Source organism: Aedes aegypti, chromosome 1 (assembly GCF_002204515.2).
Source record: "Aedes aegypti strain LVP_AGWG chromosome 1, AaegL5.0 Primary Assembly, whole genome shotgun sequence".
Classification (NCBI taxonomy): domain Eukaryota; kingdom Metazoa; phylum Arthropoda; class Insecta; order Diptera; family Culicidae; genus Aedes; species Aedes aegypti.
Window position 1 is genome coordinate 84638027 of NC_035107.1, and position 72089 is coordinate 84710115.

The following is a 72089-nucleotide window of genomic DNA, read 5'->3' on the forward strand; positions in this document are numbered from 1 at the left end:
CCAAGGGATTCCATAAGGAGTTCTTCTAAGGACGTTATCAGGAGTTCCTCAAGGGTTTCCATTAGGAGTTCCTTCAGAGATTCCAGCTAGGATATCTACAGGAATTCTATCAAGAGTTTCTCTAATGATTCTATCAGGAATTACACCAGGGATTACATCACAAGTTTTTCCAAGGATTCCATCTGAAGGAGTTCTTCAATAGATTTTATTGGGAATTTCTGCAGGGATTCCATCGGAAGTTCTTTCATGGGTTCCATTAGAAAAACTTCTAAGACTTTAATCATCCTGGGATTCCATCAGAAGTTCTGTCAGGGATTCTATCAGGAATTCTTCTAACGGTTCCTTTAGGAGGGATTCCTAGGGTTATTCTGGGTAAAGTTATTATGAATTCTTTTCGGAATTTATAAGGAGATACTATCCGAACTTCTAGAGAATACTTCAAGAGATTCATCCAAGAACTCTTCAAGGTAGTCCTCCTGGAATTTCTTAAGGGATTCCTCACGGAATAAGTCAAGGGATACCTCCCGCAATTCCTTAAGGAATAAATCCTCAAAGAATTCCTCCAGCAAAATCTCCAACGATTCTCGAAGATTATCAGGATTTCTCTGAATTTTTCAAGGAATTTCTCGTGGAATAACTCCAGGGATTCTGGGGGTTTTTCAGGAACCTTCCAGCGATATTACCAGAAATTTATTTTAATAGTTTTACCTGTAATTTGTAATTAATCTACCAGTATATCATCCAGTGACTCTATCAGAAATTCCTCCTGAGATTTAAAACAGGAATTCCTTCAGGGATTCCTCTGGGAGGTTCCTTCGTGGATGCCACCAAGATGAACTCCAAATATCCAATAACGAATTTCCTATGCGATTTGACCACAATTTCCTAAAAAGATTCCACTAGATACTTCAACAGTATTTTCCCTAATTATATCACCTGTAATTTTTGGCGAGAGAAGTTTTTTAAGGAATTTCACAAGGAGTTCTTCTAGCGTTAACACTGGGACTATCACCAGAGTTTCGCTAGAATTACCACCATAAAAATTTACCAGAGTTTCGCCAGAAGTTCAACCATAAAATACTTCAAAGGTGTTACTAGGTTTGTGCTTCAGGATTATCATAAATTCCTCCAGGGAGTTAACTAATATTTACTCAGAGTTTCAAACAACACATTTCTCTAAATACCTCCGGATGAATCCCTAAAGTAGATCTAACAATTTTTTTTTCATTGCTGAAAAAAATCCATGGAGATATATATTTGAAAATTCTTAGAGGTTTCACCAAAGAAATCAATAGATTAATTCCTAGAGAGTTTCCTTAGTATATTTCTGGAAGAACTTTTAAAGCAATCCCTGAAGGAGTTTCTAAAAGATTCTCTAAGGTAATTCCTGGTAGATTCCTTGGAAAAAATCCTTCCAGAAATACTGGATGGAATTGATGAATAATTTTTTTAAGGAATCCTCGGAGAAATTCATATTAGATTATTGAAGTAATTCCTGCAGAAATCCCAGAACGAATGCCTCGTAGGGTCCCTTCAGGGATACAAGGAAGAATCTTTGGAGGAAACACTGGTGGAGTTTATAAGAAAATTTGTTGAAGATACTCTAGAGGTATACCGAAGGATAACCTGGGGGATCCTCTCAAAAAATTACAAGTGAAATCTCTAAAGGAATTCCTGCTGATCAAGTTTTGATGATTTTTTTTGCAGTATTCCTCTTGAAATCTTTGAAGGCTTTCTAATGGAATTCTTGGAAGAATTGTTGGTGGAATCCCTGGAGGAGCTTGATGAATCCTTGGAAAAATTGTGGGTAGTATCTGTATAGAAATGCTTGAAGTTTTGCTGGAGGAATTCTTAAATGAAGCATTGGATGAACCACTGGAGAAATCCCTTGGGAAGTATTTGTATAGATCCCTGGAGAAATCTGTTGAAAAATTGCTAGAAAGAATCGCTGAAGAAATTCCTGGTGAATTTTCTGATGTAACTCCTTGAGGAATTTGAGGAGGAGGAGTCCTGGTGAAATCCTTGGGGGAATTTCTGGTGATGATTTTTTTTTTGAGAAATCCCTTGACAAGTATCTGAAAGAATTCATGATGTGATTCCTGGGTAACGCTTGATGGAATCCTTGGAACTAACTTCTATAGAAGTTTCTGAAGAAATCTATGAAAAAATTGTTATAACAATCTGGAGGAATTCTAGGAGGCAGCCTAGGAGTTTGCTCTGAAGAAATTCCTTGGGATTTTTTTGGACAGATCTATGAAGGAATCAGTGGTTGAAATCCACAATAATTTGTAGAGGAACCTCTAAAGGAATCCTTGGAGAAGTTCCACCTGAAGGTGTGCCTGAAAATGTTCCCCGGAGGAATTTCTGGTTGAATCTGTGGATAAATTTCTAAAAGTATTATCGATAAAATTCGTGGTAGAATCCCAGGAAGAGCTTTTGGTGGAATCCTTAGTATAGCTCCTGGAAAAACTTCAAAGCAGAATAACTAGAGGAAACGACTAAAAGATTCTGGATAGAATGTTTGAAAAAAAAATGCCATGGCCATTCCCATATCAATGACTGCTCAGAATATTTCCCGAAAGAGACCCGTCATGATTTCTGAGTTTTGCCAGAATATTTCGTACGAATTATAACTGGAATTTCTCTTAAATATTTATTTCTTCCGGTACTTAAATGTTGAAAGTTCTTCTCTTCTTTACTGCGATTATTGCCAGAAAATCGCGAAAAGATTCTCCCCCACAGCCACAGCATTTGAAAAAATAACAATCACATATTCACTAGACTCTCGGCAAGTCTAAAAACATGCGAGGAAATATCGTGTTGCTGCAACCAACCTTGACAGTCGGTCAAACGGTTGTATCAACATAAGTCGGTTTGACTATCTTGGAGGCGGAGTCAATGTTGGTCAAACCGTCTGAGCGTCTGTGGGCTGCATAAGGCTGCACGGAAGGACGCGATCCCGGTCGACCTTCTCTCTAGCACGGAAGTGAGCAGCTCTACCAGTCGATCCACCGAGTACTTCTGAAGGTATGTGAGGACGAAGAAATGCCCACCGGCTGGTTGGACGCCCAATCTACAAGAAAGATCACAGACTGGAGTGACTGGAGACTGCAAAGAAATTCCTCTGCCAAATATGGCGTTCAAAATACTGTCGCGCATCCTGTTTAACAGACTGAGACCGCTCGAGGAGTCCAAGCTGGTTTTCGCGAGAGTCACTCTACAACGGACTAGATGTTTAGCTTGCAAATGATCCTAGATTAATTTCGGGAGAATAACTTGCAGATTATGTTTATTGATTCAAGGCGACGTAAGATTCAGTGAAAAAAATGAGCTGTGACAGATAATGTCTGCACATGGATTTCCGGAGAAACTAATTAGGCTGCTATATGCTACGCTGGATGGGTCGAAATCAAGTGTTCGGATTGCAGACGAGGCGTCAATCGCGCTTGTGACGTTATACGGATTGAAGCAGGAAAACGCACGTTCGAATTTACTGTTCAACATTGCACTTGCGAGTGCTATTAGGAGATCTGGTGTGCAGAGAAACGGTACTATGATCACACGGTCGCACATGTTCTTTGGCTTTGCGGAGGATATCGACCTTATTGGAATCGATCGCAGGTCAGTGGAGGAGGCTTTCGTGTCGTTGAGGAGGGAGACAGTTGTGCGGTATCAATACCCCTTGCATAGAGATGTTAGCCGTTCACTAGCTAACTCGATGGCACACGGTACGTAACACGAACAGTGACAGCCGTTCGGGTGCCCCCCGAGCAGTCACGATGAGGGAAAGCAAGTCACACGATTCATCCTCTTTCTTCTCCGACGGTTATCGTGTGCAGACGTATAAGCAGGTAGCTCCAGCTTCATAGTTGCGGACGCTTGTGTTCGGCGCCCGCCAAATCTGTACAACAGTGATGATAGACCAGTTAGTGGGCTCTGTTGAACCTCTACAAAAAAAAACGCATATATTCAAGTGAACAAGCGACCTGGTACCGCTTTCAGTTCCTTAGCCCCCTGGATTGCCAATCGGCACATCAGGATGGATGTCAGTAAAGTCCTGATTATGGTTTGCTGATCACGGCGCTCAAATAGGACAAGGCAAGGATGTAAGGAAGTTCAAACCTTGGCAGGCCTCTGAATACGTTAGGAACCCGTCCATCTTAAGTGATGAGTACTAGGCTCGGATGACCATTTACGACTAGCGCCGATCCGGCTCTGAACACGATCCTCATAATGGATTATATCAACCCTAGAATGGCCTAGAATGCTTGCATACTTAGATAATCATACGATCATGAAAAGCGACTACGTACGTCGGTTGACGATAGGCTAATATTTTCAAAGCTGGACGGTCACTTCGACATCTGGTGGCTAGTAGGAGAACCGTCATAAAAGAGGTTGGGTTGAGAACGCACCGTGTGCAGCATAGGAAGGAGCACACATATTACACTTTTTCTCGAAATAGTTATGTTGTGGACTATCAGAGAGCATTGAAAAACATGATAAACTTTTTTTCCTTCCAAAATGTACAGATCCGGTCAGTGCTCATGTACGATTTGTGGGATAAAATTGGAAAATTGGTGTTTGGCTACATAGGTTATAAACATCCGGGTTATTTGTTTTTGGCTAAATTTGTTGTGAAATCATGCGTATCGCAAGAATAAAGGGTCAAAATGATTATGCCAATGGAAAATAGTTTTATAATTAATTGATTATTTTTGGGTCGAAAAATTGAATTTTGGACGTAAACAAACATTTTCAATGACATTTCTCTCTTTCTTACCTAGCGACCTTTATGCTGGTGGCGCATAAAATTTGCCTATAGCGTTCTGGAGAGGGGCTACTGAAGAATGGAGAGTTTAAACAACATCAGAGAAGGCGCGGCAAGTCCGTTTTCCAGAAGTGTGTTCGTAAAATCACCAACGCACTGTGTTTTATTTCATAGATTTCATGCGCTTTTTGAATAGCGCCCAAACCGTTGATTTTAGCGATATAGTTTGTTCGGAGAAGTTTCTTGGTATATTAAAGCGCATCTTCTGATGAAAAAAGATTTGTGATCAATCCACCTGGCTGTGAGATAGAAAAACTATTTTTTTTCAAAACATTAAGAAAGAAATATGGCGTCTTCGGCAAGATTGTAGAATTGGAAACTTGAAACAATTTTGTCGAAGACATGATTTTTCATGAATGATGTCACAAAATATTATTAGGAATTTGATCAAATCGTTTTTCAGGAATTGACTAACAACTACTTCAAGAAATGTCTACGACCATTCTGGAGTTATGTAGGAATCGCTCTGAGAATCGTCAAGAGATTCCCCAATGCTTTGATGATAGTATCAGCGGTTAAAGAAGTTTCTTGTAGAAATTATTACAGTTAGTTTCCCAGGATTTTCACTATAAATATTCTCAATCGTTCTTCTCACGAGCAAGAACTTGTAAGGGTCATGCACAAACCATACCACGCTGTATTATGCATTGAAATGCCATGTCTGTCATCCTCAATAATTGCTTGTAAAACATTTGTAAAAGTATGTCAGCCATTTGAAATAGGCTTGTTCGATTATAATAAATTGTGGCAATGATGCAGTTAAGTGCAAATCTACATTTGGATAGAAAAAACAGTGTAATTTGTCGGGTGAATGTACATTTGAAGAACTTTGAGTATGGATCCATTTGCTTGGAAACATATTTGGAACCACTGCTTGGTGACCTTCGAAGTGCGATACACAACTTTCCTAATAATCCATTTATCAAAGCAAAGCACAATATTAGCGTCGTAAACATTTAGTATTAACATTTTCATTGTGTTTTTTTTTTCATGTTTGTTGGAACAATAAGTTATTATGTATTTAATATGAATCATCTTTAATTCAACGATTCTAGGTCAAACCTTCGCCTTGATTTCTTATATTTTTTATATTTTAAATTATTGCATCTTATTTTATTACTTAACAGTCATTTAATTGAATCATATAACATAGTTGATATAGGGACTATGTATCAGGGCATCGTTGAAGTTACAGCTGGACAATGGAGTGGAGTGCCTGCCGGAGTCAAGGGTTGAAGTAACCTTAACATCCTTGTAGATGGGTTCTTCTATCCCAACAGCTATAATGGATTTAACGCGCCTTTCTTATAACAAACCATCTCATGGAAAGCTTTACCGGTATGAGCCATTTTACAAGACGTTTCGGAACAGCTGATCGCCGTAACGGCGTCAATTGACAGGAGACCTGGGATTAAATCCAGCGTGATTTTCAACAACGCCTCATCTTACCAAACGAGGACATGAAGAAAATGACAAAAATGTGATTCAAAATGTTCGTTACTGCAACATTACACCTAGTTATTGTATCTTTGTTACCCATATTGCACATAAAATAGCACTTTTGTGATCAGAAATATTTTAATAATTTTTCTCCATTTAAGTTTTCGCCTGGATGAAAAGCTACGCTAGAAATGCGCACAGTCATCAACCATCATCATCGCAAAAACTGACGACGTTGATTGAAAAATCCCAGGTCTCCTGTCGTTTCACCTGCTTCGTAAAATGGATCATTGAAAATTTCATTATGCTTTCCGTTGGATCAGATTACTGGAAGGAAATTCTATATTTCCCACGGGTTTTGCGTAAGAGTCTCTGCTTACGGGTCCGCCACACCCCATTGTGGCCCTTGATCTGTTTTTTCTTTAAATAATGCAATGAAAATGCATCTTACCGTATTCTCAATCCGTCGTATCGTTTTCAACTCCGTCGCAATCAGTTTCCAGATTCATCTCACAACTTACGGCTCACTGTGATGTATTGAGTGGTTAAAACACAATATATCAACGCTACAATAAAATGTTTTACTAGAATATATAGATCTACGGGCATCTCCCTCCAATCCTTCACAATGATGAAATATACTAATTTCCTTTAAAACTAATTGTTCGTCATAAAAATTCAGCCCAAACATATGAACACAATTCCTTTTGACCGTACAATTATGGCATTTGCTCACAGAACAGCGAAAACAACACAATCAAAGGAACCGTATTTTTACGTCGAGCGACGCGCACACATTGATGCGCATAAACTTCTCAGTACGACGGATTGAACTTTGTTTACATTCTCAATTATACGCGGCGGTTGAGGAAATTTCGTAAAATTTGATGATTTATTGAAGTTTTACGGCGTGTGATTGGAATGAAATCCTTCAGTGGGTGGGTGTACCTTTAAGGTTTGGTCGTGGTTTACTCCGCGATGCTTTTTAGTCACTATTTTAGTAGTTAATCTTCATTTAAAATTAATTTATGCTCATAAATTTCTTTCTCGTGTGTAGTATGTCAATCCCATAACAGTGAAAATTCAAGTTTTTGGATAAAACAGTGAAATTTTAAGATTTTTTATAATCAAAATCTGACCATCTATCTTCCATGTGAATAAGTGTTAGTGATTGTTGGCTGTGCGGAAAGCTTTTCATGTTCACAGTTAATGCCCTCAAGATAAGTATTGCTTTGCTGTGTGTTAAATCATTAATTGTTGCCTATGTATGTAGACATGTCTACGTCATGCCTATAGAGTATAGCTTATCGTTTAGAACAATATTTCTATGTAGCATATCAAACAGTTTTGATACAATTTGTTAAACTTTTTAGTTTCGTGTTAATGTGTAATGTTTTTGTGATAATCATCATAGTACGGTGCAAAAATACGGTCACATGCAAATAAAAAGTTCGTAAAGATCATATCGTTTACAAGTGTTCTGCATTCTAGATTTCAGTATTGTGTGTTTCTTTCACCACTGGACTGGGAAGTGCGGCTTCATAAGTGATATAATGCGAATAAAAGTGCGTGATTGCATCGGATTATGTTGATGTCTTCAGAGCACTTCTTATTATTTTTTTTTTTCGAAGAATGAGTCCGCTGAAGACACCGGAGTGGATCTGATGCAATTGCACAATGTTATTAGCGTTTTCGCACTTGTTAAAGCTTCTGCGTTCGTCCAATTTCGAATGAAATGCGCAATAGTTACCATCGTGATTTTCTGTCGTTGTGAAATTTCGAATACTACATTGTGAGCGGCTCTGCATCGATCACAGGAAGAGATTTTTCTTCATGTATTGCTGTAGAGGCCTTTATTGAGTGGTGTACGAAATGACACAGTTTGGGAGATCTGTATGATACATATACGTGAAGTGGAAGTGTATTAAAAACAAGTGTCACCCTGATGCATAGTAGCAATACAAATAGTTCTATGAGCTTTTTTTATTTCATCACTTTTTTGTCCATGTGTCGAGTCATCGTATACTGTGGTAAATCCTAGCACTATTGTAAACTTGATGAGCAGACTTCATGTACGGCTTCAAGCCTTCATCTATTCAGTGCTCTTAATTATTCGCCTGTGATCGCATGTCAATTTAGTTCTATAGCATTTAACTAGTGATATTCGGTAAAATAGCTCTTCGAATCAAATTCGTAAATCGCTCATCAGTTCCAAAATGAAAAATGTAAGTATTATTCTATTAAACTTCATTAGACGATCGGAAAGATCATATCTTAAACAGACATAAACGTTTATGTTTAAAATTTTCCCTTTTAAGCACTCCAGCGAAGACTTACTTCTACTGTCTCAGGAAGACAAAGAAATGAGCTCTTCTTCAACAACATCTCTGGAAGAATCCATTAAACGGACAGCCATATCACCGGCAGTGAATGACGGCAAAAGAGCTCGATACAACGGCGTCGATTCTTTAAAACTCATGATCAAACGTCCGGATGGTGACATCGATGAACCATTTTTCGAAAAACTGTCTTTAGAGCTCATTGGACTGCAGCAGAATATTCCAGAGAACGAGAATCAACCCGTTTTCTCCGGATCTGGCCACGTACAAGGTATTGGTTGGTTTTCCGCAGAAAATGATTTTAGCATGAAATGGCTCAAAGCTTCATTAACATCTATTAAGTCAACCAAAATGCTACCATTTTTTGAGATTCTTCCGTTTACAACGTTACCTACATTACGTCGCGCTATAGTTGCCTTACCCCTAGTTCCAAGACTAAAGAGAAATGCCCATGCGACTATTCTTAATATGATGACTAGATTAAATCCTAACCTAAACACCAAATACTGGAAAGTAGCACGCATTCTTGCTCCAGAAAATGGAAAGCAGCCCATTATTATAGCAATAGATCAAAAATCCGTTGAAACTATAGAAAACCAAGGAAACAAAATATTCTACTCATTAACTAAAGTGTATGTTAAAGTCTATCCATTACAGACTACAACTAATTGGAACCTGAACCAATTGTTCTACTATCCTCCTTCAATGAATTAAATAAATACGCAAGATGAGATACAAAACTGGTTTTATTATTTTCATTTCACTCAACGAAGAACCTATATGGAATCCATTATGGAATATTGACACTTTTGTTATTTATAAACCAACAGAATCTTTAGAAGTTTTAATTATCTTTTTTTTTTTTAGTTTTCTACTCACGTGGAAAATGTTATACCAATGTGTTGATTTATGTATTATTTTACGATGTTCAGCAAATTATTTTGTAATAAAATGATCTTTTCAGTTTATCTAAAATCTACAGGTAAATGATGTAAAAGGCTTTCACTAGGCGAGGCACAAATCTCCCATTTGGAAGGGGAACGTGCCATCTGAGCCGACTTTCTGATACCTGATACACCCCATTTTGACCCTTGATCTGTTTTTTTTTTAAATAATGCAAAGAAAATGCATCTTACCGTATTCTCAATCCGTCGTATCGTTTTCAACTCCGTCGCAATCAGTTTCCAGATTCATCTCACAACTTACGGCTCACTGTGATGTATTGAGTGGTTAAAACACAATATATCAACGCTACAATAAAATGTTTTACTAGAATATATAGATCTACGGGCATCTCCCTCCATTCATTCACCATGATGAAATATTGAAAATTTTGTGGGCTTCGTAGCCGTGCGGTTAGTGTCACCAGGCATTTAGCCGCATCGTGCTAGGGAGTGTGGGTTCGATTCCCGCCTCAGGCCGGTAAACTTTTCGTGAGGAATATTTTCCGACTGTGCCACTGGGCGTTGCATGCTAGTCCGTTGTTTAGTGTGGTGCTTCCTTCAAAGGGCATAAATGCCCACTGGAAGCATTAACGTGTCAGTGTCTTTTTTAAAATATACTAATTTCCTTTAAAATTAATTGTTCGTCATAAAAATTCAGCCTAAACATATGAACACAATTCCTTTTGACCGTACAATTATGGCATTTGCTCACAGTACAGCGAAAACAACACAATCAAAGGAACCGTATTTTTACGTCGAGCGACGCGCACACATTGATGCGCATAAACTTTTTTTCTCAGTACGACGGATTGAACTTTGTTTACATTCTCAATTATACGCGGTGGTTGAGGAAATTTCGTAAAATTTGATGATTTATTGAAGTTTTACGGCGTGTGATTGGAATGAAATCCTTCAGTGAAGAAGTACGAAGGTTTTCCATAGTGAAAATAAGTGCCCGGCGAAGTAAGTCACCCACGGGGGCGGGAAGAAACTTGTGTTGGAAAGTGGTGTGACTGATTTCGATCGCTAAGCATTTCTCTCAAATCGTGCTCGTCCATGCGATTTCAACGAAAAAGTGTAAAGTGGATAATTGAACTGAAGTTATTTATCGAAATACAGTAGTTTCATTGCATTTTTGGTGTACAGGTGGACGAATCATAAAAGTTTTCACAAAATTACATGTGGAAAATGAATCTATGTTGCAGGTAAGTTGGAATATCCACCGTAGTGGAACATTTTATGTTTGATACGACGAATAGTAGCTCTTACGACGAAGTAGAACGAAACCCTAGTGATTTGTACTTGCGAAAAACGGAGTCTACCTTTCGTTACCGCAAGCATAATAAATGGTCAGGTGCAGGTATTTGGAAAAGTGTCTGCAAAAGTGCCTCCTCCCTCTCCTGAAGTCTCACGATGGTCCAACGATCTTCTGGCAGGATTTGGCATCATACAAAAACACGGAGGAAGTGCTAGAGTTGTATAAGCCGAATGATATCGACTTCATGCCGGCTAAGTTTCACACATTCAGATATAAAGGCAAAATTGATAAAATAAATTATGGCAAAACTAGCTATTATAGTTTCAATTTTAATATCTGAAAATTTGGTGATTATCAGCTATGAACTCGAATTAAGAATATGAACGCGGTGTGTGTTGAACGGTACACCCTTTACTATGATTAACAAAGTTTCGCCTGGCTGCACAACAATTTTCGAACACCCGTGAAGGTCAAGCATCACAGGAGATAAGAGCTACTAATTCCTGCAGCATAAGCATTCACCAAATTTCAATCAGTTGCTCCACAATCTCCAATACAAAATGTTGCAGAAAATCGCGGTTGCCATAACGTTACTCTCCCTATTGACCGTCGCCGCCGGCTTCGAATCCGACTACCGCAAGTATTTGCGGACGCGCGCTCCACGGCTTCACGGCGAAGTGCACGTTGAAGAAGTGCTCGAAGTGTTCAAATCCGGTGATCGCCCACCCCGATACGGTGTCTACAATCAGGAAGTCAACGCATTCCTAGCGAACGATTATCTCCAGAAGCGCAGACGCACGACGACCACTACAACCACGACAACTACGAAGGCCCCACATGTAACGAACCGTCCAACCTATCCGGTGCCCAACGGAGACAACAAGAATCCGGACTATACGGAACTTTTGCGTCCGACCATCTCCATGACCAAGTATCCCGTTCCTTTGGCGCAAACTTTCATCATTCAGGAAGCGAGAGCGGCTTTGAACCAGGCGAAAGTGGAGCCCACAGATCAGTTGGCAAGCGTAGCGAAAAAAGCCGACGCGGTCGACTATCAGTACTCGAACGAGGAGGACTATCTTGAGTCGTAGATGCGATGGAAGGTGAGTGAGGAGATCACCTAAAATTTTATTCTACATATCTAGAAAAAAATGTCTAGAGGAAAGCGGGACAGTTTGGCCACCTTAAGAAAAAGTTGATGAAAGTGCTAAAAATATAATGAAATCTTCAAGTTTTAGCATGATTTTCAACAATTTATAGAGTGATACAAAAGGTTCCCATGATTTTCGTTATCTAATAAAGTTCATGAAATAATGAATGATTTTTCAAAATTTGATATTTTTCGTGTCGATTTCTCACCGATATGGTAATATGAGCATCTTATACTAAAATCTGAAATTATCTAGTCACACTCCAACCTCTTCTTACGACTGTTTTTTTACCGACGGTTCTTTTTACGACCACTTTTTTACAACCGAAATTCAGATTAACGACCGTTTCAATAAATGATCAATATCTTAAAAAGTATTCAAAATAGGGGGTCATGATGTTCAGTAGTTCAAGGGCTAACATATGGTGACCATTGAATTGCGGAATTCTGCTGCAAGGTGGCGCTAGTGAGCATCGAATTTTTGTTTTGCGGGTATCTCAGGATCCTGACCACTTAGAAAAATGACGTCTTCGGCAAATTTGTTCATTAGCTCAAGGACGTTTGGGAGAGTAATTGCATGATAGTTTTCACACTCCAGTTTGTTGCTTTTTTGAGATAAGGCATAAGACGCCTTGCTTCCACTTCTGCGGTAGTTGTTCGTTGTTCAGAATCTGACTATCAGCTGATGCGGATAAGCTCTTAACCCTATCTTAATGAGTTTGGCTTTGATACCATCCTTGCCAGCGGCCTTATTGTTCTAGAGTTACCTAATGACATCCTTAAGCGGGAAGTTAGTGGGAACAAGTTGGTTTCCGCTGTGCTGACGTGGCCATCACCTTCGACATTCCAAGCCTATTGTTGACCTTCCAAGCCTATGTTCTCTGCGCAGGTGTTCATGGTAGAGTTGCTTCCACCTTTCGATCATCTCGCGTCCGTCCGTCAAGATGCTCGTAACTCTATCTCTGCACATTTCAATTTTCGGCATGAAGCCTTTGCGTTGAGCTTCTGATAGAACTTCCACGTTTCTTGAGAACGGTACGCAAACCCCATCTCTTGGCATTCCACCTCTTCCAGGCGGCGCTTTTTGTCCCGGAATAGGCGGGTTTCCGCATCGATCTATATCGTTTCACGTTTTTACGGGTACCATGCTGCAGCATTGCAACAAACTGTATTTTTCTCCTCCAAAACCTCCTGGCACTCCTCGTCGAACCAATCGTTTCTTGAACTCTATTTCACGTATCCGACAACGTTTTCGGTAACGTCGTTGATAGCTACTTTGACTGTCTTCCAGCAGTCTGTTTCAGTCACGCTAGATCGTACCTAGATGGGCGTCGTTGATGATTGATGGTTTTGGGCGCAGTTTCACCATCACCAGGTAGTGGTCGGAGTCAATGTTAGCGCCACGATAGGTTCTGACGTCGGTTATGTCGAAAGAAGAGCCATCCATCGATCAAACCGTTGTAGATTTTCGATTCTGTTTGCTGTGGTGATCTTCGATACGGGAGGTTGTGCTGGAAATAGGTGCTATGAATGGAATTCTTCCTCCTGGCCAACCTGAGCGTTCAAATCTCGTACTCGCGTCCGAGCTGCGCGTAAAATTCGTCCTTGCGCTTTCGGAGTGAGGGCTATGAACGTTTATGATGCTAATGTAAAAGAACCGGCCTTTAATCTACAACTTGCACTTTCTTTCGTTGATCAGCCACTAAAAGCTGTTCCCAGCTCACGAGTGTCGCCGCAGCTCTGGTAGATAGTATGGTAATCCCTAAACGTGCGCATCATCGATCCTGTTCAGCACACCTCTTGCAGCGTTACAATTCCGAAACCGCCCATCTTCAGTACATCAGAGGGTATGCGTGTGCTTCCGATGAAGTTTAGAGATTTACAGTTTCACGTACTAAGTTTCCAATCGCTAGTTCAATTCCGTCACTGTGGTCTTTGCCGATTGTTCTGATCCGTGTTCTCTCGTTGACGTTCCTGTACTAATGTGTTTTGGCTAGCAGGGCTTGACCGGGCCCTGGATCCGGTTTACCTGTTTACAGTCAGCCCAAGGGGAGGTTGCTTAGAACGTGGCATGGGTTCAATGCAGGGCTCTGTTGAACTCCTACAAAACCCACAGGTCCGCAAGCACTACTCCGTACAAGCGACCCTTACCGCTTTCGAAGTACTTTAGCATTAGGATCCAGGCTAGCGAGATCCTGATTATGGAAGACTTAAAGTATAAGAACATGGACACGACTACGGACCACGCATAGGAACCACGCTACAGAGCTGACAGACGTGATATTCTGCATCCTTAGTAAAGATGGATGGCATCTCCCTGAAACGGCGAGTGGGTTTATGGTACGGTTTCCCCTCGTCCCGTTAAGGTGAAGATGAATCGAAGCCAAATTTTCAAGAGCACGGATCTGGAGAACCGAACATTCGTTTGAGCTGAAAACCTAATCGATTGGTCACCACCAGCGAGTGACCAATCGATTAAGTTTTCAACTCAAACGGATGTGTGGTTCTCCAGATCCGTGCTCTTGAAAAGTTGAGGTTTGGCTTCGATTTATCTTCACCTTAAAAACTTGGTAGACCACCAAGTATGTTCTTTACCCGCCACCTTAGCTGGTGGAAGTAAGCTCAGTTGAACCTTTCATGACATGCGCCAATCTGGCTCTGAGCTTGGCATCTCATAAGGGACAGGGTCAACCCTAGCATGACGTCACTGCTTGTATGCATCACCATGGGATCAAGAAGACGACTACTTATGACGAACGAAGATAGCGGCTCAGAGAAGGGACTCACTAAAATGGGGAATTTCCATAACAATGCCGATATGATGGAGTTCAACCCAGCAGGAGTCGAGGAAGCGAGCGCGTCCCAGTAAAGCGGTAAGGTGCCACGATCGCCGGAGCATTCCACGGAGTATCTACCGATGCATAGCAGTAGCTCGAATCAATGTGAGACACAAGGACAACAAGCACTGAAAACGAGCAGAAAGCGCTGAGGATGAGAAAAGAGTTTGCTGAAAAGGCACTAAAAACGGATACGGAGCAAGCAGTGGCTGACAAGCTTAGGACCTCGATGGAACGAGGTGACAAACCTACGAAGAAGCGAGACAAAGAGTCACCAAGAGAAGAGGAAGCCCAAAAAAAAAGCAGCGCAACGAGCAAGGAAAAGATGTGCTGGAAAAGGACGGAAACGATGACGGATGGCAAACCGTAGTCAACGCCAAAGATAAAAAACAAAGAAGAAGAAAGAGAAGGTGGAGCAGAAAAAGGACGGGACAAAGAAGGCGAAGAGACGTCCGCAGCGTGAGTGGTCGGAAGGAGATGTCATACTTGTTAAGGCAAACGAACAAACAACGTACGCAGATATCCTTCGGAAAGTTAAGGACGATCCGAACCTGAAGGACCTCGGAGAGAACGAGGTTAGAACACGATGCACCCCGAAAGGGGAGATGCTGTTTGAGCTGAAGCGCGACCCAGTGATCAAATGCTCGACCTATCAGGAGCTAGACGCGAAATCTTTGGCGAACGAGGCTTATAGGAACGAGGACGTTATAGCATTTACTCAGGAAGCATATCTCGACAAGATAACAAACGTGTACGAGGTGAGTGAGGGGCTGTGTAAGCAATGCAGCCTTGGAGAGGAGACCGAGGCCATGAGGAAGTCGTACGACGGCACACTGTCAGCGACGATTCGGCTATCAGTTGACACGATGAACAAACAGGTGGAGAAAGGCAAGATGAGAATTGGCTGGTCGATATGCCCACTGAGACTCGTCACACGAGTAGATAGGCAACTGATGCGATGCTTCAAGTTCGGAGAACCTTGTGCAGCGAGATAGCGCTGAGCAAATCCAAGTGCTACAAGGAGCTGAGGCGAGCAGCTGACGCCATTCCCTGGGGGACGCTTATCGAGTGGTCATGGTGAAAGTCAAGGATCCATTAATGCTGGTTGAAACGTGTCCTGAAAAACTGAGGGTTATTGTCGAGGGTCTCTTCCCAACGCATGTTTTGACACCGTGGCCATCAACACCGTATGACGGAGCAAACGTCGAAGATGGTGATAAAGGCCCCCAGACCGGATGGAAAACCGAATGTGGCACTTTAAGCAGCAATCCAATGTTCCGGAGGGTGATGCAGAAATATCTGGACGAAGGTCACTTCCCAGATATATGGAAGAGCTAGCTGCTACCGTGCTACGGTTCACAGGTTGAAATCCTCCTCGCCCGGTGAGGTTTACGGTGGCGGCTTCTTCGGGATCTTCTTCATCGCATCGATCTTTGAAACTTGGTAGAGTTTTGCTTACGAACTATCTTTGTTCTCCTCCTCCTTCTCAGATGCCAGCCACATTCACAGTTTAGGACTGCGATGGCGGCCACAACCATTTCATTCTCCTGTGGACTGCTTCCTCTTCTTCTTCTTCTTAACTGCGGCAGCGGTGATGGTTTTAGCTTCGGAAGCGATGCCAGGCAAACGGGGAGGTCGTTCGCTATCGATGTCTGTGCCTGAGAAGTACGCCCGGTCAGAACAAGCCGATCTGTTGCTTGCTGAGATGCGATCCAAGCAGAGAGTGAAAAGCAAATGACGTCAACTTTTGTCTAGCACCCGTATTTATAGATTTGCTTGAAAGCAACGTTCTCTTAAAAAACAGTTATTAAACTATTTGGATATGCATGTGGAACTCAGTAAGTAAACGGCATGAACCTTTGGTGCCTTGACTTTCGATTGAGATGCTAATCAAGGAATAACGTTAAGCTAGCAAAACGTTATAAACGTTTAAAATTGTTCATGCCGACGTAAAGCTATTGGTTTTGAAATTCCTACGTCAAAAATACTGGTAAGAATTCAGCGAAAAATTGGCAACATCAACCGAATTTCTCACGAATGTATTTTCTTGTAGGAGAAATCACTTATTTTGCGTGATCAAATTCTAAGTGGCACAGAATTTATTGCCGATACAGTCCCCATAATACTCGAAAACATCGTCTTATCTTGCATTACGCACTTCCTAAAGAAATGAATGGGAAACGAAAGTTCACGCAAAAAAATACTTCGTAAAGTATATTCACATGCCCCTTTTGCCATCTCATTTTAAAGGGAATTCCCTCACTCACATTCCGAGTCTTCGTCCACTCTCCAACCCGAACAGTTTCTTATCAGCGCCACTTTATCACGACGCTTCCGAACGCGTCGCGGAATGTTATTTACACTATGACTCCGTGTCCGTTTTGGTACGAGCGCACATCAACACTAGGGTGCGCCAGAAGAAAAGTCAACGTTCTTGGCAAAGCAAAATTTATATTGACGATTCTCTCGAGATTTTGACAAATTACATTGCTGAAGCAAGGGGGATTGTAATACCAAAATGTCAATATAAATTCGAATCCGTGATTTTAGACAATGATTTTAAACTATAATAGAATGTTTGACTAGATAAACTGATGCTTCGGACATCCCCTCTTTTAGAACAGCATGATGAAATCTGTGGATTTCCGCTTAAAATTCATTGGCGTTTTCTACGCCGAACATCACGCACACATTGATGCGTACAAATTTTTTTTTCTCAGTCCAGACGGAGGGAAAACCTTGTTCACATTTTCGATTATATGCGGTTGTTGAGAGAATTTCTTAAGATTTCGTGAATTGTGATTCGACGTGTGATTGGTTTGAAGGTTTTCCATAGTGTAAATCAGTGCCCGGTTAAGTCAGTCACACAATAGGGATACGGATCGTAATGTGGCGTGACTCAGTCACGTTTCGCTCAGTACGTCTTAATCCACGCAATTTAAGTGAAAAAGTGCAAAATGGATAATTGAACTTAAGTTTTCATCGAAATATAGTATTTTGTTGTATTTTTAGGGTACACATTTACGAACCATAACAGTTTTCACAAAATTACATTGGGAAAATAATCTAAATTGATGGTATATTCGAATATCCACCGTAGGGGAACATTTTCAGTTTAATATGACGAATATTAGAACTTGCGATGAAGTAAATCGAAACCTTATGTCTTACAAAATGCTATAAATAAACATATCTTTCATTAACGGGTTGTTTTCTTTTTTCTGGGACGCCCTAATGCACATTTAGCCCGAATAATTTAACAGCGTGCTTCCTCACGACCGTGCAATCAGTTATCTGCGATACTCTCAATCGATCAACTGGAGGCTGTCACACAATCCATCTATCCACCGATCGGTCAATCGATAGTTATCCATAGGAAAGATGCGCTTCCATCAGCTGAAGAGTTTCCTCATCTTGAACAGGGGCATGTTACACGTTTGGCTGCTAATGTCACTGTTCAGCTTCGCACTGCTGGAGATTACCGAGGACCGTATCATCTACTACAATACGAAGGACAAGGACGGTGTGACCACTATGGTGTATTCGAACATCTTCACAGCTCCGTTGAAGTGTCCCCCGGGTTTCGGTCTGGATATGTTTAATCGCTGTCGAAAGCTGATCTTCTAGTGAGCCTCGCAGGTAACTACTAATGGGAGGTTTTGAAATCTACGTCGTGGTTAAAAAAAAATTAGGTCTACCCTTATGTTATATCTCATCTAAAGGGAATTCCCTCACTCTTTCCGAGTCTTCGTCCAAACATCAGCCCGAACAGTTTCTTATCAGCGCCACTTTATCACGATGCCTCTGAACGCGTCGCGGAATGTTATTTACACTATGACTCCGTGTTCGTTTTTGGACGATCGCACATCAACACTAGGGTGTCCCAGAAAAAAACAATCAAAGTCCAGTAATTCTAAAAAACTAGGAAGAATAAGAGGAAATATTTTCAAAAATGGTTCTTTAGGAACCTATAAACGATTTTTATGAAGTTAATATGGTCAATAAAAATGCTGTAAATTAGTAAATATTTTATGCTACACCAAGGCAGCTGGACTATCGCAAAAGATACGAACGCCCAATGTTATTGAATTTCAAGCTCAACACTGAATTGGATTGAAATTCATAACTGCGTCTTAAGCATAGCATAGCATAGACTGACTGTACATGTCAATGGTTGCTACTCCGTGATTGATCGGAACTGGTAATAATTGCTCTGCGATCCAAATGAATAAGCGATTGGAGTTTCCGCTTACTCTCGGAGTGCAATTTTAGCAGATCTAATATTATTGATCAGTAACGACGCCGGCCAAGTCCTCACAGTCAGTTGGGATGGGGAAGGAATGTTAGGGTGTAATGATTGTTGCTTCTAGAAACCGAGAATACCTCTGCATCTCCACAATCACTACGGGAAGGGTGTTTATTAGTGGAGAAGGAAAAGATCTGGGAGTCACCTTTGGTCGGTGATGCGATTCATGGATAAGGAGGAAAAATACGACTTATACTTAAAGCTAGTTTTTATTTTTGTCTCGAAAAGTTTTTGGTAGAAGATTTAAAAAAATCGTCAACATCTATAATGTCGGAGCATTCAAAAGAAGTTTTTATTAATGGCGAAAAGAGAAAAATATATGCATATATTTTAAATTATATAAAACAGGAATAATTCCGACACTTGTAGTGACGAATCATACATAGTTTGTTTGAAAATTACATAAAAGTATTGCTGTGCATTTATGTCTCAAGAAGAAAAGTCTTTGGTAGAAGTTTTAAAAAATACGTTAAATTATACGTCGACATTCATAATGCCGAACAATTGAAAAACATTTTTTAAGTAATGTCAAAAATTTTATATGTATATTAGAATTGTACAAAATAGGCATTAATGCCGACACTTGTAGTGACGAACCACACAAAGTTTGATTGAATATTACATAAATAACATATGTTATCATAAGCATGACACGAGCTCACCAGTTGGTAATCCATCCTCGACTGAACACGAATATCTTTTCGCACTCACATAGCGCGAACAGCAAAACTTCTCGGCTTTCCGAAGCACTGCCCAGCAAAATGCACGAAACGAAAACCAAACTCCCGGCGTCCAGAAAACGAATAGTCTTGCTTGGGCCCTCCGAAACACTGCCCAGCAAAACGCGTGAACCGAAAACCAAACTCCCGGCGTCTTGAAAACAAAGCGTCTTGCTTGGGTTTTCCAAAATACTGCCTGAAATTCATAACTGCGTCTTAAGAAACAAAAATGTTTACGCGATTACCTGGAATCGATCAATGACCTGGAATTGCAAACGAAAGATTCGTACGCACATCCCACACCTATCGACGCCACACAGTGTTTCGTCCCTTGGACAAAAGTCAAAAAATCAACTTTCACGTTTTCAAAGTGAAAGTCATTAAGGATCGTGTTGAAACAAGTAAGTAGGAGTCATTCCGTTTAATTTTCTGTGATATATTTTAAAAATTGTAGAAAAAAGATGTTTCTGAACAATAAACTCTTTAATACATAACAAAATAAAACTCCTATCTTGTTCTAGCCCATACAAAAAAAGTACCTCAAAGTACCTTTCTGAAATCCACTTTAAAATAAAATTTGAAGTATTTTTCAAATTCTGAAAGTGATTCCAGCTGCATATGTTTGCCGATTGTATGTCATTTTATGATTTTTAAGTTATGCTGCCACAATCATCAATAAAGATTGTTTCAAGCAATGGTATTCTGCCAATCCTCGTATTCGAAAAAATCATGTTGTGGATTTCATGTACGGTTGTTATAGCACTTATTCTTTCTCCCAGATATTTGAAAACAAGTTAAATACGTTTAGAAAATTTTATTGCTGCAAAATACACCAAAATAGGGTAAATATAGAAGAATATACGATATTTTTGTGAAGCAAAACTTCGACTGATTAGCAAAGCCAGTTTTGCTTCCGCGCCAACAGAAAATTGGCGATGCAGAGTTTTCCTATTCGGCTGTATGGGAAGGCCTTGCATACCGTTCAATGAATGTTCAAGAAAAACCTATATATATCTTATCAACAATAATGAACCTGAAGAGCTCGCGTTCGTAGCCTATGTATCAAATTGTTTCTAATAATCATCAAACAGAAACCCACGACATTTCAACTATCTTTGTAGAAAAGAAGATAATGATTCGATTGATATGTTTTTGGATGATTAATAGCTGATAAATGAATTGTATTGCTAATAAAAATAAATTTTATATAACCTTTTTTATTGGGTTTGATTTTAGTCGTTGGAATAATCCGTGCTTTAATATGTTTATAAAAATTTGGTTATTGAGACACTTTTACATTTACGCATACCACATACATCGTTTATGCAAACGACTCAAGTACGTTTTCATGCGTTGTTATTTTAAACATTTATTTAAAATCGAGCACTGTTCTATGGTGTCAAATGTAAAACGTGACGTATAAACCATTTATGCCATTACTGATGTAATATGTGTCATTCATGCCAATAATGAGATTTTTTGTGTATAACGACTTTCTCCTCAACTTCGTAGAGCAAAACCGCATTAAACATCCAGTTCTGACTTTTGTCCCCAAGTGCCATACGTTCGAAGCACTGTGCGCCATGCTGTAGAGTGATGCATGAAGCGTTCGGGTTGCAATAATCGTTCCATTTTTCATAAGGCAAAATGTATGAATTTCGACAGTATGGATCGCTACGTGTAACGTTGAGCATTTTGTCTTTTGGGACACCCTAATGCACACCAAAACCGAACCATTTAGCAGCGTGCTTCCTCACGATCGCGCCATCAGTCATCCGCGATACGCTCAATCGGTCAACTGGCAACTGTCACACGATCCATCTATCCACCGATCGATAGTCATCCATAGGAAAGATGCGCTTCTATCAGCTGAAGAGTTTCCTCATCTTGAACAGTGACAAGTTACTCGTTTTACTGCTGATGTCACTGTTCGTTTTTGCGCTGCTGGAGGTTGCCGAGGGCCGTACCATCTACTACAATCCAGATGAAAAGGACGGCGTGAAAACTACGGTCAATAAGTCGTACATCTTGGTAGCTCCGTTGAGTTGTCGTTCGGGTTACGGTCTGGATCGATTCAATCGCTGTCGAAAGCTGATTCACTAATGAGCCTCGCAGGTAATAGGAGAATTTGACATCTACGTCGTGGTAGAAAAATTAGGGATATTTTTAGCATGATAGATAGTGGATAGTGGATTTTTAATAAGGCCAGCAGTTTGGTGGGTGAGCTCCGGAGGGAAAGAAGTAAGCAAGTAAGGTTCAAGTTGATTTCGGCAATAGTGATTGGCATTCTGGAGCTCCAAACGCTGTTTTCAAGTTGGTGAGACAGCACCAACACATGGCGCACAGTAAAAGTCAAAAGAACGAAAGAATTTATGGCACGTACATGGCAGTGAATTGGCCTTCTCACGAGACGTTTCAAATCAGCTGATTTTGAAGCACTTTGACAGTTCTTCTATGGAAACGATGCACCGGCTGCACCGGTCATCCACCTATGTAAACAAATGCTAACATGGACCTGTCACATGAAAAGGCCTATTGATGCTGATATAGACGGATTGAATTTTATTTTACTTTTTATTGAAGGGATTTTCTGACGTAGGCAGGTTCATCCCCAATCAGGTTAAACAAAACAGAACAAGTATTGCAGAGTTAATAAAAGACTTGTGACTACTGACAGCCGCTTATTTAGGGCGGCAAAGATTACTGTGATCCGACCAACTGCTGTGATTTACAATACTCCTCCCTAATCCGAGACACCAAGTACAAAACTGGTGTTGTTTTCGGACAGCTAATGGCTTCGTGAATCCGTCGATTGATTGCTCCATCGTCGACTGCAATATATAGTTTAGCCACTCCTTGCTGCAAACTGTCGTGAACAAAGTAGCAGATACTCACGTGCTTCGTGCGAGGGTTGTACGAGCCATTACTCGCGATGCTGATTGCAGACTGATTGTCGCACTTTAGGGGCGATCCATTAATTACGTAAGACAATTTTGGCGGTTTTTAGACCCCCCCCCTCCCCCCATAGTAAGATTTTTTGTATGAAAATTAAAAATAATTTGTATGGCACGTAAGAAATCTCAAGCCATTTGCGTGAGAACGGTAGTGAATTCGGCCATGTTACTCGGGTAGCGAGAACGGAGTGATGCACTGACGCTGTTATTATAGATAGTCCAATCTGTCTGATCATACAGCTCCGCTAGCTAGCGGAGACGCCTGGTTGTGACGGGAGCCTCCACTGCTAACGAGATTTGATCAGGATGTGGATCCAAATTGACGCATCAACTGAACCGTCAGATCTCCGACCGGGTAACAGCCGTTACATCGATTGCCGTCGAGTAGCGACTATTGAAGAAAGTCGGGGAACCATCTTTTAGGATAGTGAGATCACTATCATCGAAGAGATTTAGTAGGTTATTGCCTCTAGAGTCTGCTGTTTTTCTACTACCTCGCCTCGCAGGTTAGGAATATTTCCACATGGTAGGTAAACACATGCCACAGATATTGTTGGGCTTCCCTGAATATTGACCTTGACAGCTGGAAGTTGGGAGCCGATATTGAAAAATGCAGATAGAATCGACTTAAGCACCCCGAGGGCGACGGAATGACAGAAGGTGCTCCCGCGCTCAAGGTTTCATACATATCTACTGCCGAGTGAGCGGTTCAGCTCTTCGAGTGTGACCCGGTTGTCTTCTTGGAGAGCCAGGATGTGTTTGGAGGAAGCTTCACTTCCCGCGTTGTCTTTCGGGGTAGCGAGTAGAGCCCGATGCGTCCCGAGAGCTTGCAGGCCATGACTTCCCACGTCGTCCAGAGTGAAAGCGACCAGGGTGGAGAAGGGTTCTAAGGGAGCATCAGAAGAGCTTACGATGGTGTTGGGCTTACCACTCGTGTCCGCCGTGTCCGAATTGCTTGAGAACCTTGACTTCCCTTGTCGTCCAGGGATGTAGGCTCATAGGCTTGATTTCCCTTTTCCAGGTCTTCTCCTAGTACCAAAGGGTGTCTGGGGCTCTGGCTATCAGGGATTCTAGCTGGGCAGCGAACAAAGTGGAACAGGAGATTATTATCCATATAACCTTCAAGACGCCGGAGTCGATCCAACGATTGGGGTAAAACATCCGGTACGTTGACGCCCATACTATCTGGAGAAGTTGACGAACTGTTGCTTTGAGCACGATGAGGGAGTCGGTCTGGCGATGTTGGTTGGGGCATGGCTCCCATTTCGCCGGTGCTCCGACGATCAGTTCTCGACCACTCGCGAGAACGAAACAGAAGGCAGAGTTGGGGGTGTCAGGTTTGGATGAGGTGGCAGTGAGAATACAGAGGAAGAGGGATGATGGACTTACCGTTTCTTAAGAAAAAAAATCGGTGTTAACGCTACGGTTAGAAGAGGCTGTGTCGGAATCTGAGAATACGTATTCTAACATGGAGGGCGTCTTGGAATGGATCGGTCTCGGTTGCTTTGGAGTCAAGGAACTGTTGAGACTGCGCTATGGCAAGGTAGCAGCTGAATCCAGGGGTTGCAATATTTTCATTTGATAGGGGTTGCTGGAAGAGGTGTTAATCGGCAAATCCGAGATGGTTGATGGCGCAGTGGATGTAGGAAACAGATGGTACCTCAGGTGTAGCAATTTTAGCGGGTTCTGTAGGGTTTGGGAAGTTAGCCGCGGGCATGAAAGCCTTAAGAAAAAAACAGAGACCAGTTCAGATTTCATTGCTGGCTCTTGCCAGGGTAGCTGAACGGACAGCAATCACTGCTCGAAGTTCGACAATTTCGACATATATGGAGGCAAGGACGGATGCGTGTTGCTCAGTTCTTTCGTTGGGTTGTTTTTTTTTTTATTCTGTGGAAGCAGGGCCAGTTATAGAGGCGAAGATCTTCTGTTACGGTTCTGATCCACTCTTCTGCGGACGGCAAAGTTGGAGATGCCCTGATAGACCTTCTTCTGAATCGTATTTTCGAACTGCCACTGAACGGCTTGATATTTTGTGATCCTCACTATTACAAGTTTTGCAGAAGGTATTATTGCTACACTTCCTGTTATCGGCGATCAAGTGATCTCCTGAATAGTTCCCATATGTAGATTTTTCAGCATGGCATCGCATTTTTGTGCGGCCGAAAGCCAACAGCTAAAGCACTGCATTAGACTGGGACCGACTATTAGAAAGTTCAGCGCCCACCGGCTGACTAACGAAAACGGCTTACGATTAATTGATTTCGACGCCTCCAAGAATATGACTATTCGTAGCACATACTTCCAACACAGCTTTCCATTATCGATACACCCGGAGATCACCACAGCAGACAGAATCACTGATTGACTACGTTCTGATTGATGGGTCGTACTTCTCCGACATTATCGACATCAGGTCCTATCGTGACGCTAACAGCGACTCTGATCACTATCTGGTAATGTTTAAACTGCTCCCAAAACTTTCCTTCGTTAACAACGTACGATACCGACGCTTGCCTTGGTACAATCCAGCGCGACTGAATCTTGAGGCAGTGCCCCTCTTGAGTCAAAGCAGCCATCAACGATGCTGTTGAAAGCATTGGGCGAAACGTGGAATGGAGTTCAAGAAATGGCTGGGTCGGTAAGCGCGGGATGCAATGCTGCAGCATGGTACGCGGCAGAACGTGGAACGATATAGACTGAAGCGGAACCAGCAAACTCAACAAGCAAGCTCAACGCACCCCACAAAGGCTTCGTGCCGCGAGCCGAAATCTGCAGGGATCAGGATGTGAGCATCTTGACGCACAGACGCGAGGTGATCGAATTATGGGAGCAACACTACGATGAACACCTGAATGGCATAGAGAACACAGGCACAGACGGTCAGGGCAGCGAAGGCGATGGCTACGTCAACACAGCGGACAGTGGAAATCAACCGGCTCTCACTATGGGGGGAAGTTAAGGGTGCCACACAACAGCTCAAGAACAACAAGGTCGCTGGCAAGGATGGTATCGGAGCCGGATGGGCTCGGAAAGGCTGGTCTGCATCGTCGTGGCTTTGACAACGCGAGAAATCCATAGTTGGTTTCCGTTGGTGTTCCGTTTAGCGTGGCCCACTGCGCAACAAACAACGACAACGCGGAAAATCTTCGTCGCCGTAACGTCAAGTTTGTGTTCCATTTCACGTGGCTGACACGCTGTCCGTCTGGGCGTTAGAAAAGCGTTTTTCGTGGCTTTGACAACGCGAAAGACCGTGTTTCATTCCGATACTGCTCGCAAAAGTTCCTTTTTTTTTTCGTCACGTGTCGTAGCTTATTGGAAGGATATTCCGTGCGAGTGTTCCACGATTGAAACTCGAACATGACCCGTGTTCCTTGCAAGCAAGTCAAAGCTTACGTGTGAAGGATGTCTTTAAGCCGTACCCAAATACTGTTATTCTCAATATACCCCACTTCTCCGTTTCGTCGAAGACATCACACTAGCCACGCTGGCATAAAAGTATACTTACACACTACAAACTTTGTGGCATGATTTTTCTTTTTCTTCATTTTTCTGGCTAACCGGTAGTTTTATTTTCGCCTATTTTCGGCACTAAAGCTAAACATGGACGCCCAGAGAGATCTCCGCTTACACACATGAGGCCCCACGTATCGAACCCATCAGCTCATGGGCCGGGACCAACTACTTTACTTCCCTTCCGACGGAAGACATGATCAGAGTTTAGGGTCTCAGAAAATCCGACGGCGTCGACGGACCGACTGAGTCCCACATCCTTGGCCTCCTGAAAAATCCTGAATCTTCAGAAAATCTTCAAAGGAAGTAAGAAATCTGGTAGATGAGTGTTTCCCGTCATTTCGGTAATCTCATCAAGCTGGATCAGCAGTTAACCGGAATGTCTCAGCTATTCGTGGTAACCATGTTGACGCGTGTTTTGGACGACCATGCTCGTGAGCTGTGGGAAGCTTCCATTAACCAGTCCAAACTTCCGAAGTACGAACAGATGATCGATTTCCTGAAGCAAAGCTGTGTGATTTTGGAACGATGTGAAAATGCTACTCCAACATCAGCTTCCAAGTTTCCGAATCTGAAGATCCTTCCAACCAAGGGTGTATCCTACAAGACACATGCCGTAACAGCGTCATCGGAATATACGTCCACCAACCAAGCAAGAATTCTTCATGACAGCGATGGTCGTTCTCCGCTCCAAAGGCGGCCATACCCAAGTTCGAGCGTTACTGGATTCAGGGTCGCTGGTCAACCTTCTGTTGGAGATTGTGATTAAGAAGTTGAACCCTTTCCAAATATCTAGCCAATGTTCCTGTAGGTGGTGTGCGATCCCAGATACGTAATCGAGTAGCAGTGGATGATACATCCAAGACCAGCCATTTTACTGCTAACATTGACTGCCTCGCTACACCGGAAGTGACTGGTTTTGTTCCGGCCGTAAATGTCGAAGTGGATTCTTGGCGTATTCCCTACGGTATCGTAGAACATTTTCAACGAACCTATCGTCGTAATCACGATGGGCGATTCGCGGTCCAGCTGCCCTTTCGTGAATCATTGGAACAGCAGATGAGTTCCAGATCTTTGGCTTTAAAGCGATTTTTGCAGTTGTAGAAAAGATTGGCCCGAGATCCAGACTTAAAGGCATTTATTAACGAATACCAGTCATTGGGCCACTGTCGTGATATCAGGGAAGAGGAATATCCGCCAAATCTCCAGACGTACTATCTACCGCATCACTAAGTCCATCCAGTAGTTTCGTGTTGTATTCAACGCAACAGCTAAAGCAATCGAACTATCCCTGAATGACGTACTGATGACTGGATCAAACAGTTAGAGCGACCTGTTACGCATAGTGCTACGATTTCGAGCTCATGTCTTCGATTTCAGCAAAAATGTATCGACAAATCCTCATCGATCCCGCCCATACTCGATATCAGCGAACATTCTGGCGAAATCAACCGTCGGAAGCACTGAAAGTTTTGGATCTGACAACTGTAACGTATGGGACTTCTGCGGCATCGTTTTGGCTGTAAGATCACTCGTCCAGTTAGCTAAGGACGAAAGTGAAAATTATCCAGAAGTAGCAGAAGTGGTACTCATATATGGACGACATCCTGTCTGGATCAAACTCATTTGAATCAACCAAGAAGCTACGTTGTGATCTGAAAGAAGTGATGCTGAAATGCGGATTTCCAATACAGAAGTGGTGCTCCAATTCAGAAAAGATACTTGAAGTGATTGCTGAAGAGGATCGAGCAAACCTAGTAGCCATTCAAGACACCAGCGCAAACGAAGCAATCAAGGAATTTTGTGGGATTCTAAGGAAGATCTGTTTCTGTTCCACAAGCCATTCAACCCAACCGAAAAGGAAGACGGGATGACAAAGAGGCAAATACTGTCACCGGTTTGTGGTAGAGTATTCCTACAATAAAAGAAATATTGATTAAAACTTAAATTGTTCCCTACTTACTTGAGATTTGTGTATCCTCTGAATTGACTTGATGACGATTAATAAAACAAACACGATTTGACAGTTCATTTATGCAAAATATTCCAATTCGCGTCTACGAAGGTAATTACCACAGTTGACCCTATTCGAGTGTACGAAGGTACGGTGCTGCCATCTGGGAAAAGTTTGCTCGATGCGTGAAGCGTCGAAAATTTTACCCGGCAAGGTATAGGAAGCGAAATTTCAAATGCTCGTATAAAATTAACTACAATAGTTATTTAAAATATTTTCAGTATATGTTGATATACTTTTGATGGGCTACACTATAGGCATATAATTTTGAGTTTTATATTTTTTTCTCAATATGCTGCTGATTCTATAGTTGATCAATAGTCTAACCCCGTACACTTAACAGAATTTAATTGAAAAGTGTTTTGAATTTTTTAGAAGAATTTGAAAATTGACTTCCTATGCTTTGCCATGTAAAATAATCGGAGCTTCACGCATAGGGTCAACTGTGGTAATTACCTTCGTAGACGCGAATGCGTGAAGCTCCGATTATTTTACATGGCAAAGCATAGGAAGTCAATTTTCAAATTCTTCTAAAAAATTCAAAACACTTTTCAATTAAATTCTGTTAAGTGTACGGGGTTAGACTATTGATCAACTATAGAATCAGCAGCATATTGAGAAAAAAATATAAAACTCAAAATTATATGCCTATAGTGTAGCCCATCAAAAGTATATCAACATATACTGAAAATATTTTAAATAACTATTGTAGTTAATTTTATACGAGCATTTGAAATTTCGCTTCCTATACCTTGCCGGGTAAAATTTTCGACGCTTCACGCATCGAGCAAACTTTTCCCAGATGGCAGCACCGTACCTTCGTACACTCGAATAGGAATATGCGAAGTAAAACGAAACGGTGGAAAGTGAAACTAGTCTGTCAGAGATGGATTCTGCAGACCCACACTGCAGGCGCCGAGTAGAGCGGATGGGAAAATTGAAGATAACGAACAAGTGTTGGTGAGACGATGACTAGGATGGAAGTGAGTGAGTGTTTCAGAGGGATGATTGTTGAATTGAATTCAACTACATTAGGGTGAGTGAAACGAGACCATATTTGTTGATGTGAATGGTAGGTTTGGTAGATGTATGCGTGTGATTCGAGAATGTGTGGTTGGATGAAATCGATGACGAGGAGTAACGTTCATTCTTGTGACGATTGTAGCGACGAACGGACGTTTGTTCTTTTTCGTGTTTCGGTTCAAAATGGCGGATCAGCCGAATTCAAACGACGGGCAGGATGGAAAAAGTTACCACACGGTTATCCTAGAAGCAAAGATGGTAATGCAATGCCTGTGGACTATCAACCTCGACTGGGATGTTCCTGTGGAAGGTGAATTACTTTGGCAGTGGGCTGAGTTCCAGGATTCGCTGTATCAGCTCAACAATGCCAAGATTCCAAGATGCGTCGTAGTCGCTGATACAGAAATAATGGAGATCCACAGTTTCGCTGATGCCTCCAAATTTGCGTATGGCAGCATCCACTTATTACGTAAGGCTTAAATTGTAAATCCAGGTTTGGTCGACTATAAAATGGAACCGATAGAATGAATTTCTGATGAAGCCATTCCCGAGTTAAAGGATGTGGCCATCGCCACCCCGGCCGTAGTTGGACCCGACATCAACTTTGATCAGTACAAATTGTTTTACAAACTTCAGCGTGTTGACGGTTACGTTGCTCGATTCATTCGCCATATTCGGGCTCCCGAGAATAGCAAGGTTCATGTGGACGATTAACGATACAAGACATGCGTCAAGCAATGAGGTACATCATCCGACTTCTCCAACAAGGTGAACTTCAAAAGGAGATACAGTGCATTCAACGAGGTGAAACCCCAAAGCATCTGGCAGAATAACAACCATTTATAGATGAGGATGGTTTCCTGCGAGTCGGAGGACATCTGCAAGGCTCGAAGCTACCTTATGAAGTTAAACATCAATTGATACTTCCGCAAAAACATCGAGTAACTGAACTGCTGATCAAGAACGTCCATGAAGAACGACTCCAAGAAAACCAATCCGGAGTTTTGGCAGCAGTTCAGGCAGAATTTCTGGCTCATCAACGCTCGTTCAGTGATCCGAAAGGTAATCCACAACTGCATGAAATGTTTCCGCACGAAGCCAAGGATGATCCAACCTTTCTGAATGTCGGGTTAACATCGCTGCACCGTTCGAGTTGACTGGCGTCGATTATGCTGGACCAGTATCAGTAAAGGAAGGCAAACACAAACCCAAGATTGTGAAGGCATACAACGCTCAATTTGTGTGTCTAGTTAAAATCAACTGCTTCGTTTTACGCAATGCAAGTTCATTCCACCAAGATCGCCCAATTTTGGAGGATTATGAAAAGCAGGAGGGAAGGTGGTTAAATCACATCTAGCCAAAACTCTGGGGAACGCTATATTAATCTTCAAAGAGTTCAACACCGTACAAACTCGCATTGAATCAATAGTTAACTTTCGACCATTGTTTAGTTCATCCAATGATCCAAATGACCCGCAACCGATAACTCCAGCTCATCTGATGCTAGGAAGACCACTGGAGCCACTGGACGAGATGACAGTAAAAATCTCGGGCGAACAGTTCGAATTCCGCCGGGGACTACGACAAGGTGATGGATCATCGTGCCTGTTGTTCAACATTGCACTTGAAGGTGTCATGCGGAGAGCTGGATTTAACAGTCGAGGCAAGATTTTCACGAGATCCTGACAACAACAAAAACATCTGCCAGAATAAACGTGAACACTAGCGCCCCTGGTGGCGAAGGGCAAGCTTTTTTCACTGTAAATTATTCTAGAAATGTACACACTGTAAGACCAAAGTACTCTTTAAAGGGTAAAAAAGTACCCTTTTTGAGAGAAACTAGTTTAACTCATAAAAAGAGTAAAGGGCCTTTACTCTTTAAAGAGTAGACGGCTTGTACGTCAAATCAACGAGTGAATTTTACCCATTATCCAAAAAATAACTTTCGAGAAACAGAGTAAAACTTACTCTTTTTTTAAATATTATTTTGTTTTTTTTTTCAGTCGTTTTAATTTATTTCAAATGAAAATAAACAAAAGAAAACAAGCATTTTATTTAGGGAAATTTTATTTAACTTTGTAAACCCATGATTAAAATGTAATCTCCATTAAGTTGCAGATAAGCGATATTTTACATCCATGACCATCATCGTTGCAATCCGGAACATCACGGGATATGTGGTTATGTAGTGTGGGTGTGGTTATGTAGAGTCCCTTATACTCTCCATCAACAAAATCGGCAAAACAGCACACTCGAAGTTTCTGAAACAACTACAAACACATTACAAAATATAATATTCTAATTGCACGCATGAACTTTTTGCACTTACCGGTATGTTTGACTTCAGCCCTTATTTATATTTCTAGCAGTAATTGTTCTGAGAAAATTTCGGTAAACATCACCATCCAATCTGCAAAGACTTAAGAACATTTTCACCCATTAATGAGTAAGCGCTCTGAATTTGAAAATGGGCATAGTTTACCCATTATGCAAATATTTGAAATACCCCTTATGTTGACAGCTCCATATATGACAAAAAAGTGGGTACTTTTTACACATTAAAGGGTACTGCCGAGTTTACAGTGCAGTATTACACAAGAAAATTCACAGGCAAGGTTGTTGCAAAACAAGGTAATCTCCAGAAAGAGTGGAATGTTATTATTGAATTAAGGGTTACGAAAAATTTATTCATTGCGCTGAAAGGGGCCGGGGGAGGTTGAAAATTTGTTGTTTCAGGTCGAAAATTCCAGTCACACATCTAGGATATTACCACAACAGTTTTCTAACAGATAATTTAACACAAAAGGATGTAAAAAGCCAATTATCAGCGGAAAAACGTCCATTGTGCAATTCAAAACGTGTAGGGCTTTTGTTGGCAATTTTTTTGCACTGTAAGGCTGCAAGGCTTACTGTGCTTGTGGCATAACGTCAAACGAATTATACGAGCAAATGAGATCATTTTAGACGAGATTAACGTCAATATCTTGCACTGTAAATTGCAATGAGGCAACAATGTTTTATTCGCCTACTCTTCTTCACATTATCTCTTACTCTAGCCGAAAATCACTTATTGTTCTAAGATGGCTATCTGTTCTGTGCCAAAGGGGCTAAACTTTTTAACACTGGGGTTGTTCCTATTTGATATTTCGTAATGGACACGGAAAACAAAATACACCCATAATTTGAGTATAAACCAAGAGGAGTGACACAACCTCGAAAATCAGAAAAACAAGTTGTTTGGCCGTAAATCATCGAAAAGCATTCCAAAATTAAGTAAACATGAGTTTCTGGCCTAAACTTGAGCATTTGGCACTAAAACTGCGATAGGGCTTTAGGACTTTATTGGTGAGGTTTCATCAAGTAAAATGATATAGAATATTCTACATGATTCTACAAAAGCATAATTTACATTAAAGGGTTGAGCACTTTGACTTTTCGGACATTTATATTGTTGTGGGACACCCTAATGTACACCTAGACCGAATTTATCAGCAACGTGCTTCCTCACGACCGCGCAATCAGTCATCCGCGGTACGCTCAACTGGCGGCTGTCACACAATCCATCTATCCATTCATCTTTCCACCGATCGGTCAATCGATAGTCATCCATAGGAAAGATGCTCTTCCATCAGCTAAAGAGGTTCCTCATCTTGAACAGGGGCACGTTACTCATATGGCTGCTGATGTCACTGTTCGTCTTTGCACTGCTGTTGGAGGTTACCGAAGGCCGTATCATCTACTACAATCCGTCGGTCAAGGACGGCGTGAACAAAACACTCAATTCGAACATCTTCGCACCCCCGCTGAAGTGTCCCCCGGGTTACGGTCTGGATCGGTTCAAACGCTGTCGAAAGCTGATCCACTAGTGACCCTCGCAGGTAACTACTAATGGGAGGTTTTGAAATCTTCGTCGTGGTTGGAAAATTAGGGGTATTTTTGGCATGTGCGATAAGATAGTGGTGCCGAGCAGTGATTGATTCCGCAACGGGACTTTAAGTTAGGCCAGCAGTTTGGTGGGTGAGCTCCGATGCGAATGAAGTACGTGATGAGGTCCAAATTGGTTTCGGCGATTGTGATTACCATTCTGGTGGCGCTGAGCAGCTGTTCGGAAGCTGTGCGCGTGATATTTCGGAATACGCGAATGCTGGATGAGAACAGTCACAGTACGGCGCATATTCTGAGATCCAGTGGAATAAGGCCAGTTTGCGGTGCAGGTCAAATGTACGATTCGCATGGAATGTGTCGTTCTGCAGTGTACTTCTGAATGACAAAACGTAAGTCTTTCGCAACTTCTTTCTTCGGGGAGTTACTCAGCCCTACGTCATCGTTGCCGAAAAAAACGGTCTTACTCATTGCCGAACCCCAAAGGGTTCATTTCGTCACCCTATGTCGTCATGAACCGGCGCGAGGTTCATAGATTCTAGTGTTTGTTTTGGCGTCAATCGGACAACAAGAGAGCAAGATAAGATAAGTCCCGAAGTGTCGCGTTAGGTACGCCGCTTTGGGTAAGGTGTTAGGTATGTTATATTGATTGCACTCATTCGTGCCGAAACTAGTCTCTGGCCAATCTCGATCGTAGTTGCAAGAACCGATAAACTTGATTGATCAAAATGAAGTTGACCTACTTTCTGATGATGCTGTTTGTGATAACCGGTTGTATCGAGTCTGCGCGATCAGTTAGGGTGATTTTCCGGAAAAGCTTGCGAACCTCCGACGGCAATGTAGCCCACGTTCTGCGATCGCCCAATGCCACCAACTGCCCCAGCGGGCAAAAGGTGGACCGAAGGGGAACCTGTCGACTGTCTGTCGATTTTTGAGATAGTTTGGAGGTTGATGGGTTTACAAGAAAACTGCGTCTTGCAACAAAAGTAATATCGGATTTTTTTTGTTTCAGGTTCTATCCCAAGGACTGTGGATCGATCGTCGATGTAATGAATTACTGAATCATTTAAGTGTGAAACTTATGCCTTTAGTTTGATAAGTGTACCGTGATGTGTATTGTGCCAGTCAACCACTTGAGTTGTAATGAATGATGTGCTTAATGTTTAATAAACCAATCTGAACAGGAATGATTTATGTAGTGGTGTAGATAAGTGAGATATCCTTGAAAAGTGATCTGTTATCGTGTTTTAGTACGCCTATCATTTGTTATAACTCTTCGGATATTTTAGTTTGGTTATCCATGTTTTCCAGGAACTGCAGATTCAAATATCTACGATAACATTTTGATCGATTGCCCACTTAGCTTTGGTGAACAATCAATCAGCACTGTATGAATCAATTATCATGCATCAATCGATATCATAGATAGCAATTATATCATCTTTCAAGTGTGTATATTGAAATTTCGAATTTATATCTATTTCATAGATTGTCAATCGATTGAAAGGCAATGCGCTACGTTTGATGTACATTGTGAAAACTGATATATATGAAAATAAATTTCGACTAAATATGAGCAAACAGAACGAGAACTCCAAATTCTTATAGCCACCAAATTAACACATTTGTTTCATAGTGTCATCTGTTTCGGATTACAACGTGTTTGAGTAAAGTTTGAAACGATCAAATTTGCGGTATAAATGATCACAAACGTGCTGACAGCGATCTACAGTGTGGTAGGGTAAAAGCACCGGTTTTGGCCAGCCTAAGAGAAAATGTAAATTAAAATGTAATGGGAAGCCGTATTTATACTATAAATATGTCAAATGCAAGCTTTCAATCCGTATTATGTGTGTAAAATATCAAAACTGAGCTATAACCATTATTTCGCTTTGAAAATCCCGTTGGTCAATATAGGCCAACGGAACCAGTTTCGGCCAGAGATTTATTTTTGGTTCCTAAATTGGCCAATCGCATTGATTTCTCATGAGAGTGGCCAAATAAGGAGTGCCCTGGCCAAATTAGGTGTATGGGAGTTAAAAATATAACGAAAATGAATTGTTTTTCTTATGTTTTGAATCAATTTGGACGAGTAAATGAATGCAGCTCTATCATGTGAATGTGATCTACTGAACACAAAAGGTTCCATGTTGATTGGCTATGTAAAACGTTGTATAATCCACTTTGGATACAATTGGCGCATGGCCAAAACCGGTGCTTCTACCCTATTGAATGATGAATGCGACGAAAAAAAGAGTGGCTTATCAATTGTCGTTTTATTATCGGAGGTAAAACTAAATTTACTGATCAGCAGTGTTTTTGGTTTTAATTTAATTGTTTGTGAAGATTGTGATTCCAAAATCACATTGTTTCGTGTTCCGCAGTTGGATTTTCTGGGCTGCCTATCATAAATCGCCATTTAATTTCATCTTGCTGCAGATACCCTTCCGAATAACTGTTTGAAGACAGCCAATCTCAAATGATGACAACTATTAAAAAGCTGTTAGAGAGGCTGCAAATTGTAAATTTAACAATTTTAATTAATCGCTAGAAAAACATCTATGAAAACAATAACTAGTCATAATATAGTAAAGTACTTATATCAAAATTCAAATATGTATGAAAACTTTTGCCATGTAGTGTTGACCACTGCACTATGGTCCAGGAATCAGTTTTACGCGGAAAAATGCATTTTGAGCTTCAGAATGAAACATTAGACAAAAACGGTCTTCTACAAAGTTGTTTGTATTAGTTGAGCCCTTTGTTTGGTTTTATTAAAAATTAGGGTGGACCACATTTTCATAGAAATTGTGTAACTAACTTTCTTATATGTAGAAATTATATTATACATGCTTCAGCAAAGTTGTAGACCATTCAATTTCAAGCAACTTTGCCAAAAAAAGTTTTTTTGTATCTCTTATATTGACTGATTTAGAGCTTTTTTCCTACGGTGACATAGGGTGGTCCGAACAAAACTGGTTTTCTGGCTCTAGAGTTTTCAATTCAAATTACTCATCAAAGTAGTCTATGAAACACTTTTAGAGCTTTGAAAAATGCGTAATTTGGTGAGTAAAGAAACTCGCTATCTCCTTCCGTTTAGGAGTTATTGTTGTTTTTCTCTAAAAAACATGCCTACTTTGATTGTGAATATCTCTGATTGGGGCAAACATAAAAATATCTTTTGACGGCATTCAAAAGACAAAATAAAATTGTATATTATATCAAAAAACTACAAATGTGTTATTTTTGTAACTATAATAAAACGTCTTGAAAGTCAAATATTTTTTATCACAAAAACTTTAATAACTTTTGAACTAAAACAGATATCAACAATCTTTTTGCATGAAAATTTGCGTTTTGTTAAGTTCTAAAAGTCGTTCATAGACGACTTTGACGAGAAAATAATATTAAAGAAACTAGAGTTGAAAAACTTATTTTTGTTGGACCACCCTGCGATGATTAGGAAAAAAATGCTCTAGATTGGTCAAATTTTGAGCTACAGAAAAACTTTTTTTGGCAAAGTTGATCAAAATTTCAAGTTCTACCGCTTTGCCTAAGAGCATATACCAGAATTTTTGCAAATAAAAAAGTTGATTATATAATATGTGTGATATTGTGGACCACCCTAGTTTTAAATGACACAGTATGAAAGCTTACATTTTTAGAAACAATTTTGTAGAAGATGATTTTTGTCTAAAATTTCATTTTCATGCTCAAAATGCAAAATAATAAAGAAATACATACTATGAAAATCTTCAAAACAGTTTTAGAGCCCTATCTTTCTTATTTCAGATTTCTCGTCAAAGCGGTCTATGAACGACTTTAAGAACTTAACAAAACGCAAATTTGCATGCAAAAATATTGATGATATCTATTTTAGTTCAAAAGATATTAAAGTTTTTCTGCTTAAAATCCTTTGTTTTTCAAGGCATTTTATTAGAGTTACAAAAATAACACATCTGTAATTTTTTGATATAATATACAGTTTTATTTTGTCTTTTGAATGCCGTCAAAAGATATTTTTTATGTTTGCCCCAATCAGAGATATTCACAATCAAAGTAGGCATGTTTTTTTAGAGAAAAACAACAATAACTCCCAAACGGAAGGAGATAGCGATTTTCTTCACTCGCCAAATTACGCATTTTTCAAAGCTCTAAAAGTGTTTCATAGACTACTTTGATGAGAAATTTGAATTGAAAACTCTAGAGCAAGAAAACCAGTTTTGTTCGGACCACCCTATGTCACTGCAGGCAAAAAGCTCTAAATCGGTCAATTTAAGAGATACAAAAAAACTTTTTTTGGCAAAGTTGCTTGAAATTGAATGGTCTATAACTTTGCTGAAGCATGTATAATATAATTTCTATAAATAAGAAAGTTAGTTACACAATTTCTATGAAAATGTGGTCCACCCTAATTTTCAATAACACCAAACAAAGGGCTTAACTAATACAATCAACTTTGTAGAAGACCGTTTTTGTCTAATGTTTCATTCTAAAGCTCAAAATGCATCTTTCCGCGTAAAACTGATTCCTGGACCACTGTGCACTGTCAGCAAGTTGCTCGTTTGTTACACATAAGTTACCCAGAAATCTTATGTTATTTTGAAACTGATGTGTAACTATACTGAAACTGCCAATAAATTACACTGACTGTCAATAGGGGGAGGGGTATTAAAATGAACAACTAAACGATATCGTCTTGCTTTTAATGGGAAAAACGATGAATTTGCGATAAATCATTAAATAGGGTAACGGTCGTATTTTGGACCCCGTAAGGAAGTGATTTTAGTTTTGTGTCCCAATTAATTAATTGCACAGCGTAACCAAGTCAAAGAACATGTCAAAATGTAGAGAAAAACTTTCTGTACGAGATAAAAATGCCGATACAGTCATGTAGGATCCAGAAAACGTCGAAAATAATTGATTTGTGATGCACTGTTTTTCATTATTTTGGACACACCAATACATTTTGGACCCTCAAAGTATATATTTTGGACTCCCGGCATTTTTTTATCGTTTGGTGACAAAGTCCATGACACTGGATGTATAATATGCTTACCTATAGTCTAATCAATCGATCGACAATGGAAAACCGAAGAAATTCTACGCTTTTCGTCCAGAAATTTGAAAAAAGTTTTTGTTTACATTTGATAAATTTCTGACGGCTCCAATTTCTGTGTGTAACGTGTTGTAACGGTTGCATGGATGCACCGATTAAATTAAATTAATTTTAGATAAAATAAACACATATTCTTTGTACAAACGGTAGATGCAAGTGCGGAATAGTCCTATCTTCCCAAATGGCATGCAAATAAAGTTGGTCTTTCGATTTAAACTGGGAAATTTGCAGGAAAATGGCCAAGGGGGTCCAAAATATATAGGGGTCCAAAATATATTGGTTACCCTAATGTGCAAAAATCCCCTAAGCCAATTGACTGGAACTTTACAAAAGTATGAAAATTAAATGCTCCGTCCAAGAAAGCACATGGTTTGTGACGTGCTCAAATGGCACAAATGGACTTATCCACGGTCTTCTTTTATCCTCGACTTTCTTTTTCTTTTCTGCACTAAATGCGGGCAATGTTTACATTAAATGACATCCGTACCAACATCCGGACAATGAATGTTCACCGGATGAACACGAAGTGGATGAATGCACAACGAAATCGTTCATTTTTTGTAAACACGGCCCGCAGAAAAAGGTTTTCTTCCCGCTGGAAGTTGCAGCGTGACGTCATCGTAGATTAGTTCATAGCTCGAAAAGAAGGCAAATTCAAGCGTGTGCTATAATAAGGGCGCAAGTCGCATGATCGATTTCTCTTCATCGATCCTCTCTTCTGTGAATAAAGGTGACAAGATGCGGGTTTGTTAACAAATTTTCACTACAAGACGCTAGGAAGTAATGCAATCTTGCGCCCTGAGATGAAACAACGAATTGAATTTAGCAATTGAACAATTTGTGCCAATATTAGGGACTGAGGGTAATATGCCCATGATAAGGAAAATAGCGATTTAGATGTGAAAACCATGCTTTTTTTTATTATAATCGGATGTACAAATATGTTCTCTATCAAATAGTAGAAACAACATCCATCCATTTGAGTATATCTGGGGTTGATAAATCAATTAAACAAATACGTGCTAATGGGTCATCCATAAACCACGTAGGGGGAGATTCTGCCCAATGACCACGGTCCATACAAATTGTAAATTTTGTGTATGGCCAAATGACTACTAGGGGGAAGGTGGGTCTGAAATTGGGGAAAAAAATAACCGCGTTGTTAATGGTAGCCCCTAGTGATCCTTTATACTTTTACCGAAATAATTTCAAGCGGATTACATTACTCCACAAGAAAAGTTCAAAACAAACATAACGCATGTTCGTTTGGCTCAAATTTTGACAGCTCTCGCTGCTCGATTGGCTCACACTTTGACAGAAATGTCAGCTTCCGCGAATCTCTCTTATAAAGGATTTCTAGTAGCCCCTTGTGCAATACTGTGCTGTCACTTCAATTGGGCCTAACTAACATGAGTGATTTCTCTTCATCGATTCTTAATATATTATGCATACCTACAGGCGTTTGTTCTGATGTTATCGTTCAATAATAGATACATGCTGATGCGAAAAATTAACATTTGTAAGGTTCTAATTTGCGCGTTACTTTAGCGTGAAATTACGTTTGGTAGAATTTGAATTCAACAGCTGTTTTGGTGTTATGAAATAGGGGGGTTTTGTCCCCACGAGTTGATTAAAGTTTAGGTCCTTCGATAAGTTTTTCAAGGACAAATTTGACATATTTATTGCACGTAATACAAACTATGACAGTACTAAATGGACCCTGTGGGAGTTGGAATCCCAGAACAAATTTTAACAAAGAAGACAGCCACTGACTGCTGTCGTCTAAAAGTAATTAAGCTTCACAAAATACAATCATTTTACGGGATCTGTTTAACGAGAAACTTGCCACGATCGACGCGCCACAATACTTCGAGGACGGAAGGTATTAGAACTAAGTTGGAGATGTTGATTTCGAAATTTTGAAGTAAACATCACCTCCAAACACTATCGATTTTGAGGTGAAATTATTTATTATTATTATGATTTATTTATTTAACGGAATATTTTGAAAGAGGGAAAAGCCACTTTGAGTGATATCATTTCGAAATCGTTCTCAAAAGGGCACTAAACCACTTTATCTTTTCTAATAACGTTACAAAAAGAATCCTAAAACTATAGGCTCAACCGGAAATGATTCATATCAGAGCCGATTTCTTGGAAAGGAAATTCCAAGTGTTCCAAATGGAATAGTTGAAGTGAACAAGAGTAGATTATTTCTTGATTTCTGAAACGAGAGATAAAAAAGCGGAACACTATCAAATATTGTAACAAATATCTTTGAAAAAATTATTTAAAATTTGTATCATTGAAAGTGATCTGCTACCAAGAATATCACGAACAGATATGGGTACTGTTATATCTAAATTCTTGTATTTTTCTATTTTTTTTTCTTGGCAAAATATATTTTTTGCATTGAAAAACTATATGATCAATATCTTGATAAGATTCTCCACAATCACATAAATTAGAATCTATTATGTTAATACGATATAAATGACTATTACAAATATAATGATTAGAAATAAGCCTTGAAAACATACAAATGAAATTTCTACCGACAGACATTTTTTTTAAACCAGGGAATTTTAGCAACTATAGGAACAATTGAATGACACCATCGACCTTTATCACTAGAATCCCAATCAACTTGCCAAGAATCCAAAGCCTGTTTTTTAATTCTAGCATAATATTCTGTATGGAAAATATTACGTTCATAAATAACTCCACGAGTAGCTCCTAATTTAGCTAAATAATCAGCTTGTTCATTACCAAATATATGACTATGGGATGGAACCCAAACAAATTTAATTATGAACCCACGAGAATGCAAATCACATAATAATTTTCTTATCAATAAAATTAAATAATGGGTTTTGAAATTAAAATTAGTAGATTCAATAGAATTAATACAACTTTAACTATCAGTACAGATCACAAATAAATTTGGATGATAATCCTTTATTATATTACATGTGAGGTACAATGCTACCAGTTCAGCTACAAAAATAGAACAGGGAAATTTCAATTTGTAAAAATGGACTACATCAATATTATAAACTCCAAAACCTGCATTATTTTGAATCAATGATCCATCTGTGTAATACACACATTTTTGATCAAAAGCAGAAAATTTTCGTTCAAAAATAATTTTGCATATTGAACACACATACCGTAAATTCGGGTGAAATTGATCAGTAGGGTGAAATTGATCACTGTGTCACACGATTTTATTTCCCTCTAATAGAGCACAGAAACCAATGCAACCTATGTAAAGAACGTTGTTTGTCTTAACTATTGTCAAATTGCATGTTGTGAAGCTTTTTGTGTTATGGAATGTTTATTTCTATTAAAATAATAGGAAATTCCACCATCGTGTTCTGTGTGGTATTGGCAGACATCAATAAACTTATTGTTTTAAACAAGGATTTGGACATGGTGTCAACCTGAAAATTTGTAAGGATGCTTGAAATATATCCCCAAAACGAATGTTATCATCATAATTCGTACCAATTTGTTCATTTTGCTCTAATTATTGAATTTTTGTATAGATATCATCACATTCCTTTGGGAATTGCCTACATTTAGGCGTTTTCTGCGGTATTGCTGAAAATTAATTGTTAATTATTTCCATAAATTTTGCATTGTTAAGAATTTGGCAAGCATATTTGGATTCAGGAGGCTCAAATTAAATAAGTAAAGTTGTTTTCAAAACTAACAATAATTGTTTTAACAGGTGATCAATTTCACCCCGAAGTGGAATTCCTTGATTTTTTATTTTAGAGACGATTTTCAGCACTAAAATCACAACTGTATGAAAATTTGAGTGTATAAACCAATGAAGCTCACCGTCGTACTTGTTTTCCTGCATTAAGTTGTTTGGAATTGGTAATATCATAGAAAACAGACATGGAAAACAGTGAAAAGTGATCAATTTCACCCGAAATTACGGTATGACTTGGCATTTGATTCAATTCCCAATGTAATGATTTATCAACAAAGATCTGAAAAGAATGTACAATTATCACATTTATAAAATGTATTTGATAAAACAGGTAATATATTTTCTGAAGAACAATGATTAAATGAGATCAATATTTTACTAGTAGGATTTATTCTGTGTAAATCTCTTAAAATTTCTATAAGAGGGAGTTGATGTGTGAAGCATTGAACAAGAAATTTACAATTTAATTCATGAAAACGAATTTTGAGAGGATCTACTCCTGCCATAATTTCAACAGATTTTGTATGAGTAGAATTCATTAATTTCAAACAAATTCTTAAACAACGAAATTCATTTTTTTCAAGTTTTGAAAAATGAGTTTGAGTTGCACAACCAAAAGTAAAACAACCATATTCTAAAACTGAGCGTATTGTTGTCTTATAAAGAATAATCATATCGGATGGATGAGCACCCCACCAAGGACCAGTAATAGTACGAAAAAAATTAATCCTTTTAAAACAAATTTTCTGAATGTATTTAATATGAAAATTCCAATTTAGTTTTGAATCATACCAAATACCAAGATACTTGTATTCATATACTTGTTTGATTTCATACCCATCAAGAAATAAATTTACACTTACTGTAGAATGTTTACGTGAAAATATAAATACTTAGTTTTTTGCACTGAAAACGTAAAACCATTATCGTGAGCCCAGGAACCAATATTATCTAAACAAATTTGCATATAATGGCGTAAGCTTTCTCTATTATGTCCACTTACAGAAATAACGTTATCATCAGCGAATTGACGCAAAATACATAGATGAAATATCACATGTGAATAAATTGTACAAAAAGGGGCTCAAACAAGATCCTTGAGGAAGGCCAAAATAGCTATTACGAGTGAATTTAGACGACCCATTGTGATAAAAATGCATAACTTTGAAAGAAAATAAGTTGTATGTGAAATTGGATAAAATAAAAGGAATTTTATAAGTATTCATTTTATTAAAAAGCAAATCAATAATGAATCATAAGCTCCGGACACGTCTAAGAAAGTAGAAATAGTATCCTGTTTTTTATTAAAAGCAAGTTGAATTTGAGAAGCCAAAAGTGCTGTGCAATCACGAGTACCACGTCCTTTTCTGAAACCAAATTGACAAGGTGATAAAATACTATTATGTTCAGCCCATATCTCAAGACGATTAAAAACCATTATTTCCATAAGTTTACGTATACATGATAAAAGACTAATAGGTCTACGACTATCAGCCAAAGAAGCATCTTTTCCTGGTTTAAGTATACTAATTACTTTAATTGAACGCCATTCTAATGGAAAATATTTTGTTCGGTTACGGGAATTCGTTTCTGGGGAAGAATGAGAGAGTGAACAATACGAAAGGTACAAAAGGTACGAAGCATGACGCGCATCAGGGAGTGAACCGCTCTTTTTTTCCGTTTGCGAAGTTCAGTTCGCTCTTTTTTTGCGAGCCGCTGAACAGCTGAATCGTTTAAAAGATCCGGTTCACTATAATGAATGATTCGGATCGGATCCGTTCACTTAAAATAAGCCGTTTTGCCCATCTCAACTTTTGGGCGCTGGAGGGTTAATGTTTTCGCACTGATTCGGCATAAAATAATGTCGTTTATTTCGCCGGTAGCTCATTTCCAATAGCTTTAATATATTGTACAACTATTTTAAACTATTGTTTTGCAAACCTATCAAATAACCCGGAGCAGATAGAAACTAAGTAAATCTATTGTCGAGTTCGTTGATTAACCTAGGTTGGAACTGGCGAATCCCATTCTTAATCATAGTATCAAGCCCAACCCGATTCAGGTTTGACCGAACTACAATCTGCTTGACGTTGGTTGGTTTATGTGTTGATCGCCGACCCAGTTCCTAAAAACGAAAACGACATATGAAAACAACATTTTTTAATGATTTCTGGATATAATTTTCATTTGAATAAAAATTAACAACCCTTAAATTACTATTCTGCGCTTTGAAAATCTGAATTAAAAAAGAGTCGCCCTAATGCTTACATAACATATGCAGCTATACACGCAGAGTATTTTTTACGATTTTTCAAAATTCAGCTTCTGATGACTCCAAACTTAGTGAAACCTCTACGAAACTATACAATTAATAACAAATAAAACAAAATTTGAATCATTGTCACGTAGAATTTACACTTGAACCTTCAAAAGAATTGAACGCGTTAAAAAGTATAGAACAAAAAACTAATAGCTTCTATTTGAAACCATCGTCAGGTCTTCTTTGCGTGTTTCTGTGTGACTGCCAAACGTCATTTTCATTCGCTTTCGTCGTTGGTGGAAAAAAACTTCGTGTGTTATTTCGTTGTTGTTTTACGTGAAAACTTACTATTTTGTTGATTTTGATGAGTGAAATGCCCCGTAAAAGGTTGAAAGTGACAAAAAAAAGCGTCCTAAAAGCGGCAACGGATAAAAATATCAGTTTTATTGTGCAATTTCTTCCTGAGCTGAAGTCTATAAAATAGTCGATAAACACACAATCCTCTTTACTTTGAGTAATGCCTGCTGTTTTCAAGACATTTCTCCTCATTATTTCGTTGAACTGCTACAAAAAACATCAACATATTGTTTATATATACTATTTATAGGTTGATCGGGGAGAATTTTTGAAAAATACGGATGGTATCAAATTCATTAAAAAAAAATGTAACTGTTTTATCAATGATCTTCATTCAAATACGTTCCCATAAAGATTTTTACATAAGCTTTCTGCTAGACTATTAAAATAATGCCATATCCCTAATAGAAAATTTTTTAAAAATTATTTAAATTGAAAATTTTAGAAAATAATGCCAAATTTGAACTTTGATAGTCAACAACTTTTTCTCCTCGCATATCCCCACATTACTGTTTTGATAGAAATCAAGCATGAAACTTCAACAAACATGTCTCGCAGAAAAATCTTGCAACAAACTGCAATTTTGAAAGTTTGTCATTTGAATTTTTGAACGTGCATGCTTATAATGAGTTTACTTCCACATTACCACATTGTGGGCTTCGTAGCCGTGCGGTTAGTGTCACCAGGCATTTAGCCGCATCGTGCTAGGGAGTGTGGGTTCGATTCCCGCCTCAGGCTGGTAAACTTTTCGTGAGGACTGTTTTCCGACTGTGCCACTGGGCGTTGCATGCTAGTCCGTGGTCTAGTGTGGTGCTTCCTTCAAAGGGCATAAATGCCCACTGGAAGCATTAACGTGTCAGTGTCTTTTTACCAAAGTTTACAGATGGTCAGAATCTCCTTATTTTTAGTTGGCCTACAAATTTTGTGATTTACGTCGGACCAACATTTTATTTCTCTATTATACCTATAGGAAACATCAATCGCTCTTCAATGGCCGAAAATCTCGTTAATAAAAGAAAAAAAAAATCAATCGCTCTCTGTCATACACAAACAAAAATATGCTTTTTCGATTTCTTTATTGAAGTTTATATATGAGTAGAGTATTTAACTGCGAGTGCTTCTAAAATGATGCAATTGTTGAAAAACTAGAAACAGTGTGAGCACCAGCAAAAGCAGTGATAAGTAAAGATATGGATAAACATGCTATTATATCTCTTTTCGATGTTAAATTAAATCATATGGAGAATGTTGAAAATGCTTTCAAACATATTTGTGCCAATTATGGAATAGCAGAAGATGTTTACGATAACTTAAAAAAAAATAATTATCTGTAAATTGTGTGTAAATTTAAATAAATTAAAAACCGTATTAAAAACCGGTTTGAGAAAATAAATCAGAGCTGGTTGATTTTGATTTAAAAGAGTTTAGTGTTGCGTCATGTTCATCATCCAAACGTGGTCGCCCGGTAAAATTATTTATGGAATTAAGTGAGCAAAGTAAACGCCGCTTAATCGATAGTGAGACTTTCAATACTAGTGTATGGTTCAGTAGAGAAAGCTTTACTTCTAACAAAGAAAGTAATTGGTCACCTTTTGACGTAGGACTACGCCTTTCTTCTCTATACAGGGTGAAATTGGAATTTCATAACCAAGAGCGTTACGTTGGCATGGGGGCCCAGATAGCCGTAGCGGTAAACGCGCAGCTATTCAGCAAGACCAAGCTGAGGGTCTTGGGTTCGAATACCACCGGTCGAGGATCTTTTCGGGTTGGAAATTTTCTCGACTTCCCAGGGCATAGAGTATCTTCGTAACTGCCACACGATATACGCATGCAAAAAAAATGGTCATTGGCACAGTTAGCTCTCAGTTAATAACTGTGGAAGTGCTCATAAGAACACTAAGCTGAGAAGCAGGCTCTGTCCCAGTGGGGACGTAATGCCAGAAAGAAGAAGAAGAACGTTAACATGAAATATTTTAAACTCTTCTAACTTTTTGCTGGCTTAACGAAATTCCTTGATTAGCACCTCTATCGAAAGACAAGACATCAAAGGTTCATGTCGTTTACTTACTGAATCCCACATACCTGTACATATATTGTGTAGGGCTTCGTGGCCGTGCGGTTAGCGGCGTCAGCCGTTCATGCGTATTGTGCCACGAAGCGTGGGTTCGATTCCCACTCCAGTCGGTGGAAACTTTTCGTCAAACGAAAAATTCATCACTGGACTACTGGGTGTTCTGTGTTGTCCGTTGCCTAATGTTCGTGATTGTTCAGTCTGTAAAGCATGTGGCTGAAGACGGTGTGAATTGTCTTTCTTTTTTTATATAGTTTAATAACTGTTTTAAAGAGAACGTTGATTTCAAGCAAATTTATAAATAGGGGTTCTAGAGAAAAGTTGACGTCATTTGCTTTTCACTCTCCGCTTGGATCGCATCGCATCGACTTGCTCTGACCAAGCGTGCTTCTCAGGCACAGATATCGATAGCGAAGGACACCTCCGTTTGTCTTGCTACGCTCAAATCAAACTGACCGTCGACGGACCGAAAGAAGATGCCCTCCGAAGCCAAAGCCATCACCGCTGCCGCCGCCAAAAAGAAGAAGAGGAAGCAGTTTACAGAAGAATGAGATTGTTGTGGCCGCCATCGCAGCCCTCAAACGAACGGAACGGGTCCTGCAGGTGATCGAAAAATATGTGCAAGATTGGCAAGAGTGAAGCGAAATCCCGGGAAACTGTGACTGTGGCTGGAATACGAGAAGAAGGAGGAGAAAAAGAAGGCAGTTACTAAGCAAACGCCAACCAAGTATCAAAGACCGCCGCCATGAAGAAGACTCTGAAGAAGCCGCCACCGCAAACACCATCGGGCCAGGAGGAGTTTAACCTGTGCGCTGTCAAAATATGTCCGTGGTATTCGAATTCAACAATTCAATCGGCCCTTTTCAGGGCCAACAAATGTGTTCTAAGGAGTTACTTGTGTAATATTTCCTAATGTGTTTACCACATACATGTAATAATCTCTTAATGCATCTCGTAGCATCATACAATATCTGATTTATAACGAATAATCGACAGTACGGCAATTTGAAAATGTTTCCGAAGACGCTGCTGCAGTACCAGCATGATGCAATAACAGCATAATGCTCATCTTGTTCATCAGTTTCATGTAGCCTAATTCCCAGATCAGAAAGCGAAGAATACGAAAAGGAGGAGCATCATCTACTATTCTAAGGGTATAAAGCATATCTCCTTCGTTGAATTCGTTTTAATTCTATTTTCGCATTCGAGCTGGTAAGAGCTCCTCGCTACCTGTGCAACATAGCTCTTGATCAACAAGCTGCTGCAAATCCAGCGTCCGGTTTGTGAAACCGCTCAAGATTTGTAGATTGACTCGTGCTTCAAGAATTGGCTGCAGGAATCGGTGCACCAACGCAAGATTTGTACGAGATGACTGAAGAAAATCAGCCAAAGCCGCTCGTAGAAGTGGCCATCGTCATTGTCAAAATGTCCGTGTTACTCAAATCTTAATAACTGTGGAAGTGCTCATTGAACACTAAGCTGAGAAGCAGGCTCTGTCCCAGTGAGAAAGTTATGCCAAGAAAAATAAAAAAACATTGAATAGGGGAAGTGGTGGTAAAATGAACAGGGGTGGTAAAATGAACACCTTGCCTTTTATCGAGAAAAAAACAAATTTCGATATTTTTTATCACGTACGGGCGATTTATAGCATAAATAAGAGTGTTCGAGTTGATACGTAGGTCAATTGAAGTGAAAATATCAACGAAAACTAAGATTTAAGAAAACCACGTTTGGAAATTAGAACTGACGTAACTTTTAGCTCGGAAGACTTGATGTTTTTCAGTGAGGTGAGTATCGTTATGATATGAGACCAAATCTGATGCCTTTAGAATTCTCTTTGAATGGGTTACAATCATTAATAGATATATTTTCGGCGAAGCAATAAAATTTTTCAGAAATATTTGTTTTGCTCGCGTTTTTCGAATGATGTTCATTTTACCATCAACAGCTGTTCATTTTACCAACATAGTGCAGGTAAAATGAACATTTCCATAGTTTTTTGCTAGCGACAAAAATATGTAAAAAAAATCAGCAATTTTAGTCTGAATTCGTGTTGCTGCTATAGATAACATCCCTGTTTCTGATGTTGTGGGATAGAACTATACAAATTCCTCGTTTTTCTATCAGAAACGAGATGATTTCCTTAAGGTATTCATTTTACCACCCCTTCCCCTACTCACAAACACAGCACCTATCATCAAACATCCTGTCATCTGCAAAAAAAAACTACCGCACTGTTGTTAGAGACCCAGAATTGTTCGAAATGTTGGCCATAGTAGTCCTACGTCAACTCCGCGGTAATGTAATATACATTACCCACCCCAATTTTATTTCGGTGTTACGTAATAGTTAACTCTAAACTATTTGAGGTATTCAATATTAAGTACTAACAATTGGATTATTGATTCCATACCCTTTCTTCACATGTGGTTTACATTCTGGCCAAATCTTTATCTCTTTCAACTATGTCTCGAATATTTATTATGCTATTCAACAGTGGCACATCGTGGGAAAACAACCATCCGTCATCAGAATTACTTCCCAGCGCTGCTAAGTAATGATGTCGTTTCTATCAGCTAAGAAATCGTATCATAAGCTAGAACAGTTTTGTCTCCTTCCGTTTTGTCCCATTGACACCGAGGAGCAAATCAAACATCTTTCTTCCGTCACATTGTAAGATATACAAACATAAGCTCTTTTGGCACTTGCCACCTTCCCGAACCCCTTCCATCGCCCTGTGTAGCATAAGGCATCAAAGTCTTAGCAAAGAAGCTCATACAATTGTCGTTCGTCCGGACCGTGTTCTTCGGGGCCCGGCAGAAGAAAAATCCCATAAAACATAATTAAGTGAAAATCCTCACCCACAGATCCTCGCAAACTGTCCCAAGCTCGACTAGCAACATGAGTCTTACATGTAGGAACTGCTTCGGCGCTGACCAAGAAGAACTTATTCTGTGGAAAAAGCAAACCGGGTCTTACCTCAACGGCCAGCAGAGGCGATATTTCCTAATCTGAGTGAGGAAATACCCGGCGATTTGTGTGCGATGTATGAGCTTATAAATAAAATCAGAATGTGTCAACTGGATGTACATACGATAAATCCCACCGACCGCCGCAAAGACTGAGCCTTGGCAGAATCCGTCCCACAGAGGTCCGGTTTTCTGAAAAGCTGGTTTCAAATGATGAAAAAAGTTGATGTTTTATGCGCCTATGAATGATGATTGCATCTCCCCCACATACCCCATCTAGTCAATCATCACGATAAACAAAAAGTTTGAAGTTTGGATCCAGGATTCAAATAAATTTCAGTAATAGCTGCTATATGTATGTTATTACTTGTCAAAAAAAAAATATTAACAGCTCGTCCTCTTTACCATTAAAAGAACGAGTTTTCCAATCTGAAATATTTGAAAAAACCTTTTGATCGATTAGAAAATCGTAATCCGATAACATTTTTATTTGTAATTTTATTTTGCGACAACTACATTTAAACATTCCATCAATTATTTGATTGAATTGTTCAGTTAAAAAATCAAAATCAGAGGGAGACATTTTACTAAAAGTAGGTTCATTTTCTGACGATTCTTTTTCGGAATTATCCGTTAATGAAGAGACGGAATAAAAGTTGCCTGCAGCGGCAGGGGTTTTTCCATATGATTTGAAACAATTAGAACGGTTATCCACAGGAAGATAATTTGAAGCGGAGGAGTTACTGCCTGCAACTATATTGGCATAGGAATTCCGTTGGCTAAATTCATTCGAAATTTAAATATTCGAACGGCTACCCAACGGAAAAAATAAGCTTGAGAATGAGCATGATTTAAATTTAACTGATGAATTTGATTCTTAACCCCTCTACCGGCAGCTTCAATTTTTACCGCTAAAAAAATATTCAAATAGCGATAACTTTTTTGTCTAGTTAGACCAATCCCAAAAGTTATACTTCTGATTGCCCCCACATTTTGCGCATACAAACTTTTTGGTATCTTCCTTCACAGGACAGACGTCTTTAGCGTGAGAAGAACCTCCGCAAATCATGCATTTAGCATCCATGCGGCAATGTTTGACTCCACTTTTGGCACCGACGGCGGCATTTTGGAAATTTCCTCCAGGTTTCTGTAAATGTTCTCGGCAAAAAGAACCGGAGCCGTTCAAAATATCCGGATCACTCAAAATAACGAGTAATCCATGGCTCTTTTTTGGCGAGAGTCGGTTCATCTGATCAGCACGGATCATACAACAAGTGACCTTAAAAACGAACGAACCGATTATTTTTACCTATTCTCCTTCGTTCGTTACTCGGCTTCATTACAACGCTTGACACGTGCCTTGATTTGCGCGCCACGGCACACATGCAAACACAGTTTGCTGCAGCTCCGCACCAAAGAACTGACACAGCACACACAACCAAAGAACTGATTTGCCCCGTCCACTTGCATACATGCAGATAAAAAATGGAGAGAAATGGTGCCCATTCGAATGGCAAAGCATTGTTGATTCTTTCTTTTGGTTCGGGTAGGGGAAATCAGCCGAGTAAAGGGCTATTTTCATTGCGCCGTGCCGGGCCAGGGCCGGAACTCGACCGGGTTCTGTTTTGAATATCTTTCTTATTTTTTTTTCTCTCTTGGTTTGTGGCTCCGACCTATTTGGTCCATAAAGCTATATCTTTCTTATGTTTTATATGTGAGCGTTCACAGCAAAGCTACCGTGCCGTGTACGGGGTCGAATCGGGCTGTCAAAAAATATCGTCGGCAACGATATTTGAGACTCTCCGGTGGCTGCACGGGTGGCAGCATATTCTTTGTCATGTGTATGTAGTTGTGAGATCTCTGTGCATTACCATTACTACCATGGTAGCAATGTGAAGCAGAGGTGTCAGATTTGTTTTTATTTGTGTTATCAGCGTTTGCGACAAAATGAAATGCACCCAAGACGGGTGCGCTTGAAAGATGTTTTTAGTGGTGGTTTAATTTTGAGTATCAGGCTAATTCCCGTACAAGTTTCCTGGCAAATTTTAGTACTTCTATTTATTTATTGAATATACATAACCCGTACTGGAAATTTAGGTTGTTGAGCAGTGAATTTTTGGGCTGCATATCGTGAATACTTCGAGAATGTGTAGTTGATATGGATAGTTTTGTAGCTGCGGGGTTATCGATTTAGGCAATTCTTTGGCCTTTGTTCGATCGTTTCGATCTGTGGTAATGCTGATGTGAGACTAACAGTAATATGATTGAGGCTAACAGAGTTTAAAATTCGTATATCAGTTCTTCGAGGTGTTCTTTTAGGTATTCCTACAGTAGTTTCTTAATGAATTCCTCCAGAAGCTCTTCGTCGAATTCCTCCAGGGATTCATGAAGGATTTTTCATAGGATTTTTGGAGGTATCCTTTCAGAGATTCCTTCAGGAATCCATCCAAGGGGTTCTTCAGGAATTCCTTCAAAAGTTCCTTCAAAAATTCCTATGGGATTTCATTCAGGAATTTGGCTAAGAGTTCGTGCAGGAATTCCTACAAATATGTGGCAGAAGTTCGTTCAGGAACTCCTACATGTGGTCCTTCAGGAATTGCTCCATGGATTCCATTTAGGATTTCCCCAGTAGTATCTTCAGGATTCCTTCAGAAGTGAGTTCCTTAAGGAATCCATCCAATAGTTCCTTCAAGAATTCTTCCAGGAGTTTTTCCATACATTACTCCAAGTGTTCCTTCAAATTTTCCTTAAGAAGTTTCTCCAGGAATTACTGCAAGTAATCCCCCAGGAATTCTTCCAAACATTTCTCAAGTAGTTCCTTAGTTTTCCTCCAGGTATTCCTTTAAAATTTTCTCTAAATATTTCTTCAGATATATATAGGTATTCCTTCAAATATTCCCTTAGGAATTCCTCCGAATATTTCTCCAGGAGATCCTTCTGGAATTCATCCAAGAGTTTCTCCAAGAATTTCTCCAGAAGTTCCTTCAATAATTCCTCCAGGAGTTCTTTCAATTATTCTTAAAGGAGCTTCTTAAGAAAGTTCTCTAGGAGTTCCTTCGTTTATTTCTCCAAAAGTTCCTCCAGAAGTTTCTTCAGGAATTCGCCCAAGAGTTTCTCCAGGGATTACTTCCGAAGTCCCTTTAGGTATGCACCCAGGTGTTCCTTCAGGGATATCTCCGAAAGGTCCTTAAAGAATTCCTCAAGGAATTTGTCTAGAAATTATTCCAGGAGCTTCTCCATGGATTACTCCAGAAGTTCCTCCACGTATTCCTCCAAGTATTCCTCCAGAAATTCTTCCAAATATCCCAACAGGTGTATATACAGGAATTCCTGAATTTCGTTCAGGAATTCTTCCAGGATTTCGTTCCGGAATTCGTCCAGGAGCTCCTTCAGAAATTCCTCTAGGAGTTCCTTCTGAAACTCATCCAAGAGTTCCTTCTGGGATTCCTCCAGGAGTTCTTCCGCTAGAGATTCCTAAGAAGACCTTTCAGGAGTGTTTCCTGGTATTCCTTCACGAGATCCTCCCGGGAATTGCTTCAAATATACCTCTAAAGATTCCTCCAGGAAATCCTTCAGGATCTCTTGAGTACTTCCTTAAGAAACTCCCCAGGAATTTCTCCAGGAGATCCTTCAAGAATTCTTGCAGGAATTTCTCCAGGAGATCCTTCACGAATTCCTCCAGGAATTTCTACAGGAGATCCAAGGCATTCCTCCAAATATTTCTAGAGGAATTCCTCCGAATATGCCTCCAGGAATTCATCCTGGACTTCCTCGAGTAATTCCTTCAGAAATTCTCAAGAAATTGCTCCAGGAGTTCCACTAGAACTCTAGGTATTCCTCCAGGAATTGCTACAAATATTTCTCCAGGAGTTCGTTCGAATAATCCTCCAGAAGTTCCGGTAGGAATTGTTTCAGAAGATCCTGTAGAAATTCCTACAGGAGTTCCAAGAGGAATTCCTTCTTGAATTCCTCCAGAAGCTCTTCCAGGAGTTCCTTCATTAATTCTTATAGAAGTTCCTTCAAAAAATCATCACTGAGTTCCTACAGAAATTCTTCCAGGAGTTTCTTCAAAAATACCTCCAGGTGTTGCTTTGCATTTCCTCCAGGAATTCTTTTTTAGTTTCCCCCCGTAAATACCTCCATAAGTTCCTTAATTAGTTCCTTCAGGAGTTTCTTCTGAAATACCTCCAGGAGTTCCTTCAGGTCTTCCTCCAGGAGCTCTTTCAAGAATTCCTTCAAGAGTTCCTTCTAAATTTCAACCAGAAATTCCTTCAGGAATTCCTCCAGGAGTTCTTCAAAGGATTCCTCCAGCATTTTCTCAAGGTTACTCAAGATTACTCTAGGAGTTCCTCCAGGTATTCCTTAAGGAATAGCTACAAATATTCCTCCAGGAGTTCCTTCAGTATCTCTAGGTCGATTTGTTTCTCCAGGAGATTTATCAGGAATCCTTCCAAGAGTACCTTCAGAAATTCTTTCATATGTTCCTTCAGGAGGTCCTTCAGAAATTTCTCGAGGAGTTCCTTCAGAAATTCTTCTAAGAATTACTTCAGGAAGTCCTCTAGTAGCTCATTCAGGAATTTCTCCAAAAGTTCATTCAGGAATTCTTCCAGGTGTTTCTTCAGCATTTCTCCTAGGAATTCCTACAAGAGTTCTTTCAGGAATTTCTTTAGGAGTTTTTTCAGGAAATCTTCCAGGTAGTCCTCCAAATATTTCTTCAGGAATGCCTCAAAATATTTCTCCAAGAGTTCAAGTAGAAATTCATCCAGAAGTTCCTCAAGGAATTCGTCTAAGAGTTTCTTCAGGGATTGCTTCCGAAGTTCCTCCAGATTTTCTTCCAGGAGTTCCTTCAAGAATTTATCCAATAGTTCCTTAAAGAATTCCTCCAGGAATATTTCCAGGTATTTCTCCAGAAGTTTCTCCAGAGATGACTCCAGGAGTTCCTCCAGGTATTCCTCCAAATACTTCTCCAGGAATGCATCCAGGAGTTCTTCCAGGTTCCAGGTGTTCCTCGAGGAATTCCTTCAGGAATATCTCTGCGAGTTTTAATGGAATTCCTCCAGAAATTCTTTCAGGAGTTCATTCAGGATATCCTCCAAGAGTTCCTCCAGGAATTTCTTCAGGAGTTCTTTCAGGAGTTGCTAAAGGAGTTTCTCCAGGAGTTCCTTCGAAAATACCTCCTAGAGTTCCTTCAGAAATTCCTTCAGCAACTTCTCCAGGAGTTTCCCAAGAATTTCCTCAAGAAGTTCCTCCAGGAATTCCTTCAAGAATTTGATCATGGGTTCTCTAGCATTTTCTTCAGGAGTTCCTCCAGGTATTGTTCCAAATATTCCTGCAGGAATTCCTCCAAATATTCCTCCAAGTGTTTGTTCAGGAATTCATCCATGAGTTCCTTCTGGGATTCCTTAACGAGTACTTTCACTTAAGATTCATACGGTGTTATTCCAGGAGTTCTTTCATAAATACCTCCAGTAGTTACTACAGGAATTACTCAAGGAGTCCCTTCAGGAATGCTTTCGAAATCTCCGTCAAGAATTCCTCCAGGAGTATCCCCAGGAATACCTCCAGGAGTTCTTTCAGTAATACTTCCAAGAGCTCCTCAAAGAATTCCTCCTGGAGTTCTTGCAGTAATTCCTTTAGAATTTGCTCGAGGAATTTTTCCAATAGTTCTTTCAATAATTTCTCCAGGAATTCCTCCAGGAGTTATTTCATCAATAACTCTAGGAGTTCCTCAAGGAATTCTTTCAGGAGTTCGTATAGGAATTTAATCAAATGCTCCTACAGGATTGTTTTCAAGTGTTCCTTCAGAAATTCCTCCAGGAGTATCACCAGTAGTTCGTCCATGAGTTCCTTTAGTTATACTTTAGTTTTAGTTTTAGTTTTCTGATGGAATCATTGCAATAATTACTGGATCAAAAAGGAAGTGTTTTAAAAGCAATATTCAAAAGTTTCAAGTTATTTGTAGTGGATCTTTTCTGGTGACTTATACTCACTTGAGAGACCTTTCAAGACGACTTTGAACAAACATTCAGTAAAAAAATGTGCTTCTTCTCTTCAAGTTGTTTACGAAGAAGTTCACGATCTATAAAAGCTTCCGCAAAACGCGACAGTCTCCTTTCTTTGCGATTTGGACGGAAATCTTGATTCTCCTAATGGATTCCAAGATCTCCTGCCTAAATCCTACAAAATCGGAAAAATTGACCACAAGAGGCGGCATGCTTTGTTTCCTCATCTGAATGTTATCTCAGGTTTCAGCCGAGCGTGAAGATTCATACAAATTTTCTGAACGTTTCAAATGAAAACTGTGATAGAGAGAAAGGGTTGTCGGAAGTAGTCAATTATTTCCATTACTCCAAAATATTGACAATGCCCAGAATAATGTCTGCCCTCGAGCAACTTGTTTATCAATGTCGTAACCTGCTGAGGATGGTAAGCATCCTCAGCCAAACCGTCGCAACACGTCCGTTGCTTTCAACTATGACCGATTAACTGACTCAATTTTTCTTCTGTGATCATTGCATAGTCAGCAGACCTCCCTATGACTGTGTTTGTGATCGTATCACTCGCGAACACACTCTCTCGTTCTGTTCTTTGCTGAAAGAGAGAGAGAGAAACATAAACGGCTTCTTCCAACCGAAGTCTACACAGATTCAAATAACGCACCCACTGGAGGGTACATCCAGCGTAGTGCTCAATCGAGCGTTATTATTGAAATGGTCCTATTTTCAAATGATGCTTATCGACATCATTTATTTAAGATCTAATTTGAATGTATTTCTTATAGCTTCAATATATTGAAACTTTAAGTATTATATAGAGCTATGAATCCATTACCACAATCCCTCTCACCTCTACTCTTCAACAAGATAAGTCACATACAATTTTGTAATATATTTTATTTGTTTCAAGTTATTTTTTTTCTGCAACAGTACAATTTCAAACTAGATTTTTTTTTTTACTTCTCTGGTTCTATGTCTTGACATTGATGCATAACACAAATTTAGAACAAAGGTAGTCCTTACCATAAAAACCATTAAGTTTTGTCTTATTGCGTTTAAAAATATACAAATTGTGCTACATAGCAAGCCCTGTTGATATTTCAAGAAAAAAGGAATTGAGAAATCAGAGTTAAAAGTTTACAAATTACCTTTAAGAACACAAAACATTTCGCAAATTATATAAGTATTAAAAATTAAATAAGTATTGACGAAACAACTTATTCAGGTTACACTGATCAGCTGTTCGAAAAATTCTGTAATAGATCCTGTATATATACCTTATACATATTGCCGTGAATGCTTGCAGCCGTGATCTCGATTTCTTTGTAGAGTATTGCTACTTAACTAATCTTGTTTAAGATATGTTTAGGCATTATAGATTGAAATTCCTTAGCAAACAATCAAGAAAGTTTCTAAAGCATGCTCCATTTTAAATTCCTTTCTGCGTTCTGTGATCAAACAAAAGTGGTTTCTTAAACCATTCAGTGAAAAAACGATATTAGTGACTAGAGACTTTTTAAACGGTATTCAAATGAACAATTTAATTGTTTTGTTTTTGTTCTACACTATTTTTGATTTTTATTGTTCCGAAATATTTGTTTATAATGGACCATTTAAATCATCAAGACAACCGCTTTGAAATGCATAGAATGCTCCACCGTAGAACAGACAGAAATACTGTCACTATGACAAATCCCATATACAGTGATGCCCTTGTTTTGATGCGATGAGTGCTGATCCAAATCCAATCCAAATCCAATTCAAATCCAATTCAAATCCAATCCAAATCCAATCCAATCCAATCCAAATCCAATCCACAGCCAATCCAAGCCAATCCAAATCCAATCCAAATCCAATCCAAATTCAATCCAATCCAAAATCCAATCCAAATCCAGTCCAAATCCAATCAAAATCCAATCCAAATTCAATCCAAATCCATTTCAAATCCATTTCAAATCCAATCCAAATTAAATCCAAATCCAATCCAAATTCAATCCAAATCCATTTCAAATCCAATCCAAATTCAAAACCAATTCAAATCCAATCAAATCCAAAGCCAATCTAAATGCAATCCAAAGCCAATCCAAATTCAATCCAAATCCAATCCAAATCCAAATCCAAACAAAATTTGAACCTACTTCAACCCAATCCAAATCCAATAGAATTTCAATCCAAGTCCAGTCTAAATGCAATTAAATCCAAAGCCAATACAAATTTGATCAAAATTCAATCTAAATCCATTCAAAATCCAATTTAAATCCAGTCCAAATTCAATCCAAATCTTATCCAAATCCAATCCAAACCAAATCCGATTAAATTTAAATCTTAATCAAATCCAAATCCGATCCAAGTTCAAGCCAATGTCAACCCAAATCCAATCTAAATCCAATTTAATTTCAACCCAAATTAATTCCAAATCCAATCTAAATCAGAAACAAATTTAAATCCAATCTAAAAGCGATCCAAATCCAATCCAAATTCAATCCAAACCAAATCTTATTCACAAATCAGATACCAATTCAAATCCAATAGAACTTTAATCCAAGTTCATTCTAAATCCAATCCAATCCAATCCAAATCCAGCACAAATCAGATACAAATTGAAATTCAATCCAATCCAATTCCAAAAGAACTTCAATACAAGTCCAGACTTAATCCAAAACCAATCCAAATACAGTCCAAATCTAAAACCAATCCAAATACAGTCCAAATTCAATCCAAATTTAATTTAAATCCAATTCGAATTCAATCCAAATCAAATACAAATTAATTCCTAATCTAATCCAATTCAAAAACACATTTAAATCCAATCTAAATGCGATCCAAATCCAATCCAAATCCAATCTAAGTGCAATCTAAATCTAATTCAAATCCAATCCATTTCAAATACAATCTAATTCAATTTCAATTAAATTCCAATCCAAATCAGATACAAATTTGAATCCAATAGAACTTTCAGTCCACGTTCAGTCCAAATCTAATCCAATCCAAATCCAATAGAATTTCAATCCAAGTCCATTCTAAATTAAATTAAATCCAAAGCCAATACAAATTTGATCGAAATTCAATCTAAATCCAATCAATATCCAATCCAAATTCAATCCAAATCTAATCCAAATCCAATCCAACCAAATCCAATTAAATTTCAATCTTAATCAAATCCAAATCCGATCCAAGTTCAAGCCAATGTCAACCCAAATCCAATCTAAATCCAATTTAATTTCAACCCAAATTAATTCCAAATCCAATCTAAATCAGAAACAAATTTAAATCCAATTTAAAAGCGATCCAAATCCAATCCAAATTCAATCCAAATCTAATCCAAATCCAATCCAAACCAAATCCAATTAAATTTCAATCTTAATCAAATCCAAATCCGATCCAAGTTCAAGCCAATGTCAACCCAAATCCAATCTTAATCCAATTTAATTTCAACCCAAATTAATTCCAAATCCAATCTAAATCAGAAACAAATTTAAATCCAATCTAAAAGCGATCCAAATCCAATCCAAATTCAATCCAAACCAAATCTTATTCACAAATCAGATACAAATTCAAATCCAGTAAAACTTCAATCCAAGTTCATTCTAAATCCAATCCAAATCCAATCCAATCCAAATCTAGCACAAATCCGATACAAATTAAAATTCGATCCAATCCAATTCCAAAAGAACTTCAATCCAAGTCCAGTCTAAATCCAAAACCAATCCAAATACAGTCCAAATTCAATCCAAATTTAATCTCAATCCAATTCGATTTCAATCCAAATCAAATACAAATTAATTCCTAATCTAATCCAAATCAAAAACACATTTAAATCCAATCTAAATGCGATCCAAATCCAATCCAAATCCAATCTAAGTGCAATCTAAATCTTATTCAAATCCAATCCAATTCAAATACAATCTAATTCAATTTCAATCAAATTCCAATCCAAATCAGATACAAATTTGAATCCAATAGAACTTTCAGTCCACGTTCAGTCCAAATCTAATCCAATCCAAATCCAATAGAATTTCAATCCAAGTCCAGTCTAAATGCAATTAAATCCAAAGCCAATACGAATTTGATCGAAATTCAATCTAAATCCAATCAAAATCCAATTCAAATCCAATCCAAATTCAATCCAAATCTAATCCAAATCCAATCCAAATCCGATTAAATTTCAATCTTAATCAAATCCAAATCCGATCCAAGTTCAAGCCAATGTCAACCCAAATTCAATCTAAATCCAATTTAATTTCAATCCAAATTAATTCCAAATCCAATCTAAAACAGAAACGAATTGAAATCCCATCTTAAAGCGATCCAATCCAAAGCAAATCTTATTCACAAATCAGATACATATTCAAATCCAATAAAACTTCAATCCAAGTTCATTCTAAATCCAATCCAAATCCAGCACAAATCCGATCCAAATCGGATACAAATTAAAATTCAATCCATTCCAATTCCAATAGAACTTCAATCCAAGTCCAGTCCAAATCCAAAACCAATCCAAATACAGTCTCAATCTAAAACCAATCCAAATACAGTCCAAATTCAATCCAAATTTAATCTAAATCCAATTCGATTTCAATCCAAATCAAATACAAATTAATTCCTAATCTAATCCAAATCAAAAACACATTTAAATCCAATCTAAATGCGATCCAAATCCAATCTAAGTGCAATCTAAATCTAATTCAAATCCAATCCAATTCAAATCCAATTTAATTCAATTTCAATCAATTTCCAATCCAAATCAGATACAAATTTGAATCCAATAGAACTTCAATCCACGTTCAGTCCAAATCTAATCCAATCCAAATCCAATAGAATTTCAATCCAAGTCCAGTCTAAATGAAATTAAATCCAAAGCCAATACAAATTTGATCGAAATTCAATCTAAATCCAATCAAAATCCAATTCAAATCCAATCCAAATTCAATACAAATCTAATCCAAATCCAATCCAATCCAAATCCGATTAAATTTCAATCTTAATCAAATCCAAATCCTATCGAAATTCATGCCAATTCCAATCCAAATCAAATTCAATCCAAATCCTATTCGATCCATACCTAATCCAAATCTATTCCTAATCAGAAACAAATTTAAATCCAGATACAAACACTCCAAATCTAAGCTAAATCCAATCCAAATACAATCCGAATCGAATTCAAATCCTTAATCCGATCCAAATTCAAGCCAAATTCAATCCGAATCCAATTCAGATATAAATTAAAATCCAAATCCAAATCCAATCCAAATCGAATAGAACTTCAATCCAAGTCCTGTCTAAATCCAATCCAAATCCAACACAAATCCGATCCAAATCTATCCAATCCAAATTTAATTCTTATCCATTCCAAATCGCATCCAAAACAAAATTCTATTAATATCGAATTCAAATCCAATAAAAAATCCCATACAAATTCATTTCAATCTGTAACGGAATCAGGTGTTGGTTCGACTGGAGAAACACGTCCGATTTTGTCAAACTAATTATAGCACCCTTTAACTCCAGTATTCACGAAATATTGATATACTACGCACAAGATTATCTGATGAATGTTAAAATAGCTTAATTTATTAAAATTTTGAGACAACTTCTAAGAAATTGATATTTTTATTATTTATCATTAAATCTTTGTGGTTGAATATCTTTACGACTTGTTTTACTTGATCGATTCTCGTTTTAGGTTTTTTTTCTGTTCAATAAATTGTTTGAAGATTATTTCATAATCTTACTCATTCAAATATTTTTTCATTGCAATTTGTTTCAATCGGATATTTTTTTTTTGTGACCCCACCATAGATCCGGTTTTCCCATTATTTTCTTTTGTCATATCTTTTTTTTCTTGGCTTCATATCATGTCAGTTTTGCTAACCCTTATATTTTTTTTTTTAGCCACATCTATTTTTTGGCTTCATATCATCCGTTCTCATCTTTTTTCTAGCCACATTTATTTTTTTAGCTTTCTTTATCATGTCCTTATTATCCTCTTTTACTTTTCTCTTATTTTAGCCACATCTATTTTTTTAGCGTCATATCATGTTCGGTTTTATCATACTTTTTTCTAGCCACATCTATTTTTTTTGGCTGTCGGTTTTCCTGTTTCTTTTTCTTAAAGCCCCGTCTATTTTTTAGCTTCATATCATTTCCGTTTTCTCATTCCATTTCCATTTTTAATCACATTTATTTTTTGTTTTTAGCCTTTACTCCATCTGTTCTTCAAGCACTTCATTCCATTTTTCTATTTAATTTGCAAATATAAACCAAATTTACGATTCCGACTACTAAAAAGAATCCACACTGGTTCAGCTACCGGCTGCACCATGTCGTAACCTGCTGAGGATGGTAAGCATCCTCAGCCAAACCGTCGCAACACGTCCGTTGCTTTCAACTATGACCGATTAACTGACTCAATTTTTCTTCTGTGATCATTGCATAGTCAGCAGACCTCCCTATGACTGTGTTTGTGATCGTATCACTCGCGAACACACTCTCTCGTTCTGTTCTTTGCTGAAAGAGAGAGAGAGAAACATAAACGGCTTCTTCCAACCGAAGTCTACACAGATTCAAATAACGCACCCACTGGAGGGTACATCCAGCGTAGTGCTCAATCGAGCGTTATTATTGAAATGGTCCTATTTTCAAATGATGCTTATCGACATCATTTATTTAAGATCTAATTTGAATGTATTTCTTATAGCTTCAATATATTGAAACTTTAAGTATTATATAGAGCTATGAATCCATTACCACAATCAACACTTGTCTTGATCGATAGTAGTAAAATATTTAATAAGCGTATTTTTTTGCCATGATATCTTAAATTTGAACCACTATGCGTCCACCGCTTCACCACGCGCCAGAGTGGGAAGAAATGAGTTTACTTAGAGTATCTCGTGGTGGTACTGTTTCCCAACTTTGGTCGTCTTCCGACTGCGAACGAAAACCACAAGGATCTATTCGGTTAAATAAATAAATTTATAAAATTCAACATGTCCCCAGCCTGGTTCACAAGTCGTCATCCAGTGTGCCAGCGAACGGACAAATTGTGGATAAGCTTTCATGCACCGAACGTTAAGGTGGAGATTTCTGTATGAGCGCTAAGAACAAACAGCAATAAAACTAAAGGTTGAACATTTAATGGCACAATGGCAATAAATTAAATTAAGGTTGACAGCTTTCTGACATACTGCCACTGATAGATACTGGGAAGGTGTGAGATCAGAACAAAGTTCCTAATGCTGTTTCTTCTCCAAACGGAAGGCTTCCCCAGCTTGGTTCTGAACGATTGTGTATGCTTAAGGTGCGAATGGTTCACTGATAATGGAGTCACTTAGTTTGCACTGCTTCTGTATAGTCTTGAAGTAAGCAACGAACAACGAATGGCACGTGTTTGCTTGAGCTTCCACAGTAGGTGATTTAGATTGCCAGTGCAAATCAGGTAGCGACACGTGTGAACGTGAACTATTTGTTAACACCACCATTTAGTTCGGCTAACACCAGTTATTTACGTTAGCTCTAAAGAGGTGACGCAAATGAATTTTATTATGAAAAAAAAAAATGTTTGGGGTTTGAAAATTAATGCAAATAACTTAACCTCGAAGAAATTTGGTCTAACCATAGAAAATAGAAAATGAATTTTAAATGTCTTTTGAAATATATTTTTGATTTCAAGCTAAATGTGAGAAACACATTGGAAGTAGAATAAGCGGCTTGAATGAAAACGTTATTTTCATATTAACACATACATACATACATTCGCATTTCATTCGAACACCAGAAGTTAGGAAACATTAAAAAAAATCGAAAACGATGATGAATTCGAGAAAATGCAGGACATTACAAAAGATTTGTCAGATTTTTCAGCTTGGAATGATTCTTCTTCTCATGCATCAGTAAAAAATCATAAATGTTACATAATACAATGCATCCGATTTTGATTGTTGGCTTTTTACCATATTTGGATAGTTGCTCAGAAATTGCAACCATTTCTGTGCAGGCAGAGTGGACCAAGTGTCAAATAGCAATAAACTTATTTATTTTTGCTTAGAAAGTCGAGTCCAGAGTTCAATAGAAGTTTTTAGTAGTTACCTAACTATAAAACCAAAATGTACGTATAACGAAATCACCTGGAAGCTTTGCATGTGCAAAATTTCACTTATAATAGCTTCATGTATTTCATTCTTTCATTTTAAACAAATATTATTTCATATGGAGACAACTACGGTATGCAATTCAATAGATGCGACGATTGTCGCATTGTGAGGTATTGGAGAAAGAGAGAGATATTTTTGGGAATTGAAAAGAATTCTTTGGATGAAAGTCATCGCAATCAATTAGGGTAGCTTCGCTAAACTACGTCTCAGCATAAGCCGCCCACCAAATTACCTTGTGGAATTTCTGCTCCATTACGCCCAGGAACGTATTCATCGTCTTCCAATGGAATTCTCCTAATCCGCCGAACATCTCGTCGTGTAACACCGTTGGCAGTTTTGATGGAAACCACCTGATATAACCATCTTTGAGGTTTCTCTTCTAATATGATTTGGAGTCATAAAAGCACACGAATTTTTGGTTTTGAGAACTTTTGAAAAATAAGCCACACCCTAGTGTCTATGCGCAAAAAATCGGTGCGTAGCTTTTGTGACAAATTGGTATTGGAGCGGAGAATTGGACATTTAAAAGTGGTGAGTTTTTCTTAAGCTGTTCTTATGTTGTTTTATTCGGCAGCTCGAAAATGACGATAATTTCGTTCAATGATAAAACCCATGCTATATAATATTTTTGTGAAAGATGAGGTTTACATGGAAGATTATAGTTCAAGGATTGTATTGAGTACACTTAAGGTACCCCTTGTTCCGTAGATGAATTTTAACACGGACGATAAGTGAGTACTGCCAAAAATACCCTCAGGGTGCCGAAACCATCATTTACCCTAGATTGTATTAATTTTATCTGTTTGTGATATTGTCTCACAGCAGTAATACTTGTAAATTTCAATTTTCACTACTAACAATATTAATTCTTTGTCCAATCCAGTTAAAAAATCCGTCAAGAAGTCTTCCAAAGAATCAACGACGAATATCCCGTAATTCTTCAACGAATTGTTCAGATCGAAAATTTTTTCATGCTTTATTTCCATACTTTTCTAGGGCATTCTCCAAAAATTCATTTACTAGTTTTCACTGAGTTCCTCCTGTGATTCCCATGTAAATCATTCTAAGCATTAGTAGTTATTATTCAACAGTTTGTTTCCTGAAATTTCTTTAGGCTTTCTGATCTTAAAAGAAACTTTCTCGAAGAATCTGTATCAAATTGCTTGAAAATATCGCTTGTAGAATTTTAGAAGAATAGAAATTTTCTCGAAGAATCTGTATCAAATTGCTCGAAAATATATCTTGAAGAATTTCAAATTTTAAACATTTCTCCACATTTCTCCATGCAGGTCCTATAAGTACTTATTACATACAAATTCTTATTGTTAGATTGAAATATTATCCAGTTATTCTAGAAGAAAACAAATTTTCTCGAAGAATCTGTATCAAATTGCTTGAAAATATATCTTGAAGAATTTCGTATTTTAAACATTTCTCCATGAAGGTCCTATAAGGACTTATCACATACAAATTCTTATTGTTAGATTGAAATATTATCCAGTTACAATAATATAATAATCACCAAAATCGTCTTCAAAATCACCAACTAAGGATTCTTCCTACCAATTCATCAAAGATTGTCTCAACCATTTTTCCAACTTTGCCTTTGGAGTTCTTCCTGAACTTTCAGAATAAAAAAAACAAAAAATCACAGCATAAATTCTTCTAGACTACTTGCAAAACATATTAAATTTTTCTTCCAGGTTACTCTAAGCATTCCTTTTAATATTCCACAAAATTTTTATAAACAATTAAACAAGATTCTATTGGGAAAAGGTTTTTATCGATTGCTCAAAGTTGTTCTCCACAGATACATATGCATTTTTTTTTCTTTCAAAGAAACTTCTAGAATTGTTATTAATCTAAAAATCAATTAGGTATTGCTCCCCGCATTCCCTCAAAATGCTATCACGAAAATAATGTTTAGAATTTCTTAAAAAAAATGCCTCCCTGAGAAATTTTTTAAAAGTTTAAACATACCTTTAAAGTTTTAAGTGGAATACGACGTTCAGTGTTCTTTTATAAACTCTTCCGCAAAAATACTCAAAAGTTTCCCGAGCAATTTGTTCATGGATTCCTTCGGAGAATAATATTATTGTTTTCCCTGGGTTTCGTCCTATAATTCTACCGATAAATTGATCAGAAATCCATCCAAGTATTTTCCAAAGTTTTTTTTTTTTATTTTAAGCACATTAGCAATTCTTCTGGGGATATTTTAATACAAAATTTCCTACAGAGTTACTAAAGGATTTTTTCATTCAATCTAGATTTTTTTTGTTAAAAGTTCTCCAAAAATTTCATCAAGGATTCTAAAAATTCCTCCATATTTCATCCGAATGTTTATTCAGGGATTCTTCCAAAAAGAAAATGTAGAAATCTATACACTCGTCATATTTGGTTCAAAACCTACTCCAAGAATACCTCTATATTTTTGTTAAAGATTTCTTCACAAATTACTCTACGGATCACTCAATATCCGTATCCGATTTATTTCAAATTTATAGTTTTGGAAGAACTTCTAAAAATTTGTTTAGATAATTTCAGTTTAAATTGAATTTATAAAAAAATACTAAATTCTTGTCAAAAAATTCAAGAATTCAGCGTAGAAACCGTCTGAATTTTTTTGACAAAATTCCTATCGATGTACCTCACAGAAAAGCTTATGTAGTTTTGTAGGATTTAAAACAAAAATTCTTGTTTATTTTGACTCGTCCTTTATGATGGACAATGATTTACGTTAATGGGAATTGAATTTTTACTGCAGGTATTTGTATCTAACATATTAGAAAATGTTTTGCATGGGCTTCGAAGTTACGTGATACTATGAGGAACAGATTATAGTAAAAACCCATTTCTTTGTACTTGCAGAAATTCAAAAAAAATTGTGACGAGCTATATTTTACAATTATGGTAGAACTGCAGAAGTGTAACGTGAAGATATTGGCGTTATTAAACAAAATATATGAAATATTTTACCGTATTTAAATTCTGGAGGAAATTTTTGCATTGCATCAAACAAAATTGTGGAATTTCTGATGGACTATCAGAAATTATACCTAAATAATCTTGTAATTTTTCAAAACTCTTAGAATTATTTTTTTCCTTTATATTCTTTTTAATGATGTTTTCTGGAGTATAAAAAAGATTTTTTGTACGAAGTTGGTCAAGAAAGCGACATATGATGGAAAGAGAAATAATAAAATGTTGCAACAAATAACAGATGGACAACGGAACAAATAATGATAAGTGATGATCATGTTTTCCCAAGAGGAGAATGGCTACAGGATAATTGAAACCTCTCTAATGAATTAAATAAAAAAAAACATATTTCTCTAGAAGCTCCATCGGAATCTTTTTTGAAAATTGTTCTTGAAATCTATTAAAATTCTTTTTTTGATTTCGGGATTTCCCAGAATTCTGACAGAAAGCACTATGATTTCTGTCTAGGAATTGCACATGAATTCAATTCCAGAATATGGATTATTGGCAGAATTGATAAAACTATTTCGAAAGTATTGTTTTAAGGAAGATCCTTACAAATGTTTTTGTACTAATTCTTCTACCGTTATGCTTATTTTGGAAGCAAAAGTATGTTTGAGGGTTTTGACAATTTTTTTTTTAAGATTCGTAAACACATTCCAAACATACTGTTCGTTGATAATTCTTGTATAATCCGGGAATTTGAAGTAGAATTTTCAGATCAAAACATTTGTGACGTAATTTGTGACGTATTTTGAAAATATTTCCGAATAACTTTTGATGAACTTCGTGAACTAATTTGTAATATTCTTTTGAGAAAACTATATAAAATAATTTGACAGAATCAATGACTTTTTGGAGGAATTGCGAAGAGAAAGTTTGAACTTTTGAAAGGTTGAGATTTTTTAGTTGAATCCGTGAACGTTTTTGTGGATAAAACGTAGCCATATGAGGAATGGTTGTCCTCCAAAAGGAATTCACGTTGAAAGTATGAACTAATCTAACTATATTATTTGAATGTTTTTAAGGAAATTTGTAGCAGAAGGTGTAAAGCCACATCTTGCGAAATTTGATTATACTAAAATTTTTGAGAATATAATAATTTTTCATGGAAAAGTTATATTCATGCAAGATTGTTTGAAAAAATTGAAGCGAAATCAAAGAAAGAAATTAGTCCCGGAATAAAAAAAAACTATGATCAATTTTGTTGAACTTTTCTTAGAAACCTAACCCACGCTAAAATCTCTGAAAAAATCTTTTATGAATTTGGCCTTATTTTTGCCTCAAATTTCAGCCATCTCTTTTCAAAAAGCTTCATTTAGTTATTTTGCCTATTTTTTTTATTTAATTTTGTCGGACATTATACGAATCATAAATGGTCGGGGTTCTGCTAAACCGCACCAAGTGCCATTTTTTTTCCCAAATTGAGTTTTTTACACCAAAGGACTTAAATAATCATAACCTCTCTACCATAAAAATATCGAGTGATTTGAACGATCCCTTGTAATCTTGGATCATAAATTTTGTTTGGAAGGACACGTAAAACTGTAATTTTGTTCAGCCAGTGTGAACCATAAACCAACGCACGTCATCAGAGGGAATTAATTTTTCAGATATAAAGTTATGTTTTTCCAATTTCCTTTTATGTTCTTACAATTTATCCATTCCGAGCAAATCATAGAAACAGAGGCCAGTGAAGTTGGGCAGCAATTGATTAATTAAAATTAAATTTTGTTTCGGTGGCGTTGATCTATTTTCTTTGAAATTTTATCCAGCCACACCGCACTAAGTACTGTTTATCTGAAAATCACATTAAGACATGAAGTAAAGGCATTTACATACTATAAATACTTGCATTTGCTTGTTATATAACATGTTTATCAATCCACACAGAAGCCGTAATGAAAAAATGAAATAAATTAATCTGTTACTGTGTGAACAATTCAGGTGGACTTGGTGCGCTTTAGTTGTTCAGAAAATGGCATTTTCGCCATCAAACCCCGTTAGACAAAGTGCACACTACATGATTCTAGTTTATCACCATTCCTTCAAGAAGTGAAGATGACCTAGTGGCAGCACACTAGATTACCACTCAGAAGGCACGAGTTCGAATCCCGATTAAACTTTTTTTTCTGATGTTCTATCCGATGGTGATGGAAATCAAACAACTTTTAGATTCTGTGGTTATTTTTATATTGCAGTAAAACATCAGCAGGTCAATGTACATCTGAAATGGTGGTCATTCCTGGTGAACATTTCACGCATTGAACTGTAAACTTGATCAGCAAAGGTGCACCAAATGGGAGCAACTTGGTGCGCTTTAGCAGAGCGAATTCATGGTTTTCTTCGATCATTAGGATTTATGTATGAACTTGTGAGAACCTTGATTCAATACATACGAATCCTTCCCATAAACACTTGTGACATGGATTCCAACATGCACGGTGATAATAAGCATCATTTGTTTCCAATTTTACTTGTGTTGTTGAAAAGTGTGAAACACACCCAATCATACCGAACCAAAAACCATATTTTTCAATTTTTGTTCAGCCAGAGTGAACTGAGTGCTTCATATTGTTTAATGAAATCCAATTGCATCGTTAGTTTTGGATGATTAACTAGTATATTTAATCTCGGTGTACTTATTGAACACTGTTAATCGCATGTGAGCGATAAAAAAATCAAAATTATCGTCCACGACAAACTAGTACAGGAAAAGACTTTAAAGTAAAATATCTCGGAATAAAGATTTTGGCACTTGGTGCGGTTTAGCAGAACCCCGACCAAATAATGTATGGATTTATTAAGAGAGCTCTTATTTGGGTAATCATCATCACCTGATACCTGTACCTCGAGTAAGGCACCCTAAAAAAACTTGGGATATCATATGGCAGTGAAAATGGTGCTTTATGCTAAAACATTTGAAACAGTATTGTCTGCATTATTCAGAAAATACAAATTTAAGGAACCAAATTTCCGCGTTGTAGTATCACGGTATTTTTTGCAAAAGAAATGTCCAAAAATTGCGATTACCGCACACAACAACTAGCTGGTTCTTGCGCACACACGATTAATCTTTCGGATGTCGCACTATTCACCAAAGTTAGAACCGCCACACTGATGCTGTGTACAACAAGCGAGGTTTTCCCAAGATTGTTTTACAAAACAAAAGAACGTAACTACTAAAGAATATTTGTCAATTCATTCAGAAGACCTTTCTTAACGTTTGAATCACGTAAATTATAATTTCTTCAATTTTCATATTTTGTATATTATCATCAAACATTTCTGGGGGGTGGCCTGAATGATTCTGGAGGGGGAATAGTTCCCAATTTTGAGAAATAATTCGTTAGATGCATTTCGCCATACAAATATTTTTCGCGTTATCTTTTAGAGATTTTTCGATTTTTGAATTTTTTTAAACCGTGGATAGGCCGAAGAAAGCGAATTGAACCAAGTCGTATTCTGGACTACTCATTGTAAATGAAACATAAGGATGGATGACATTCGTAGTTTAAAGTTTCATGCAAAAAGGGTGCAGAGTTTGTGAAATATGATCGTTTTTAGGTGAAATTAGTGAATTGTTTTTTGTGGTCGCTGGCCCTACTGTTGACATTCATTGACTACCTGTATTTATAAATCACAAGGAAGCTGGACAGTTGATATTTTTTTAAATGGAACACTTCTGAAGTAAAGCCAAGTTTATATTGATAATATAGAATGTTAAAAAAATATTATTTGTTTATCACTCAGTGGCCTCACCGGCCCTTTTCTTCGCATTTTCCTTGAATGCGCGCCGTCCCTTCGTATTGACCGATGCCAGCGGGCTTCGCATCATCGCATCTTCAGCATCGTCCTTTTGCTGCTGGTTGGAAGCCTTCTGCGTCAAGGCTTTCTCCTTCCACTGCGTTCGTCCCTTCGCATTGGTAGAGGCTTTCCGCTCGAGACCGTAGTCTACGTCCACTGCTTCTCCGGAGCAATCCTGTCCAGGAGGGTAAACGGTGGCGGTGGCTACGGTGTACTCCTTGGTCGCCGGCTTCGAGCCACAAGATGAACAAGATGGACATTTTTGGCAGCATCCTGTTACAATCGACGGGATTGCGATCACCACACCGAGAAGTAGAAGGGTTGATTTTAGCGATGGAGCCATTTCCATGAACGCGTGTTGAGACGATCGGTTTCAGTTGAGTACTGTGGAGAAATTCACTATGGGCGATGAAATTTAAAAACGAGCGTTGTTTTGCTCTCTGGTCATTAGCCGTGCATATTAACTACTTGTTTGGCAAAAGTAACTCATTAACGGGTTGTTAGTTTTGTAAATAAGCCAGTCCTTTAAGGTGAAACTGGATGTTATAACAAGTGTTTTGGATTATAAAGTAGGAGAAGTGTACCAGTTTTCGACACCAATAAGAACAATAAATCAAAAATTGAGTGTTTATTATAAGAAATTGTTGGAAATAATGCGAATCCGCTTTGTCTCATAAGAAGAATGAATGTATAAGCATCCCACTACTTTTTATTTCTTTACCAGAATTATTTCAAACATTATACTCATTTCTAATAACTAGGTGTTTTGTGTTAGACAACGCTATCATCCCAATTTGGCCATTATTAACATTTTATAAACAACATATTACATTTAATTTGCCGTTGCAAGCTGATAATTTTTACAGGTAAGTTGCTTTTACCTGCTTATAAAAGAAAAAAAAAACGCTTTCAATTAATTTAACCAAGATATATAACGCATTTATCGTGGCAATAGAAGATTGCAACGATTTTTGTCTCAAATAATTAGTTTTATCAATTCGAAATTTGTTCCAATGTTTCAACTTTGGATATTCCATGGAACTCATTAGTACTATACCAGGGAGGGAGCTTCAGAATCATTAAAAAACATATTTTGAATCATCTGCAGAGCTTTCTTATTTATTTATTTCTTTCATGTTCGTCTCACTGGGTCACACAGACTTCCCGCTCTCTGTAGGCCCCTCTTAGCCAGATTGTCTGCTTTCTCATTACCTGTGATGGAGCAATGATAATAGACTCTAGCCAGGGGATGAGCGAATGGCATATTCGGGGAAATGGAATACGGAGCCATAGCATTAGAGATAATGGTGTAGAATCATTTCTTGGTGACACATTTGAAGGATGTGGGGGATAGAAGATGCAGGTCAAAGTAGTATTTGAAATAGCATTAGTTTCGTGAAATTTCGATGCCAAAATTGGCAAACCGAAATTTCACGGCTTTGACAAAGAA

At 38.2% G+C, this 72089-nt stretch overlaps 1 protein-coding gene across 4 annotated transcripts; it reads left to right on the forward strand.

The window, feature by feature from the left end:
• The first annotated feature begins 11333 nt into the window (after positions 1-11333).
• On the forward strand, positions 11334-34394 carry LOC5564821. 4 transcript variants are annotated; one of them, XM_001649134.2, is made up of 2 exons: positions 11334-11915; positions 34220-34394. In XM_001649134.2, the coding sequence occupies exon 1, from the start codon at positions 11373-11375 to the stop codon at positions 11901-11903; it is 531 nt and encodes a 176-aa protein (XP_001649184.2). In that variant the 5' UTR covers positions 11334-11372; the 3' UTR covers positions 11904-11915; positions 34220-34394. The 4 variants fall into 4 exon arrangements, 1 of the variants encoding a protein (XP_001649184.2); XR_002499777.1 differs by lacking the exon at positions 11334-11915 and adding an exon at positions 32772-33203; XR_002499778.1 differs by lacking the exon at positions 11334-11915 and adding an exon at positions 33238-33599.
• Positions 34395-72089: the final 37695 nt, after the last annotated feature.

What these genes read in the sequence shown, in the direction of transcription:
- LOC5564821 (XM_001649134.2), top strand. Translation starts at nt 11,373, where the DNA reads ATGTTGCAGAAAATCGCGGTTGCCATAACGTTACTCTCCCTATTGACC.